The 72,089-nt window shown below is 44.4% G+C and overlaps 1 protein-coding gene across 1 annotated transcript; it reads right to left on the reverse strand.

Annotated features, from left to right (window-relative positions):
• Positions 1–3,981: 3,981 nt before the first annotated feature.
• Positions 3,982–60,603, reverse strand: TBX18 (T-box transcription factor 18). Its single transcript, XM_033938268.1, has 8 exons — positions 60,138–60,603; positions 57,424–57,583; positions 53,276–53,377; positions 35,754–35,925; positions 16,935–17,102; positions 13,180–13,244; positions 10,916–11,010; positions 3,982–5,458 (listed from the first exon to the last, which is right to left on the reverse strand). The coding sequence occupies exons 1-8, from the start codon at positions 60,340–60,342 to the stop codon at positions 4,734–4,736; spliced, it is 1,692 nt and encodes a 563-aa protein (XP_033794159.1). The 5' UTR covers positions 60,343–60,603; the 3' UTR covers positions 3,982–4,733.
• Between the last annotated feature and the right edge of the window lie 11,486 nt (positions 60,604–72,089).

Raw genomic sequence — 72,089 nt, forward strand, 5'->3', positions numbered from 1 at the left:
TGGTTGTGCTCCTGACTATCCTGCTGTCCACAGAGAACCTACGTTACAGGTAAGTAACTACACTTTCTCCTAGGATAAGCAGGATGAGTCAGCCACATATGGTTGTGTTCCTGACTATCCTGCTGTCCACAGAGAACCTACGTTACAGGTAAGTAACTACACTTTCTCCTAGGGCAAGGAGGATGAGTCAGCCACATATGGTTGTGTTCCTGACTATCCACCTGTCCACGGAGAACCTACGTTACAGGTAAGTAACTACACTTTTCTGCCCCGGGACCATACTAAGTTAGCGTAACGAGAAGATGCCACAGGGCAGTCCTATCTTTACCCACATAGCTATGCTAAATATTGACTGGCAAATGCATAACTTCAGAGTTGGCAGATGGCCTGGAAATTCACTACCAATGCCTAGATTGTGACAGTATTAAATATCTAGGTTTAATTCCGTCTGTGGCTGTCATCTGCTTAAAAACTGCTAACCGCTGTGAAGGTCTAATGAAACGCTGGTAATCAACTATCCACGGAACTGTGAGAGGTGGCTGTAGGCCGTCTGCTTGCTCACACCAAAACCGGAATTATAGATGGACTTGATTTCATCTTTTACCAATCGCTCTCTGTCTCATTTTACGCTTACTAAAGCTTTCCAGAAGAAGAAATGGCAGAAGTGCAATCCTTCACAACAATGTTGGCGCGCAGGAGCCCCTAGGTGTCCTGGCTTGCTCTGAGTTCCACCGCAGGGGTCGAAACCACAAGCCCGTTTCCTAATGACCTCTCTAAGGGAGAGGAAGGGTTAGTCGTTGGCATGGTTAGGCTGACTAGACAGGCCATATGGTCTTTAGCTGCCTTCATTTTTCTATCTAAAAGAACATAGTTAAAAGCATGGCACATCAACAGCAGCAAACCAGAGCCAGAATAAGCAGACTGTTTTTAAGCTTGCAAGGAGCCAGGTCCTGACTTGTATTCTGCTTGAGTTCAGGACTCTGTTTTCCAAAGCTTTAGTCCATTCTTTAGAAAAAAAAAAAAAGAGAAAACCCTTAATACATTTAAACCAGTCACTAGGGGAGAGTTTACAGGGTGAGGGAAACAACCCAGTGCCCCTGTAGGGAAATCAAAGGTTGTTGCTATTTTGTGTTAGTGGCTAGAACAGTGTAACAGGGAGTTACAGGGAGGGGGGTGTCAACTTAAAATTTACTGAATGTGTAATTGAACCATTGCTGGAGAATGTGTTGAAAGCTGTTAGCTTAGCAGGGTTTAAAAAAGGTTTGGATAATTTCCTAAAACAAAAGTCCATAAGCCATTATTGACATGACCTGGGAAAATCCACTGCATATTTCTAGGATAAGCAGCATAAAATCTGTTTTACTGCTTGGGTTTTTATCAGGTACTTATGACCTGGATTGACCACTGTTGGAAACAGGATACTGGGCCGGTGACAAAATATGTGCCTGTATATATGGAAACTGCTTTGAATATGTAACCACAAAACCCACTGGTGTTTACAAGTCCCATTCCTTTTCCCTTCCGTTGATGGACCTTCAGTCTGTCCCAGTGTGGCAACTCTTATGTTCTAAAGCAGTGTTCTTCAACCTGCGGTACGCATACCCTAGGGGGCGAACGCAGGCTGACTGCCACCTGGTATCTCTCCCTGCCTGCCCCCCACTGAAGCCGTCGCCTTTTCCTCCCTGCCACCCGATACGCTACAACCACCCCCCCACCCCAGTCCACCGCCGCCCCCCAACACCTCAATCCAATCATCCCCCATCGCCGCCGCAAGGAAGGACCAGGTGCATGCAGCAATTGCATGCCACCGGCCCACAAGCCTTCCCCCCGATGTCAATATTGATGTCGGAGAGAAGGTTCCGGGCCAGCCAATCGCTGCTTGGCGGGAGTCCTCCACCTACATTGCTGTCGGTCTGGGGCAGAGCTTGGGCGGGGGTACTCGGTTGGTATTTGTTAGGCTTAGGGGGTACTTGGGGTTGTACTTGGCTTGAAAAGGTACTTTTTCATGGAGGGTACGGTGGCTGCCTGGAATGCCTTTCTGATCAAAAATGCATGAGATAACTTCAAAGGGCTCAACATTCAAAGGATGAATGCTCCTAACTTTGAGAGTTATTCTCATACATTGGCCTTTTTGAAAATTCACTAGTCCTGAGTGTATACATTTTTAATCAAGCCAATCAATATTCAGCCCATGGTGGTCAGTATGTTTTTTACATGTTGACTGCCATGAGCAGGGTTAGCCTTAGATATTCGATGCAAGGTCATGTTTGTACTGAATGTCAGGAACTAATTTGTTATGTGCTAACTGTCAGAACTTATGTGGATCATAAGAATATAAGAATAGCCTTACTGGGTCAGACCAATGGTTCATCCAGCCCAGTAGCCTGTTCTCACGGTGGCCAATCCAGATCACTAGTACCTGGTCAAAACCCAAGGAGTAGCAACATTCCATGCTACCAATCCAGGGCAAGCAATGGCTTCCCCCATGTCTTTCTCAATAAGAGACTATTGACTTTTACTCCAGGAATTTGACCAAACCTTTCTTAAAACTAGCTATGCTATCCGCTCTCACAACCTCCGGCAATGCTTAACTATTCTCTTGAGTATTCCCTCTAAGCCAGGGATGTCAAAGTCCCTCCTCGAGGGTCGCAATCCAGTTGGGTTTTCAGGTTTTCCCCAATGAATATGCATGAGCTCTATTTGCATGCACTGCTTTCATTATATGCTAATAGATCTCATGCATATTCATTGGGGGAAGTCCTGAAAACCCAACTGGATTGCGGCCCTCGAGGAGGGACTTTGACACTCCTGCTCTAAGTTGAGCGGGAGTCCTCCAACTGCACTGCTGTCAGTAGGGGGTGGTGCTTCAATATTGTGTTTTCAGTCTTTAGAGACAGGCAGGTTCCCTGGAGTCCTACAGATCTCACTTGTCCCTCACTACTGAAAATGTGATAGTGAAACAGCACCACCCACTGGTAGGGCTGTAGGTGGAGGACTCCAGTTCAGCTTAGGGGAACAGTGGTCCTGGCTGAATATCAGATGTGACCTGTATAGGTAATTTTGGCCACTCATGACCCGCTTCCTCCCTCTCACTTCCTGGAACATCTCCTAATCCCCCACCCCCTCCAATCTCTCCACCCTCCCTCCTACCCAGCCCCCAGGAGCACATCATACCCCCCTCCTCCCAGGATCCCCTTTCATCCCACCTCTCAGGAAGAACATGAAGATTTCTCCTGCTTGTAGTTATGTGGGTTCTGACTGAAAACGGGCCAGAACCCGCATACGCTCCAGCAACTCCCATATCAAAAATTAGCCCCAGATATTCAGTGCCCAGACATTGAATACCCAGAGCTAATTCTGTCCACAGTGGTCAGCGTTTAAAAAAGAACCCCAAACTATGCACTGTTGGCTGGATGATTTTTTAAGAATGTTTCGATTGAAAAGGGATTATTGTTTGATTTTTATGTGTAGAATATTAGTCTTTGTAATCATTGCTTTTGATACGTGTCAAGGGTCTGGTATTAATATCATGGTTCCTTTTTAGGAACTTCTTTGTTGTAAACTGGTTTGTTTGGTTTTTTTTAGCTGAATATGAAAATAAAATTATTATTTTTACCAGTTACTGCACAGCCTTTTCATGGTACCATGTGTTAATTTTGTCTGTAACTGCAAACACCTACCACAGTTTATTGTATTTACTGGGGATTTATTAACCACCTTTTCCATAAAAAAAGATTCACCCAAAACAGTTTACAATATGGTTTACAGGTACTCTAAAGCAGTGGTTCCCAACCCTGTCCTGGAGGACCCCCAGGCCAATCAGGTTTTCAGGATAGCCCTAATGAATATGCATGGAGCTGATTTGCATGCCTCTCACTTCCATTATATGCAAATCTCTCTCGTGCATATTCATTAGGGCTAGCCTGAAAACCCGATTGGCCTGGGGGTCCTCCAGGACAGGTTTGGGAACCACTGCTCTAAAGTGCTGCCCCTACCTGTCCCAGCAGGCTCACAATCTTACTGTGCTACCTGGGGGCAATGGAGGGTCAAGCGGCTCGCCCCGAGTCACAGGGAGCAGGCTAGGATCAAACACACGACCTGAGAATGCTGAGGCGGCAGCTCTGACCACTAGGCCATGCCTCCCCTCTTTATTTCCCATTCCCCCTGGCAGAGAGCTATTGCAGCTGAGAAACATGTACACCGCTTTAAGCTACCAAATTGGAAGGGTGATCCAGCGCTTTAAAAACTACATCATATATACTGGGAACGTTGAGAAAGAACGGAGGAGCTATGCTAGGGAAATGCATTATATAGCTGGTGCTGCTAGAAATTTAAGTAAACGGTGTATAAAATCTTTTAATAATTAAAAATGGTGTGTGTGAATTTATATATACAGTATATATCTATATATATGTATGTATGTACTGTATATAAAAGCACAAATATTTACCCTTCTTTTACAAAGGTGCGCTAAGCTTTTTAGCGGGCGCTAGACGCTAACGCGTGCATGTTATCCTATGGACAGGTTAGCAGTTAGCGCACGCGTTGATTTAGCGCGCCCTAAATCCACGCTAAAACGCTTAGCGCGCCTTTGTAAAACAGGGCCTTAGTGCACCTTCCTCTTCTAATATATACAAAGTTTACAAGCTACAAATACAGTATGGCCTCCTTCAAAATGAAACTAAAGGAGAAAGATTTGCTGAAAACAGATGGATATTTACATAAAGAGTCCTTCAAACCATATGTGCAGAGGCCTGAGAGGATGACAGGGTTAGACCTCCTAGGGCCCGCGAGTCAAAGAAATTCTGCTGCCCCCCGCTGCTAAGCAAGTGTACACCTTCCACGGGGGGCAACATCTGCCGATCGGTCATGGTTCCACTTAGTGACGAGCCCAGAAAGCTCGCTTGGGAAGAAGCAAGTTTCTCAGGGCTTGCAGCCAGTTTGGGGGTTGTGGAAAAGTTGTATCCGTACAAGGCGCAGGGGCTGTGCAGTCGAAAAGCGTTGCACGAGCTCTGGTGGTGCTGATTGGCGGCGAAAGCGCTGCTCGACGACGAGGGCATGACGTACTGCAGCTGCGGAGACATGCCTGGAATCTGCACGGACAGTCCCGTCTGAGGACCGTTGAACGCGTTTCCGTCGGTCCTAGCCATTGACATGTTTATGGTAGTGGTGCTGGCTACCCCGACATAGGAAGGTGTTCTTGGGGGTGCAAAGGTCTCCCCCGTGGGGTGTGCGAGCCTGTTATACGTTTCAGCCAAGGACGTGCTGTACTGGTTAAGTGTCAAGCCGGGGCGAGCGCAGGCTGCGTAGTCCGCTGGAGTGAGGCTACAGAGCTGATTGGTGCTTGGTCCAAGATGGAAGGCAGGGGAAGAGCAGGGCGAGCCAGGCAGGAGATGCGGGTGAGTGACGGGACCTCCATTCCCGGACCCTGCGAGTAAAGAGGCGGAGCCTACAGATCCTGAAAAAGAATATTTAAGATGACGTAATATATCAGAGCTGAAAAAACGATATCCCGAGCTTTAACTTCCAACTTTGTATCGTTGCTATTTAATTTACCAAAAGTGATAAGAGCTGAAATTAAAATGATCCGTTTACAAAAATCTCAATTAAGGCTTTTATATTGTCGGCTGTGACGGTAAAAATCTCCGATGCTCATAGACGTTCTATGAGCGTCAGCGCTAATACCGCCACGGCCGGCGATAAAAAAAAGCCTAACACAACTTCATAAAAGAGGGTCATAGTCTAAAAGGTCCTTTTATTAAGGCGCCCTAACCGACTTAGCACGTGCGAAAGATTAGCGAGCGCTATTCCATATAATTATATTACATATAATTGGAAAAATTGGAGTAGATTAAATTATCATTTTTGGTGGAATTCCTTATGTCGTATTTATAAAATAGAGAGACTTATTGCAATACAACGGGGATGTTTCAGGAAATTTCAAGATATTTGGGAGCCATTAACAAAGTATTGCACTGATTAGAAAAATCTTTTTTCCTTTAAATCTACAAGTTCAATTGTGAGGGGAGGGAGGGGGGTATTTTTATTGGTACATGTTGTATAAGGTATTGATTATATGATAGATAAGGGTGGGTAGGGTGGGAGATAAGAGAATATCATATGTACCATTGTTGATTATTAAGTGATATATTTATGGTTAATTTCTTTGGATATATTATCACACTTATTGTAAGTTTGAAAATGAATAAAGAATTAAAAAAATATATATATTCCATGGGCCCCTTAGCATTTAGCACGCACCAAATCGGTTAGCACATCTTAATAAAAGAACCCCTAAGTTCATCTACATAAATGTGCATTTACCATGTGTATTAACAAGCAATGCAAATGACATGCAAATGAACCCAGGCACCATAGTATGCATGCATTTTTACCTATACATAGTATTGCAAGAACCTCAACCACACCTTCCCAGCTTTTCCAGTTGGAGAATTTGTAGGAGCCAGTCAAAGAAGCCGCTGAACGCTGAGCAAGAGCGTCAAACCATGATCCCACTCATCGCTGCAGAAGAAATCAGCTGCGACCGGCCGGTTAGCTTGCTCCTGCCCGCTGTACCTCTTGACCACCAGGCCAGAGGAGGTAGGAGGATAGGGCTGGGTGCATAGAGAGGGAGGGAATGTGCAGAGTCTGACAGGGAGGGGAGGGAAGGGGGCTGGGTGCAGAGTCTGACAGGGGGGTGGCTGGGTGCAGAGCCTGGTAGGGAGAGGCTGGGTGCAGGGGGTACGGAGTTGGGAAGTCAGAGAGGACAGACGCTCAGGGGGTTGGGAAAGACAGATACTGCACGCACTGGGAGAGGGTTGGAAAGTTCAAATGCATGGGCGGGGGGATTAGGAAAGGAGGCAAAGAGAGATGCTGCACAAGTAGAGTAGTGGGAAAGGAGAGAAAGAAATGCTGCTGGTGGGGGAGGGAAAAGGAACAAAGAATTGTTGGACATAGATATGTGGCGTGAGAGGGAAAGAGAGATGATGTATATGGGGAAAGGAAGAAAGAGAAAGAATTGTTGAACATGATAATGGTGGAGAGGAGGGAGGAAGGAGGGAGGAGAGGGAGGAGAGATGACCCAAAGAAGGGAGAGATGTCAGACCACTGGAATGGGAAGGAGTGTAAGAGAGAGATGCCAGACCATAGAATGGAAGGGAAGGAGGGGAGAGAGATGCCAGATCGTAGAAAGGAGAGGAGAGAGATATTAGACCTCGGAGAGGGAAGGAGAGAGAAAGATGCCAGACCATGGGAGAGGAGAGAGATTCCAGGCTATGGGAAGGAGAGGAGAAAGATGCCAGACCATATGAGGGGGGAAGGGGGAAGATAGATGTCTGACCATGAGAGAGGGATGAGATGGTGCATAGGGATGGAGGGGAAGGGGAGACAGAGAGAGGAGATGGTGCACAGCAATGGGTGTGACAGGGAAGAGAGAAGAAGAAATGCTCCTTATGGATAGATGGGAATAAGGGAGAAAAAAGATGGAGGAGATGGTACACAGTGGCATACCAAGGGGGAGGCAGAGGGGGGTGGTCCATCCCGGGTGCAGCCTTAGGGGGGGTGCACAGCCGGCCCAGTCCCTATCACGCTCCCACCCTCCCAGCGAGAGCAGCAAACCTCCCTCCAGTAGCGTCATCTGCTTCGCGGCTTTCTCCTCCCTCTGCCGCGTCACTGATTACATCATCAGTGATGCTTCACCGGCAGGAGAAAGCCGCGAAGCAGCCGACACTGCTGGAGGGAGGTTTGCTGCTCTCGCTGGGAGGGTCGTAAAGGTTCACTTGGGGGAGGAGAGATAGAAGGGTCAGCGGGGGTTCGGCTGGAAGGGGGGAGAAGCAGTCTACCTCGGTGCTCCAAGGCCTGGCGCCATTACCTTCTTCGGGTAGCAGCAGCTTTTACAATTCGCTGCTGTTACCGGCTTCAGGCCTTCCTCTCTGCCGGGTCCTGCCTACTTCCTGTTTTCATGAAGACAGGACCCGACAGAGAGGAAGGCCTGAAGCCGGCAACAGCAGTGAATTGTGAATGCTGCTGCTGCCCGATGAAGTTCAGGACACCAGGCCTTGGGTGACAGAAGGAGGAAAGGGAGCAGAGGGGGAGAGAATTGGGGAGAGTGTTGCTGTACCCAACTGGAGGGAATGAAAGGAGATGCCAGGGCTTGGAGGGAAGAAGAGATGCCAGGGCAAGGAGGGAAGGAGGAAGGTATGCCAGATCAAGGGAAAAGGAAGGGGGAAAGGAAGGAGGAGATATCAGAGCATGGAGGGGGAGGGAGAGATGGAAGAAAAGGAAAGGAGAGAGATGCCGGGAATCAGGGAAGGGATGATGCCAGACTGTGAGGTGGGAAGGAAAGAAAGGAGAAGAGAGAGATGCCAGAGCATAGGGGAGGGGGTGGTGACAGAGAGAGAAAAACGGAGAGGTGACAGAGTTGAAATCAATCATGTACAAAGGAGAGAAGGGGCACGGGATAGATAGTTTATGGAAGGAGCATAGAAAGAGGGAAGATGCCATATGGAAGAGAGAGAGAGAGAGGGTGCACACTGGATAGAAAGAGCACAGAGGGCAGTGAATGGGAGGGGCGAGATAGAGGGTGAACAGTAGATGGAAGGGGGAGAGAGAGGGAAACAGACACTGAATGGAAGTGTGGGGGATAGGAAGGACAGCTGCTGAATGGAAGTGTGAGGGAAAGGGGGAGCAGATGCTGGAAGGAAGTGGGGAGGAGAAAGAAAAAAAGGGCACATGCAGGATTGAGGGAAGAGGATAGAGTTAGTTACTGGAAGGGGTGAGGGAAAGAGGTGGCAAGCTATAGGTAGACACAGTGAAAGAGGGAAATTGAGGACTGAATAATAAAAAAGAATTTAGACAGAGGCAGAAAATAAATTGAGAAGGAAGACCAGGGAAGAACAGGAGGAAGAGAGCGGAGAGAGAGATGCCAGAGCAGGGGGAAGGAGAGGAGACAGATACCAGACCAATGGGGGTGAAAGTAGAGATGGAAGAGGGAGGCATACAGTTTCTGGAAGGGGCATAGAAGGAGAGAAGATGCCATATAGGGGCAGAGAGATGGCAGACAGCCGATGGAAGGAAGAGAGTGACAAGAAGATGAGGAAAGCAGAAACCAGAGAAGACAAAGGTAGAACAAATATTTTCTATTTATTTATTGCTTTAGGAGACATGTGTCACTGTTTCTGTGGTATTGCATTGTATGCAGAGTCCAGCTTCTTGCTGGTTCAATTTAACCTTTGTCTATGTATTTCTATTTTATCCCCCTTTTTACAAAACTGTGGAGCGTATTTTAGCGTCAGCCGTGGTGGTAGCAGCTCTGATGCTCAGAATTCTACGAGCGTCAGAGCTGTTACCACACTACAGTTTTGTAAAAGGGGGAGGGGTAAGTTTGTGATGACATTCCATACTAGGCGAAGGTGTTTTCTGTGTTCTGTGTGTTCGAAAGACATGGTTTTCTGTTAGGATTGACAGTGTTGGATTAATCTGTACTAGTCTGGCTTGTTTAGTTCTACAATGGATGTATTGCTGTTGTACTTCTCACTGCAGTATGTAAGATGCTGCCTTTTCCTAGGTACTCATGTGTGACGTGTGGCTTGTTACTAAAAATCATGTTGGGGAGGGGGGTGCCAAAAAATGATGGGCCCCGGGTGTCACACATGCTAGGTACACCACTGATGGTACATATGGATAGATGGGAAAGGAAGGCATGGAAAAGTAGGTTTTGAGAAGAAAGAAGAATAATGGAAGAAAGTTGAATGTTAAAAGTTAATGCTAAAGGCGGATGTATGGCAGAAAGTGAAGGAGAGAAAACCAGCAAATGGATAAGGTGGCCCTGGATACACAGTTAAGAGCACAGACAGAAGGACGTGCAGCCAGAGACTGGGAAAAATGGGTTGAAAACCAAAATCACCAAACAACATAAGAACATAAGAATTGCCGCTGCTGGGTCAGACCAGTGGTCCATCATGCCCAGCAGTCCGCTCACGCGGCGGCCCTCTGGTCAAACACCAGCACCCTAACTGAGACTAGCCCTACCTGCTTACATTCTGGCTCAGCAAGAACTTGTCTAACTTTGTCTTGAATCCCTGGAGGGTGTTTTCCCCTATGACAGACTCTGGAAGAGCGTTCCAGTTTTCTACCAGTCTCTTTTAACTTTAGAGAGTGCCCTCTCATTCTCCCTATCTTGGAGAAGGTGAACAACCTGTCCTTATCTACTAAGTCTATTCCCTTCAGTACCTTGAATGTTTCAATCATGTTCCATCTCAATCTCCTCTATTCGAGGGAGTGATTGAATTATGTTAGTTTTGAGAAATGACATTTGCTGTCTATATTTTGCACTGTTCAGGAAGAAATGCATTTGGTTCTATTTCTCTGGGGGTTGTACTGCATGCAGAGTCTTGCATCTTAGGATTTTGTTGGTATATATTAATACTTTTAGTTTGTGGTCCTGTATTTGCATAGGGGTTATCTGTGTTCTGCATGTGTGACCAAGGCCAGGTGTTCTGGTAAGAATGAATGCTGAGAAACATACAATGTGCTTTGCGTAGTTTAATTTTGTGGTTAACCATTATGTATTGTTAATAAGATTATATTATGTGTATATATGAAAAATGAATGGGAAAAATGGTATTACAATTAGTACTATTATGGGGGTGTGGTCTGGCATTCAAAGCAGTGGGCACTAGAGGATTAAGGGTCACAGGGAGCAGCACTGAGATTTGATCTCACAGCCTCTGAGTGCAGAGGCAGCAACTCCACCTGTGAGCCACACCTTCCCCTTAACTGCCCTTCTTCTATCACTTGTGTAACAAATTTGTGCACTAGACATAAATTTGGCCACACAGGTTTATAGAATCCAGGCATGTGTCTATATGGTAGACACATGCATATTCGTATCAAACTCTGTGTCGAATGGTGCTACCTTGTTTTGCAATCCCAGGAATGTCCTCAAACGTGAGCGTCCTCAGCGATGGCCTCCAGAATGCATACGACTCTACCAAAGCCTCCAAACCCATCCTGAACAAAAGGCAAACAATACACCACAGTTAGCCTGGTCCTCTGCACTTTATTTGAACTTTGGCTCGTGCTTTTGTTAGTTGTGGCTCTTGGCAAGTTGCATTCAAGTACAGTAGATATTTCCCTTACCTCTGGAGATCTCAAAATCCCAATTTGCACCTGAGGCAACAAAGGGTTAAATGCCTAAGGTCACAAGGAGCCATACTTTATCCTCTATGGGTGCAATTTTAAAACTGAATGCCTCCATTTAGATGGCCCCAAGGGGGGCATTAGAGACCTATTCTATATTGGAATCTAGGTGCCTCGGTTCCATTATAGATCAGCACACCTAACGCTAGAGTTACCAGATATCCGAGAAAACCCAGACATGTCCTCTTTATTGAGGACTGTCCGGGTTCCCTGACAGCCGTTCCAAAACCCGGTGTGTGGCGCAGTGGTTGGCGCTACAGCCTCAGCACCCTGGGGTTGTGGGTTCAAACCCCGCACTGCTCCTTGTGACCCTGGGCAAGTCACTCAGTCCTCCATAGCCCCAGGTACGTTAGCTAGATTGTGAGCCCACCAGGAGAGATAGGGAAAAATGCTTGTAAAATGATTGTAAAAAAAACACTTAGATAACCTTGATAGGCGGTATATAACAACCTAATAAATTTGAAACTCATGCCGCATCTGGAGGGCCTCTGAGCATGGGCAAATGACATCACACACACATTTGCGCATGCTCCAGGCCCTCCAGACACGGCTGGAGCTTGTCTGGGTGGTGGGGCTTGGGGCATTGGGCGGGGCTGGGGTAAAACAGCAGTGGGGCTGGAGGCGGAATGGGGCGGGGTCATGTTTCCAGGGTTTCCCAGAGAAAAATAAGGTAACCCTACCTAACACTGAAGGAAAGAAATACCAACTTAGATGCCGAACCAACTGTAGATCTACTTTTGAGGTAAACATCATATTATGCCCGTGCCACAAGGTGAATATGGGCAAGACTGAGATCTTTTCATTTGCGTATGAATAAACATCACTTTAACATCTCTCGAAAGAATTTAAGTGCGCCTTTGGTATCTCATTGGGTGAATTCAGCCTATATTGTTGACGCTATACAATGTTTTGTGTTGAACCATGTGAAGGACAATAAGAGGGGTGGGGATCAGGGGAAAATTTAAATACAATAAGAGCAGCGCTGGATTCCCAAGTTAAACAGTTTAGAACCCAGGAAGCTTAATACATGTACTGAGTGGCATATTTTGTTGTGATGGGGAAATGATTGAAGGAAGAATGTTGTTTGATTGGTCAATGGGTGTGATGTGTATGTCTGTGATTGGTTGAATGAGTTATGCATGGGTGAATGTTTGGTCAATGAGTGTGATGTGTATGTCTGTGCTTGGTTGAGTGAATTATGCAAGGGTGAATGTTTGGTCAATGTGTGTGACGTGTATGTCTGTGATTGGTTGAGTGAGTTATGCATGGGTGAATGTTTGGTCAATGCATGGGTGAATGTTTGGTCAATGGGAGTGATGTGTATGTCTGTGATTGGTTGTGTGAGTTATGCATGGGGTGAATGATTGGTCAATGGGTGTGATGTGTATGTCTGTGATTGGTTGAGTGAGTTATGCATGGGTGAATGTTTGGTCAATGAGTGTGATGTGTATGTCTGTGCTTGGTTGAGTGAATTATGCAAGGGTGAATGTTTGGTCAATGGGTGTGACGTGTATGTCTGTGATTGGTTGAGTGAGTTATGCATGGGGTGAATGGTCAATGGGTGCGATTTGTATGTCTCTGATTAGTTGAGTGAGTTATGCATGGGTGAATGTTTGGTCAATGGGTGTGATGTGTATGTCTGTGATTGGTTGAGTGAATTATTCATGGGGTGAATGATTGGTCAATGGGTGTGATGTGTTAGTAGTTGATTGACTGAGTGAGCTATGCATGGGGTGGATACAGATATACTGAAAATGCTGTCAGTTGAGCATTTGGCCTATGAGAAGGAGGATATTATGCCTGAAAATTGGTAGGTCTGTATGGTTGTACTTATATTTGCTTGTTTGCCAGAAGGAAATGTATGTCACGTTGGATCTTATTAGTCAATTGATTTGTTGTTTTTTGCCATAATGTTTCCATACATACCATCCAGCCGTTAATAAGCTGGTTGAAACATGTTGGGGGGGGTGGGGGAAGTACCTGTTGCGCCCAGAATCTCGAAATCCTTTAGCAAACGGATTTCTATCGATCTTTAGTCGCGTGATCTGTAAGCAGAGATGCAGAGTTGCATTAGAACTTCTTTGAAAACACAGAACAAATACCCAACTGAAAACCACCAGAAATGCATACTCAGCGTGACTCTTGTTTCATCTTATTCAGGTTTTTATCTATTTTTTGTTTTGTGATCATTAATGATAATTGTTTCTGTATGTTAGTTGTAACCGACTTAGATTTTTAGATGTGAACAATAAATTTTATAAATAAATACAAGTCTTCCAATGCCATCGATGACATCTTCAGTATAGCCACAGAATATACAGTAAGAGGGGCCAATCAAAGTTATATTACTTCTGAATGTAAGACGATCAATTGGTTAGAAACATCACTGAGCTGGGCTAAATATTAAATATGCCTGGGAGGATCTGTGGGTTGTCTAGTTAAGTTTTGTGGAGACCACAGTTCGTGTGATTGAGCTGGTCTAAAACTGAGAAAATGAATGCCAGTAGTTTCTTGTTAAACTGCCATTTCTCGGTGCTAATTAGCTTGGTATACAATTAAATTGCGGGCACCGTTTTAGTATATGACCAAAATTGTACACTTTTTTATAGAATTAGGGGGATATGGGAAAATTCTACCGTATATACTTGAATATAAACTGATCCTATTATAAACCAAGGTAGCCTTTTTCCCCCAAAAAAGGGGGGAATAGGTTCACTCAAATATAAACTGAGAGGGGGTTGGTTATATTCAATTGCCCTGCCTTGCCTCCAGCTCTCCTTCCCTCCCTCTTCCCTTCCCGTCTTCCTTCCCTTCCTGCCCAGCTTTGCACCCAGCCTCCGATGCCCACTGTAGGCCTCCCTTAAGCCCTGGTCATCCAGCGGTGAACTGGGACATGAGCAATTCTTCCCGTGTCCTGTCCCGGCCAGCTGTTAACCACCCCACCTCCCTCCCACCTCCTGGACCTGTTGCAGGCCTGCCTTAAGCCTTGTTAGTCCAGCGGTGAGCAAGGACAAGAGCGATCCTTCCTGTATCCTGTTCCAGCCAACTGTTAACCACCCCTCCCACCTCCTGGACCCCTATCTAACATATCTTTTAAGCCCTGGTGGTCTAGCAGTGAAGTGGGGCAGAAGCGAATTTTCTTCGCTCCTTTCCCCATGCAGAGCAGCGATCAGAAATGGACGTTCAGGTTCCCGGGGCAGTCTTATGAGACCATGAGAACTCACGGGACTGCCCCGAGAACTTGCGCAGCCTTTTCTGATCGCAACATCGTACGGGACAGGAGTGAAGAAAAATTGCTCCTGTCCCACTTCACTTTTAGACCACCAGGGTTCAAAAGGTATGTTGGAGAGGGGTCTGGGAAGCGGAGTGGTTAACAGTTGGCTGGGACAGGACACGGGAAGCTTCGCTCCTGTTCCGGCTCACCGCTGGACCGCCAGGGCTTAAGGAAGGCCCGCGGGAGGCCTGCAATGGGGCCTGGTTGGAAAAAACAAAAGGAATTGACCCCGAAATATCCACAAAGAAGAAAATCCAGAGAAAACCAAAAAAACTCCGTGGAGTGACGATGTTCCTAAATGGACTTTATTTTAAAGTGTCAAAGGTCCAAAGATACACTGAAATCATCCACATAAAATAATTCCATCCACATAAAAGTAAATCATCCACATAAGAGCTTTAAAGGACCTAGTCCGCTAGGGATACAGGACCCAACACGGTCCGCGTTTCGACAAAAAAGTCTTCTTCAGGGGTCCCTGGGGGTCCTATAAAGGTGAGTACGTGGGAAACAATTGTGTGGTGAGCCGGAAGTAAGACCCCTGAAGAAGACTTTTTGTCGAAACGCGGACTGTGTTGGGTCCTGTATCCCTAGCGGACTAGGTCCTTTAAGGCTCTTATGTGGATGATTTATTTTTATGTGGATGGAATTATTTTATGTGGATGATTTCAGTGTACCTTTGGAACTCTGACACTTTCAAATAAATTCCATTTAGGAACATGGGGCCTGGTTGGGACAGGAGTGCGCAGAGACTAGAGGACCTGAATATAAACCAAGACCCCCATTTTTGGGCCATTTTTGTGGCCCAAAAATCTCGGTTTATACTCAAGTATATATAATATATATGGCACCAAACATTAGGCACTACTTTTGCACTGAGGTTTTGATGCAGACAAGCTTTCTAACAGATGCAAGGCATTGAAACAGGGCAGAAATGGTAGATCTGCCCAAAAACACACTTTCGTGGCCATTTTTGTTATGTTATGTGCAATGTTATATCCCACAGAATCCTCATTAATTAGACTTCTAGGCGGGATACAGGCAACATATCATTACATAGAATTTATACCTAAGTGTTTCCATTTGGATCTGCAAAGGGGATATAATGATGAGAGGAACATGGGTGAATCAGGGGCATTCCCTTAAAATGCTATACAATAGTGCAAATCTGCACCCAGCTGGTGCGCCAGGATTTACATCTGGTTTCACTTTGTTTAAATCTTTGCTCACAAAGTTGAGCTTGAATCCCATCACTATGTACGAGGGGGCTGCTGAAAAGCTCTCAGCCCAACCAAAGAAAGAATGAGGTGGAGGCATTGGTGGAATGAGGCATTATGACATCGCAATAGGAGGGGCTGCTGAAAAGTTCTCAGCCCAGCCAAGAAGAGAATGAGGTGGAGCCAAGAAACTTACAAGTTATTCCACACTTCTCTTGACACTATTTGCTTCGTTTCATATAATTGAAGCCAAAAGGATCAAGAAAAATGTGGAATAACTTGTAGGTTTCATGGCTCCACCTCATTCTCTTCTTGGCTGGGCTGAGAACTTTTCAGCGGCCCTTCATAAAGGGCACCTATCCTGGAGCACGCATTATAGAAGACTGCTCAGCAATGATTTTTTTTTTTTTCATCATTGAATTTTGAGTGCCATTTACTGACTCCGGACCATAATTTACACAACATTACAATTTATTAGTGTATCTTTGGCAAATGAATATAAAGAATTGCTAAAAGCAGCCGTTCTATCCTGTCTGTTGCCAATGGCATACTTCCATTAGAAAATGTCATTGCAAATAAATTGCCTTCGTGTTAATCTGAATGAGCAGCTGATGTACTTTAACCATTGTAACTATGGTCAGATTTAGCGGATTCCAAACTATCAGGAAATGGCCACTAAATCTGGCTAATGATTGGCTATTTTTTAATAAAAAAGTGAGCGAGAAGAAACAATGAGTCCACACTTGGTTTGGATAATAAGAGAACTTTCCCTCTCTTTTAGACTACCCAGCAAGGGTGAGAAGCATCTGGGGTGGTGATGCCCCTCTCCTGCCCTCTTCTCCTCCCCCTCCCCACACTCCTTCCCCACCCCCTCTTGCCGCACGCGCACCATTTCCCTTCCCCCGTACCTCTGTAACATTCCTGGCGCAAGCAGCAACCCTCAGCATTGGCTCTTCCTCTGACATCACTTCCTGGGCACGGGTCCAGGAACTGACATCAGAGGGAGAGCCGATGCTGGCGTGACCGCAGCTTGGGGTTTGCTGCTTGCGCCAGGAATGTTACAGAGGTACAGGAAAAGGGCATGGCATGGCAGTGGGGGGCAGAGAGGGGTACGGGTATCTGTGCCCTCACCAAGATGTTACCCAGGGCGGACACCCCCCCCCCGGTCCCCCCTTACTATGCCACTGAGTCTATCCTTAGTTTGATATGTGAATGCTTTACCCTACCAAAAATGACCAAAAAAGTACCTGTTGATTCTGATACGCCGTAACGGTAGTGAAAATTGTTTCTGGAAAGGAGAACGCTTTCACTCCCTCTCCTGAGGGAATGGGTTTGGTGGAGGACAGGTCATCGCCACAGTCTTTGCGAATGACGTGTACACGTGGTTGATATTTGTGCATAGAGTGAAGGATAATCTACAAAGGGTTAAAAAAATGACACCGTCTAAATAGCTTTGCTAGACTGAGTTTTCACTTTGTTGAATATTAATGAACAGGCCATTGCCTTGGCATCGCACAGTTAAGTGACGCAAAGATTGACTTGACAGAAAGTATACAGGCAGTAATGGCTCACAGAGAATCTGGTGTGTCATCGGCCTTGCAGGAAGACTCTGCAAATCTTGAAGCCACATGTCAGTGCTCATCAAGAGCCGGATTCTATAAACGGCGCCTACCGTGCCTAACTTCTAGGTACCAGTTGGCATGGTTGTCAATCAACCACTAGGCGCCTTTTGTAGAATCACGCTTAGTGGCACCTGGGCATGTTTTGGCATCACTAGGTCTCCTAAAGGTAGGTGCCAGTATATTAGGCCAGGTTTTAACGGGTCTAATTTACCAGCACCTAACTCGCCCAGTTCCGCCCTCGAGGTGGAAGAGGGCCGTATCGAGGTGGAAGATGATATCTTCTTTCTTAAAGGGCCCTCGGCCACAAGAGGGCATCCGCTGAAAATCAGGGGTGGGAAATTTCATGGCGACACCAGGAAGTATTTCTTCACCGAAAGGGTGGTTGATCATTGGAATGAACTTCCACTTCAGGTGATTGAGGCCAACAGCGTGACAGATTTTAAAAGGAAATGGGATACACATGTGGGATCTCTAGGGGATTAAAATCAAGGGGGGTGAGTCATTAGAGTGGGCAAACTTGATGGGTTATAGCCCTTTTCTGCCGTCATCTTCTATGTTTCTATGTTTCTATGTCATGCCCCATCCCGACCCCACCTCCCCTTAACCTGTTCATGCATCGGGACAAAGTGCCGGATTTTGAAAAGCCGTCTGGACCCCCCCCCCCCTGACATGTCCTCAAAAGGAGGTCATGTCCGGGGAAATCAGGGCATCTGGTAACCCTAGATTTACAATTACATTTATTTACATTCGCTATACCGCAAATTCTGTACTGGACAGGTCTAAGCGGTTTACAGTCTAAGAAAGAGGTTTGACAGGGAAAGAAAAGAATGCCGGTTTGTAGGTAGGAAAGTGGCATAAGAATATAAGAATTTCTGCTGCTGGGTCAGACCAGTGGTCCATCATGCCCAGCAGTCCGCTCCCGCGGCGGCCCCCAGGTCAAAGATCAGTGCTTTAAATGAGTCCAGCCTCATCTGCGTACGTTCCAGTTTAGCAGGAACTTGTCCAACTTTGTCTTGAATCCCTGGAGGGTGTTTTCCTCTATCACAGACTCCAGAAGAGCGTTCCAGTTTTCTACCTCTATGGGTGAAGAAGAACTTCCTTACGTTTGTACGGAATCTATCCCCTTTTAACTTTAAAGAGTGCCCTCTCGTTCTCTCTACCTTGGTGAGGGTGAACAACCTGTCCTTATCTACTAAGTCTATCCCCTTCAGTATCTTGAATGTTTCAGTCACGTCCCTTCTCAATCTCCTCTGCTCGAGGGAGAAGAGGCCCAGTTTCTCTAATCTTTTGCTGTACGGCAGTTCCTCCAATCCCTTAACCATCTTAGTTGCTCCTTTCTGAACCTTGTCTAATTTTGTCTTGAATCCCTGGAGGGTGTTTTCCCCTATAGCAGACTCCGGAAGAGCGTTCTACTTTTCCACCACTCTCTGGGTGAAGAAGAACTTCCTTTGTACGGAATTGATCCCTTTTCAACTTTAGAGTGCCCTCTCATTCTCCCTACCTTGGAGAGGGTGAACAATCTGTCTTTATCTACTAAGTCTATTCCCTTCAGTAGCTTGAATGTTTCGATCATGTCCCCTCTCAGTCTCCTCTTTTCAAGGGAGAAGAGGCCCAGTTTCTCCAATCTCTCACTCATTCAGCATGTAAAAGTGGAGAAGGCGAAAGATTTGAAGGACAGTCTAAGAAGGTATTGTACCTGATGAGAAATAAACCCCAAGCAAAGGAAGAGTGTGGTGCAGTGGTTAAAGCTGCAGTCTGAGCCCCCTGCGGTTGTGGGTTCAAACCCATGCTGCTCCTTGTGACTCTGGCAAGTCACTTAACACTTCATTACCCCAGGTATAAAATACCATAAGAACCTGTCTAAAATGTGTAAACAAATCCAGAAAAAATGGTATACAAGTCCTGTCTCCTTTACTGCATGGTTTAGATATTGGTTGTTCACATCATCGTTATTTGCCCTTTCTCTTTGTAAAGTCAATCCAATTTAAATCTTTTTAATATAATTTTATACATCGTCTTCCAAGAGCATCTTGAAACACAAATGGATTACAATGTACATAACAAACACAGGAAAGAAATCCCCCTTCTAAGAAATGCCCTAAGGAAAAAGTATCAATGAGATATCCATAAGTACACAATCAAGAGATCCAAAACATATGAGGGGTGTCCAATAATTTATCTAGCTGAGTATGAAAAAGAGAAGCAAGCATGTTGAAACAAGTCTGTGCATGTTGTGACATGTCTCGAGGTTACTCATGCACAGTTGTGGCTTGGTGTGAATCTGACATTCCAAGAGACAGGATGTCAGGAGAGTCCTCATGCGAATTAACTAAGAAACTGCTAGATTTGGAACACCGTTCAGTGCTCACAAAAGGGAAAAAGCCAAAGAAGATCCATGAACGCATGACTGCAGCTTATGGTGAGTCTGCCCCACCATCCTACAAAGTTAAATTTTGGAACAAGCAGTTTAAGTGGGGTAGAGATTCCATTGAAGATGACCCTCACACTGGATGTTCTGTGAAAGCAACTTCCATAGAAATGTGCAAGAAAGTCAAAGATTTAATTTTGTCAGACAGAAGAATTAAGGTTCCTGAATAGCTGAAGAATTGGACATCTCAGCAGGTACAGTTTGGATAATAATTCATGAAAAGTTGGGCATGTCCAAAGGTTAGTGCAAGATGGGTTCCAAGAATGCTGACGTCAGGAGAACTTGGAGATGCTCCGTGAAGACCAAGTTAAGTTGTTTTTTTTCATCGTTTGGTGAATGGAGATGAGACTTGGGTCTATCTATGGAGTAAAATGCAGTGGAAGCACAAGTCATCCCCCACCCCAAAAAAGTTCAAGACAGAAAAATCTGCAGGCAAAGTCATGGCATGGGATGGGATGATGAAGGACTTTTGCTTCTGGAGTTCATGCCACACAAGACAACCACAATCGGGGAGAGTTACAATGCGGAAGTCAATCAAGGAGAAAAGACGAGGAAAACTGACAGCAGGCGGGCTTTTTCATCACGACAATGCGCTGGTGCACATGTCACAAGAAGCCCAGGCTGCCATTCCAAGAATGTGGGTTTCAGCAGCTGAGCCATCTACCCTGCAGTCCTGACCTGGCTCCCTCGGATTATTTCCCATTCCGAGTTTTGAAGAAACCTCTCCGTGGACAGCGGTTTTCGAGTAATAAAGACGTCAAGGAAGCTGTGACGTCCTGCTTTGAAGGTCAAACAGAAGAATTCTTTTCAAAGGGGTTAAAGTCATTGCAGGAAAAGTGGATGGAGCTATCAGGGGACTATATTGAAAAATGAAACAAAACTTTTTTGAAAACTCTTTTCGTTCCTACTGAGGTAAATAAATTATTGAATGCACCTGATACGCACTTAAAAAGAGATTAAAGAAAAATGTTATGAAGGAGCTGTAATACCAAGCTTAAAGTGAACTGTAACAGGAGCTAATGGATCATAAGGATTTCCCCAACAGAGTCCAGCATATTATTCATCTTGGACAATTTTATCCCTCAGAAATATGAAATACCTCTTGTTATTACAGCCAGGCAAATTAGGGGGGGGGGGTGTCAATATTTTCAGCTGGCATTTTACCACATTAATTTAAATGAAAGCACAAGCAGGAGGAGAATATGGTGTAGTGGTTAGAGCTACAGCTTCAGCACCCTGAGGTTGTGGGTTCAAATCCCTCACTGCTCCTTGTGACCCTGGGCAAGTCACTTAATCCCCCCATTGCCCCAGGTACATTAGATAGATTGTGAGCCCACCGGGACAGAGAAGGAAAACATTTGAAGCACCTGGATGTAAACCGCTTTGAGCGTGGTTGTAAAACTACAAAAAGGCGGTATACAAGTCCAAGTCCCCAGTTAAATTAATACTTATACTTATACTATCAGTAGGGGCTCTGAAGATACATGCAACGTAGTGACCACCCCAGCATCATCCGTTTAGTTTCAACCTGCTGTTTAGTAGCCCACATTAAAGGGAAATTCTATAAATGGTACCCAAAGTAGGTGCCTTAAAGGTCAACGCTTAACTTATAGTCTGCAATGGGTGCTTTACAGAATAGTAGCTTAACTAGGGGTTACCAGATTTTTGGGAACAAAAATCCGTACCCATGGCCCTGCCTCCAGGCCCGCCCCGTTCCACCCGAGTCACGCCCCATTCTGCCCCAGCCCCGCCTCCAGCCCCACCTCCCTCAACCTGGTCTGCGTGACATCACCGCGTTGCATCCGCGCACGCACGGATGCCGTCCCGACGTCGCTGCTCCCTGGAAAGCTTTTCAAAACCCGGGCAAAGTCCTCGACATAAATTGAACAGAGCATGAGTTTTTCTACTGCATTTGTGCGTAGCTATGGAAAAACTATTAGCCAGATAAGAAGGGGCTGCACCATATAAACCCAACTTGAACAATACCCGAGCTTCCACAGGCAACCAATGCAATGTGCAATAAAATAACGTAACATGATCGTATTTCTTCAATCCGTAAATCAATCTAACTGCTGTGTTCTGTATCAATAATTCCTTCTTAGTAATTGATAAATAAGCAATATTGCAATAGTCAAGGAGACTCAACAGTAATGACTGGACCGATAATAATTTAAAGGCTGATAATTCAAAATAGGGTCTAATTGTTCGTAGTCTCCGTAAAGTAAAATAATTTTTACGTAAAACAGCATCTATCTGGGTTTTCATAGTAAGATGTTGATCTAATACGATTCCTAAAATTTTAATCGTTGGATGGATTGTATAAGATGTTGAAAGTATATTGATGGAAACTTCACTGGGGAATCAAATTCAACAACCTTCTCTGCGGTGTACCACTGCCCTTTCAGAAAATTTGGAACTTAAAAATAAAGTATCAAGTTCGGAGAATAAAACGGGTGATTTTGAGACTAAGATAAAAACTTTGGAAGTACAAGCTCTGACTTGGGCTAAGGACAGTGCTAGTTTGCACTTTAAACAAGAAATGATGGAAAATTCCATTAGGAGATGTAATCTCCGGATTATAAGCTTTCCGAAAGGTCAACCTATAACTGCCTTAGCCACATTTAAAAGATATTTGAATGAATCTAATCGAATCGAATCCTTAGGTTTGTATACCGCATCATCTCCACGTTCGTAGAGCTCGACGCGGTTTACAGTAGGAGAAATAGGAAGGAACTACAACAGAGGGTTAGAGGTAGAAGTGTGAAGAAAATTTGGGATGCCAAGATATAAGAGTTTCCTTGATTCCTAAGTTGGAGGGAGACTTACATTTTTTGAGAAAAGCCAGGTTTTCAGATGGAGGGAGCTCAAGTTCCGAAGAGGGGAGGTAAAGTTGTTCCAGAGCTCAGTGATTTTGAAGTGGATCCACCTCTCACAAAAATATATTACCTCCCAACGAGAGTCAACGCTCAAAATCCTAACCAGCAGAATTTATCTGCTGATAGTTTGGAATTGATACAGTTCCTTGAGAGGTCCAATACTGAGGTTCAGGTTCCTGCTACATTAACAATCCAGTTTGCAATTGACTCAGACAGGAATTGGATGCTTAAGACGTTTGTTAACAGCTCTAGTGGTGGAACAATGTTTAACTGGTCCATCCGTGGCTCATCTTCATAGGTTTTTCTACCTATAACATGGTCCTCAGAAACACCACCTCAAGCTCCTGTTAATTCATAGCCCCAGGTTTATGAGGCCTTATTTGCCTATTAAGTCTGGCCACTTAAGTTCTGAATACTGGGACTTAAGCGGTCATGCGCTGGAATGCCCCTAACATTGCCAGCCTATTTTTCAGCACCCTCTAGGCATTTTCAGAGGTGACAACTGGTTATATGCCACTGAAAAGGTTAGGGCTCTTCATCTTGGAAAAGAGAAGACTGAGGGGGAGATAGGATTGAAGTCTACAAAATTCTGAGTGGAGCAGAACAGGTACAAGTGGATCGATTTTTCACTCCGTCAAAGATTACAAACACTAAGGGACACTCGATGAAGTTACAGGGCAATACAGTGGTGCCTCGCATAACGGACGCCTCGCACAGCGAACGCTGCGCACAACGAACTTTATGTCTTGATCCATACAACGAACTTCGTTTCACACAACGAAGTCGCCCGAGCTGCATCCTTCCGCACAGGCACTGCGCTTAACTGCCCTCTCTCCGCCTGGCTCCCTCTTGCCCCCCCGACTCCCCGACACGATCGGGGCAAAAAGGAGCCCAAGCCCTCTTGCCCCGCCGATTCCCCAACTCCCCACACAATATCGGGCCAGGAGGGAGCCCAAGTCCTCCTGGCCACGGCAACCCCCTAACCCCACCCTGCACTACATTACGGGCAGGAGGGATCCCAGGCCCTCCTGCCCTCGACGCAAACCCCCCTCCCCCCAACGACCGCCCCCCCCAAGAACCTCCGACCGCCCCCCCAGCCGACCCGCGACCCCCCTGGCCGACCCCCACCCCCTTCCCCGTACCTTTCTGTAGTTGGCCGGACAGACGGGAGCCAAACCCGCCTGTCCGGCAGGCAGCCAACGACGGAATGAGGCCGGATTGGCCCATCCGTCCCAAAGCTCCGCCTACTGGTGGGGCCTAAGGCGCCTGGGCCAATCAGAATAGGCCCGGGAGCCTTAGGCCCCTCCTGGGGGCGGGGCCTGAGGCACATGGGCCCAACCCGACCATGTGCCTCAGGCCCTGCCCCCAGGAGGGACCTAAGGCTCCCGGGCCTATTCTGATTGGCCCAGGCGCCTTAGGCCCCACCAGTAGGCGGAGCTTTGGGACGGATGGGCCAATCCGGCCTCATTCCGTCGTTGGCTGCCTGCCGGACAGGCGGGTTTGGCTCCCGTCTGTCCGGCCAACTACAGAAAGGTACGGGGAAGGGGGGTGGGGGTGTCGTGGGGGTTGGCCAGGGGGGTCGCGGGTCGGCTGGGGGGGCGGTCGTTGGGGGGAGGGGGGTTTGCGTCGAGGGCAGGAGGGCCTGGGATCCCTCCTGCCTGTAATGTAGTGCGGGGTGGGGTTAGGGGGTCGCCGTGGCCAGGAGGATTTAGGCTCCCTCCTGGCCCGAACAACTAGGGGGGGGGGTCGCCAGGGCCAGGAGGACTTACCGTAAGCACCGTAAGGAGGTAAAGAAGGAGATGTTAGGGCATGTAAAGTAAGGGCATGTAAACAGTACCCGGCGTATAAGACGACCCCCGACTTTGGGGAGGATTTTAAGGTACTGAAAAGTCGTCTTATACGCCGGCAAATACGGTATGTTTTTAGATGTATCTAAATAAAAATAATAACAAAAAATTTATCTTTTTTTATGTCATCTTAGCATATTTTATGCTACAGAACGAATTATTTTTTTTAACATGTATTGTTATGGGAAAACGCGTTTCACATAACGAACTTTTCGCATAACAAACTTGCTCCTGGAACCAATTAAGTTCGTTGTGTGAGGCACCACTGTACTTTTAAAACCAATAGGAGGAAATTTTTTTTCCACTCAGGGAATAGTTAAGCTCGTGAACGCGTTGCAAGAGGATGTAGTAAGAGACTAAGTGTAGCTGGTTTTAAGAAAGGTTTGGACAAGTTCCTGGAGGAAAAGTCCATAGTCTGTTATTGAGAAAGACATGGGGGAAGCCAGTGCTTGCCCTGGATTGGTAGCATGGAATATTGCTACGCCTTGGGTTTTGGCCAGGTACTAGTGACCTGGATTGGCCACCGTGAGAACGGGCCACTGGGCTCGATGGACCATTGGTCTGACCCAGTAAGGCTATTCTTATATTCTTATGAAAATGCTCAGTTGGCCTCTAAGATGTGAGTTAAATAGTCGGCGGCTATTCCCAGACAGTTCACTCGTGCTATGGTTACCAGATTTCATGGAGCCTAAAACCCGGACATCAATCCCAGAAAATTAGAAAAATATTCTGTCATTTTCCTTTAAATCATCCACCGTATAAAGAGGAAGAGGAGCATGCCAATCCGGGAAATTGTAAGCCAGAACACGACTGCGTAATCGTAGAATCCAGCAGGAAGCTTTATTTCACAGAAAAAGACAGCAATTGTACGCTGCATATCTACAGTGGAGAGGAGGCTATCAGCGGCATAATGACCTCATTATTCAGAAAAGTAGCAAGCTGCCGTAGCTCATAAACAATATACCTAAGAGAATGATGGTCGATAAAATATTTACAAGGAAATTTCAACCAAAACAATCCACCCAGCTGTAGCACTTGGGGTCACAGCAACAAAAACTGACTACAAGTTGGGCTTTTGTTTTTCCTGTGTGGCCTTCATCACATCTGGAAAAGCTCTAATTGAGCAGCTAAGTCGCAAAACATCATCATACTTAGAAAATAATTGAGACTAACTTTGCCCAGTATAGCAAAAAGCATGAAGAGAAAAGGTCAGAGCTGATGTCTTAATACAACCAAGGCAAACGTTATTAATGTAAATATAGTCCTAACAAGGCTCCTGGTTTCAGCAGAAAAACTGCTTTCTTCACGGGCCATAACAACTGGTGACGTTGCAGATTAATATAGAGAGGTTTAACGTGGATAAGTGTAAGATGATGCATGTCGGTAACAAAAATCTTATACGCAAATACAGGATGTCCAGTGTGGTACTCGGAGAAACCCCCCAGGAAAGAGACTTGGGAGTACCGGTCAACAAGTCGATGAAGCTGTTCGCGCAATGCGCGGCAGCGGCGATAAGGGCGAACAGAATGCTACGAATGATTAAGAAGGGGATCACGAACAGATCGGAGAAGGTTATCATGCTGCTGTACCGGTCCATGGTGCGCCCCCACCTGGAATACTGCGTCCAGGACTGGTTGTCGTGCATGAAGAAGGACACGGGACTACTCGAAAGGGTCCAGAGAAGCGCAACTAAAATGGTTAAGGGGCCGGAGGAGTTGCCATACGAGAAACTGGGCCTCTTCTCCCTTGACAAGAGGATACTGAGAGGGGACATGATCGAAACGTTCAAGATAATGAAGGGAACAGACCTAGTAGATAAAGACAGGTTGTGTAGCTTCAACCACTGCACCACACACTCCTCCATAACTAGTAAGATCATTAAATTTTCTGATGACACAAAGTTGTTAAATTCCAAGAGGATCTTGCGAGACTGGGCGTCAAAATGTGAGCAGGTGCAACGCGATGCACGTGGGAAAGAGGAACCTGAGCTTTAGCTACGCGATACAGGGTTCCGCGTTAGAAGTTACCATCTACGAAAAAGATCTAGGTGTCATCGTTGAGGACACCTTGAAACCCTCAGTTCAGTGTGTAGTGATGACGAAGAAAGCAAATAGAATGCTAGGAATTATCAGGAAAGGTACAGCGGATGGCCACCAGGATGGTCTCGGGGCTTAAAGATCTATCATACGAAGAAAGACTGAACGAATTGCAGCTATACTCTCTCGAAGAACGCAGGGAGAGAGGAGACATGATTGAGACGTTTAAGTATGTCACTGGTCGTATCGAGGGAGAAGATGATATTTTCCTTCTTAAAGGACCCTCCGCCACAAGAGGACACCCGCTGAAAATAAAGGGCGGGAAGTTTCATGGCGACACCAGGAAATACTTCTTCACCGAAAGAGTGGTTGACAGCTGGAACAAGCTCCCAGTGCAGGTGATCGAGGCCAGCAGCGTGTCGGATTTTAAGAACAGATGGGATGCTCATGTCGGATCTCTAGGAGGGAAAGGTCATCAGAGAGTGATTAAATAGGGGGGGTGGGTCAGCGGTGTGGGCAGACTCGATGGGCCTCGGCCTTTTTCTGCCGTCACTTTCTATGTTTCTATGTTTCTATTATAAAGCTCATCTTTGTAGAACAATACTAAGGAAGATGCATGCATAAAGTCAAATTAGTGCCAATTAGCTCTTCTCTTCTTATTGTACTTGCATTCATTGTACTTGCATTCCTTGATTCTACAAAGGACAGCATCATTGATCCCCTTGACGGACACGGGCTGATGAGGACCAGTCAGCACGGTTTAGCAAAGGCAGATTGTGTTTGACAAACTTGCTGCACTTCTTTCAGGGAGTAAACAGAGAGATAGACAAGGGCGATCCGGTCGACATTGTATATCTGAATTTTCAGAAGGCGTTCGACAAGGTTCCGCATGAACGACTACTTCGGAAAATTGCAAGCCATGGAATCGAGGGTGAAATACTCACGTGGATTAAAAACAGAGAGTGGGGGTAAATGGACAATACTCGGACTGGAAGAGCGTCACCAGTGGGGTGCCGCAGGGCTCGGTGCTTGGACCCGTGCTCTTTAACATCTTTATAAACGATCTGGACATAGGTACGACGAGTGAGGTGATTAAATTTGCGGACGATACGAAGTTATTCAGAGTAGTAAAGACGCAGGGGGATTGCGAAGATCTGCAACGTGACATAATCAGGCTCGAGGAATGGGCATCGACATGGCAAATGAGGTTCAACGTGGATAAGTGTAAAGTGATTCATATGGGCAACAAAAATCTCATGCACGAATACAGGATGTTCGAGGCGGTACTTGGAGAGACCTCCCAGGAAAGAGACTTGGGAGTTCTGATCGACAAGTCGATGAAGCTGTCTGCGTAATGTGCGGCGGTGGCGAAAAGGGTGAACAGAATGCTAGGAATAATCAAGAAGGGGATCACGAACAGATCGGAGAAGGTTATCATGCCGCTGAACCGGGCTATGGTGCGCCCTCATCTGGAATACTGCGTCCAGCACTGGTCACCATACATGAAGAAGGACACAGTACTACTCGAAAGGGTCCAGAGAAGAACGACTAAGATGGTTAAAGGGCTGGAGGAGCTGCCGTACAGCAAAAGATTAGAGAAACTGGGCCTCTTCTCCCTCGAACAGAGGAGATTGAGAGGGGACATGATCGAAACATTCAAGGTACTGAAGGGGATAGACTTAGTAGATAAGGACAGGTTGTTCACCCTCTCCAAGGTAGAGAGGATGAGAGGGCACTCTCTAAAGTTAAAAGGAGATAGATTCTGTACAAACGTAAGGAAGTTCTTCTTCACCCAGAGAGTGGTAGAAAACTGGAACGCTCTTCCGGAGTCTGTCATAGGGGAAAACACCCTCCAGGGATTCAAGACAAAGTTGGACAAGTTCCTGCTGAAGAAGAACGGGCGCTGATAGGGCTAGTCTTGGTTAGGGTGCTTGTCTTTGACCAGAGGGCGGCCGCGTGAGCGGACTGCTGGGCACGATGGATTACTGGTCTGACCCAGCAGCGGCAATTCTTATGTTCTTATGTAACTATGTCGCTGATTGTCCAGCTCTTCTTATTGTAAACCGCTCGAACTACCATGACTTTGGCGATCTGTAAGAAATAAAATTATAAAATTATTATTATAATTGATTATTATTGCCCAATTATTGGTGCTAAGCGCCTGATTCTATAAACGGCATCTATCGGCAAGCGCCTATCAATTTTTTAAAATTGGTTAATTGATGCCGATTAAAAACAATTAACAAAATCAATTAGCTGGTAGGCGTCTACCTAGGGTTACCAGATTTTCCAAAACTAAAATCCGGACTCATGGCGCCACACCCAGGCCTGCCCAGTTCTGCCCCGCCCCAACTGCGCTGGTGTGATGTAACGACATCACACGCGTGCATGGATGCACAGATGCCGTCCTAACGTTGCCGAAAGCCTGAAGTCATAATGCCGTTGTACAGGGCCATGGTGAGACCTCATCTGGAGTACTGTGTGCAATTCTGGAGGCCACATTACAGTAAAGATGTGCGCAGAATTGAATCGGTTCAACGGACGGCCACCAGGATGATCTCGGGGCTCAAGGGTCTCTCGTACGAAGAGAGACTGAACAAATTGCAGCTCTACACTCTTGAGGAACGTAGGGAGAGGGGAGACATGATCGAAACATTTAAGTACCTCACGGGACGTGTCGAAGTGGAAGATGATATTTTCTTTCTCAAGGGACCCTCGGCCACAAGAGGGCACCCGCTCAAACTCAGGGGTGGAAAATTTCATGGCGACACCAGAAAGTATTTCTTCACAGAGAGAGTGGTTGATCATTGGAACAAGCTTCCAGTGCAGGTGATCGAGGCAGACAGCGTGCCAGACTTTAAGAATAAATGGGAGGGTCAAGATAAGGAAATTGGGTCATTAGGGCATAGACAGGGGGTGGGTAAGCAGAGTGGGCAGACTTGATGGGCTGTAGCCCTTTTCTGCCGTCATCTTCTATGTTTCTATGATGGGTCATTTGGCCTTTATCTGCCATCATGTTTCTATGTTTCTATAATCAGAAAGTTCTATGACATCACAATGCAGGTGTAAAGAGCCTTAGCCTATAGGAAGAGGAGATGCAAATGTTAAGAGCCTTAGCCAATAGGGAGAGGAGGAGAGAGTGGCTGCTGCAGACACCAGAAAGTATTTCTTCACAGAGAGAGTGGTTGATCATTGGAACAAGCTTCCAGTGCAGGTGATCGAGGCAGACAGCGTGCCAGACTTTAAGAATAAATGGGATACCCATGTGGGATCCCTACGAGGGTCAAGATAAGGAAATTGGGTCATTAGGGCATAGACAGGGGGTGGGTAAGCAGAGTGGGCAGACTTGATGGGCTGTAGCCCTTTTCTGCCGTCATCTTCTATGTTTCTATGTTCTATGTTTCTATGTTTCTATGCTCCTAGCTGGAAGCTTTTCAAAGCCCAGTCAACGCACCGGGTTTTGAAAAGCCATCCAGACGCCCAGACATGTCCGGGGAAATCCAGACGTCTGGTAACCCTATGCTAAGTATAATTCTACACGTAGCACCTAGCTTTCCACCTCCTTTACAAAGCCGCCCTAGCGATTTTAGCGCCGGCTGCCGCGGTAACAGCTCCGAACGGCTACCACCGCAGCCGGCACTAAATAACCACCCAGAATGAGGGAACACACTTCAACCTAGCAATTAAATAAAGCAACTAGGGTGTATTTTATTCTTTTCCATTCCTGCTGAGCGTGTGACATATATTTATAACAATTTAGAAGAACAGCCTCAAAGACTCGACAAGCATAGAGAACAGGACAACCGCCCGGTTCATAGACAACCCCGCGAAAGACAAAGGCGCGCGCCGACAACTGAGCGCCAGACAGAGACACGCGCCGAAGAAAATTACAGTTTTTAGGGGCTCCGACGGGGAGTTTTGTTGGGGAGCCCCCCCCCAGTTTACTTAATAGAGATCGCGCCGGCGTTGTGGGAGGTTTGGGGGGTTGTAACTCTCCACATTTTACTGTAAACTTAACTTTTTCCCTAAAAACAGGGATAAAGTGAAGTTTTCAGTAAAATGTGGGGGGTTACAACCCCCCAAACCCCCCACAACGCCCCCACAACGCGGCACGATCTCTATTAAGTAAAGTGGGGGGTTCCCCCCCACGTCCCCCCCGTCAGAGCCCTAAAAACAGTAATTTTCTGCGGCGCGCACCTCCACGCTGCGCTCAATTGTCTGCGCGCGCCTTTGACCTGGCACCCAACCACCTAAATGAACTATGCTTTTCTGGAGCACAGAAAACTATCGTTGGCTGGTATTGCCAGAAAAAAAAAAAAGCACAACTGAAAACCCACCTTCATGTAGGAAAAAAACTGAGTTCTCTCAAAAAGTCGTTTATCAAAAGCACCCCCCCCCCCCAGGCCAGGAAAGCAAAATTATATGCAAGAAAGGAGGGTTCTCTAAAGTAGAAAATGCAGGGATATCAAAAACCAAAAAAAGAAGTCTTTACACTTCTCCCTCCGTATTCGCTGTGATAGGGGATTAACAGAACCGCAAATACAGAAAAACCGCAAATAACTTTTTCATATGTTATTCGCTGTTTTCTATTAAAAACCATTGTGAATATGGTGAAACCGCGAATAACATGGTGGGAGTCCTGGCCTGTTCCTGAAGGAGAGGCAAAACACGGTGAAGAAAGTGCCGGGAATCGGCGATTTTGATAAACCGAAATGCGGTTACAACTTTTAATTAAAAATAAGGTTTGTGTGTTCACATGCAAAGCAATAAGGTAAGCCACTGAGCAATACACTTCTCCCTCCGTATTCGCTGTGATAGGGGATTAACAGAACCGCAAATACAGAAAAACCGCAAATAACCTTTTCATATGTTATTCGCTGTTTTCTATTAAAAACCATAGCGAATATGGTGAAACCGCGAATAACATGGTGGGAGACCCGGCCTGTTCCTGAAGGAGAGGCAAAACACGGTGAAGAAAGTGTCGGGAATCGGCGATTTTTCTCTGTAAACACTTGGAATCAGCGATTTCTCTATGCAAGCTGATGTAATTTGGGGGGGGAGGAGTCATCAAACTATAAACCGTGAATAATCGAAACCGCAATTGCTGAAACTGCGAATATGGAGGGAGAAGTGTATAAGAAAACCCAAAACTAAGCAAAAGAGTGGAACTTATCTTAAATATACGTGGGGAGTCTATCTGTTCCTGCTTCACAGAACCTCGTCGTGCCGAGCGCTGAAACAAAATGCCCCACACTGCCGTCCCGACTTTGATCGTCATGCGGTAGGTGCCATTTTCCTTGGCGCCTAATGAGTTTCCCCCCTCTTTTACAAAGGTGCGCTAAGCTTTTTTAGCACGCGCTAAATGCGAACGCGTGCATGCTATTTCTTTGGACGCGTTAGCGGTGGGCGCACGTGTTGATTTAGCGCGCGCTAAGTCCACGCTAAAATGCTTAGCACGCCTTTGTAAAAGAGGGCCTTAGAATCGGGCCCTAAGTGGCTTGTAACTCAATTGCGCGGACTCAAATTCGCACGTGTCATTTTCAACACTAAACCCTATTGGCTTAGTATTTACTCATCCAAAACCAAATGTGCTCAAAGTTACAACCATATTCCCATAAGAACATATGAATTGTCGCTGCTGGGTCAGACCAATGGTCCATCCTGCCCAGCAGTCCGATCAAGCGGTGGCCCCAAGGTCAAGACCAGTGCTCCAAACATCAAAGGACTTCAGCAATGTCTCCGCCAAGCTGACACTGGTCAGGCTCAAATGGAAGCTCGACCTAAGCAAACAAGCCTGCCACCTCGCCGTACAAACATCTCATCCTCAGTCCTTCCGTCAACCATAGATTGATTTATTTTTAATTATTTTATTATTTTTAATTCGGAAAATTTAAAAGTAATTTAAAAACATTTCTTTTCAAGGATGCCTTGGAAAACTAATTTTAATATCCAATTTATCTTATTATATTTTGTTATTTTGTTAACCTTTTGTATTTTTCCCTTAATGTTTTCTCTTTACTTTAAAGATTTGTATTTCATTCCTCCTTACCTAATTCTGTATTGTTTTTTTCTTTTTTTTTCTTTTAAGTACTTTTATTTATTGTATTGTCACCCAACAAATGTAATTTTAAACTGTACATCGCTTAGAAGTATGATTAAGCGATTAATCAAAAAAATTATTAAACTTGAAACTTATTTATTTATTCAAATTTTTAAAAATGCACTTTAACACTAATAATACAAAGAAATGAATAAACCTACCATCACTTACAACAGTAATGTGAGGAGAAGAAATGGTAGAGATAGATTAGTTAGGCCACAAACGTAAAAATATGGATCCAAGTATTAGAAGAAGAATAAAAGAAAATATACGTATTAATTACAAGAACGGCACAGGAGACAATGATGGAAAACCCTCAACAGCCGGGAGTTTAAACTGCAAGAAGAGCTATCGGACCAATCACCACTCCGTCAACTGTCGACAAGGGCCCCCATATCTTTATTCACGACTGATGTGGAAAAAACCCCGACAAAACGCTGATCTGAAAGAAGCACTTGGCTCAACACGAACAGCCAAAACTCTAGCTCGACGGGACCACCGCCTTTCATCAGGAGCGGCCGTCATCATTTACCGAATATGTGGATTCCTGCGCTCATCCCCCGGTTTGATATTACCACTCCTATGATTTATTATTTCTACAGCACTGAAAGGCGTACGCGGCGCTGTACATTTTAATATACAATAGACAGACCCTGCTCAGAAGAGCTTACAAACTAATTTCAACAGGACATTTCAGGGTTGGGGAGGTTATAGTGTGTCTAGGTATCTGACGGCAGTGAGGGGGAGTTAAGAGTTGAAAGCAGTTTCGAAAAAGTGGGCTTGGATTTGCCACGGACGGAGCACGACGTGTCGATTCAGGCAGCCTGTTCCAGGTATACGGCGCCGCAAGAAAGAAGGGTCGGAGTCTGGAGTTGGCAGTGGAAGAAAAGGGTACAGACAAGAGGGGCTTGCTTGATGAACGGAGATCACGGGGGGGGGAGCATAGGGGGGAGATGAGTGAGGAGAGATATCGGGGGGGCTTCAGAGCGAACACACTTGTAGGTCAGCCAGAGGAGTTTAAATTGCATTCGGAAATGGACGGGGAGCCAATGAAGCGACTTGAGGAGAGGGGTAATGTGAGAATAGCGGCTCTCACGGAATATGAGTCGCGCGGCAAAATTTTGAACAGATTGAAGAGGCGAGAGACAGGTGCGCGGGAGGCCCGAGAGAAGTACGTTGCAGTAGTCTAAGCGCGAGGTGACGAGAGCGTGGACAAGGGTTTTGGTCGTGTGTTCAGAGAGAAGAGGGCGGATTTTGGCAATGTTATAGAGGAGGAAGCGACAGGATTTGGTGGTCTGTTGGATCTGAGCAGAGAAGGAGAGAGCGGAGTCAAAGATCACCCCAAGGTTGCGAGCCGAAGAGACAGGGAGAGGATAGTGTTATCCACAGAGATAGAGAGCGGCAAGAGTGGGGAGGTGGGTTTGGGGGGAAAGATAAGCAGTTTTATGCCATATTCAGTTTGAGATGACGGCGAGACATCCAAGCGGCAATGTCGGACAGGCAGGCTGAAATTCGGGCCTGAACATCCGCAGAGATATCCGCCGTGGAGAGGAAGATATCTTTCCTTATAAACCATAAGGAAAGTCAGTTCAGAAGTAAAGAAGGCTGAGTTGCAAAAACAGCCTTAAACGCCTCAGATCTGAAACGGATTGTACACTTGCGGCTGGGGGTTTTATTTGGGGTTTTTTTTAACACAGGTGCCTTAAATGTAGCCCGGCATTTTATGCTGAAACTGTTTTTAATTAACAAGAACAAACCATACCCCAATAGAGTCAAAAAGCCAGACAAGAATTAAAGGAAGTAAGACAAGCCCCCCCCCCCCCAAGAGGACTGAACTCTGCCTCCCAGGTTACAAGGTGCCTCTAACCCCCAGACCCCCCCCTGTAACACCCCACCCCCCCAGCCCACCACCCCACAAATCAGACAGGCGGGGTAGGATACAACTGCAGTCTGTTCAAAGTGTGACTACGAGTCCGGGGTGACAAACTGTCCAAATACGAACAAAGTTTGTACTCCTGCGATGAGAGGAATAAGCCAGGTTGGCCTCCTATCCTAAAAGTTCATGTAATTTATTCCTCCAATACCAGAAGGAGGGAGGAACATCGGCCAGCCAGAAATTCAAAATACACTTTTTCCCTAGAATATAACATTTGCTCATAAACAATTTCTCAGCAGAGGTTTGTCTTATATCTTATTCACCATGGACCCCTGAGGAAGGCGTGTTGTCCGAAACACGGACCGTGTCGGGTCCCTTGGTTGTGAATAAGGTTGTATATCTACTGCATTTTTTATCGGTATAATAAACAAAGCCTGCATCCTGTACATAGTCTGCAGTTTGTGTTCATTGTTTTCCTTGCTGCTTTTTGTACTGCAGAACTTCTTGGATCTACTCTTTGTGGTTCAGCAGAGGTATTAACAGAAAACAGAGAGACATGAGCAAACAGCATATGAAATAGAGAGACAGGGACAGGAACACGTAACAGACCCTGAAGAAAGGAAGCCAAGCCCCCCCCCCAAAAGCTCTGAATACCTTCACAACCCCAAAGGCCATGAAAGTAGGAATTCACCTCCGTGTGGCAAGTGAGGCAATATTGGGTGTCTCAACAAGGTCCAGAAGTGGCATTCTCGGAGCTCAGCGCTATGCACCAGAGCAGGGATTTGTTTAAGCGCCCGAAGCAAAAATTCCACCCCAAGCTCCCGCCCCCAATCCCTCTGCCAAGCCTCCAACACAAAGGAGAAATCCCGAGGGGGCCCAAGAGCACCAAGCTGTTTATGAAATAGGGAAACCGAGACCCGAGGCTCAGGATCCTCCCCTCCCTCCAAGAAGGCACAAAAACGGCATTTTAAAGGCCTACATTTAAAGCACCAGTCTCATGCCTATAGAGTGGCCTAGGGATGCCTACGGATGCCTAAGGCCACTTCCAGCACAAACCACATGCCCCCGCCAGCCTTATGCATCCGTAGGCATTTCCATACGCCTCCGCAGGCGTGAGTCTGGCACCACCAAACGGCACCTTCAGTTGCTGGGGAGTTTTTTTTTCTTTTAAGAAACGTGACCCTTGATTGGTCAATTAGGAAGCAGTAGGGCGTCTACTGCGGCACTTCCTGTACAGAATGTTGACCGAAAAGCACTAAAACGCACTGGGAGAATACTCACGTGTCCTTGGTCATCCAACTCATTGTTTGTAAGTTTCAGCTTGTCGAAGCTAATCACCTGCCTCATCCAGGTCTCGCCGGAGGCCGGTGAATCAGGGTGAATGTAAACACGAGGAGGGACAGGGGAATCCGCGTTACCAGCCACCATCCATTTAGAACTATGGTATACATATCTGGGGGGGGGGGAGAGGAGAGAAATGGCATAGAACATAGTTACATAACAACCAGGCAATGTTATCGCAGCGTATTGCACATGGTGTCTTGAGAATAGTCATTGGACCTTGGTGTCAGTGGAGTAGTAAGAGGGGAGCGAGGGGGCAGTCCACCCCGGGGCACCATCTTGCTAAGGGCACGGCACCCCTCGTTCTCTCTTGCCATACGCGCGCCCCAAGTCTTCTCTCTGACTTCGCTTCCCGTGCCTAGTAAGTGACGTCAACGGGCGAGACGACACCAACGTTGGCATGCTGCTCGCTCCGGAGACGTTAAGAAGGTACAGGGAGTGGGAAGCGTGCGTGGCGGGGGGGAGGGCAGGGAAGAGGGCGAGGAAGGGACACCACCGCCCCAGAGGCCGTTCACCCTTGTAACGCCACTGTTTGGTGTCCCGTAGGGAAAGATATGCCTAACAGATAATGCAGAGTTAGAAGTCATGTCATTAAAGCCCCCTTACATCAAGCCTCATTATGGTTTTTTATCGCCGGCCGCTGTAGTAAAAGCTCCGACATTCAGAGAATTCCTATACACGTCGGAACTTTTATCGCAGTGGCCGGCGATTAAAAAAAACCTAATGCAGCTTGATAAAAGTCAACTAAACAGTAACAATAACACTCAAAAACGGTGACGGGACAATCGCCTGCCAGACACCAGCGCGCCGACAATCGAGCGCAGACAATTCGGCGCAAGACACAAGCGCGCCACGGGAAAACTTAGTTTTAAAGAGCTGCCGTTGGGGGGTGTGGGGGTGCAATCCTCCCCCCCATTATAGAGAAAACAGAACTTTTCCCGAAAAAAATCAGAAAAAGTTCCGTTTTCTCTATAATGGAGGGTTCCAACCCCCCAACCCCCCCCCCAACAGCAGCGCGAACACTATGCAGTAAAGTGAGGGGGGGAGTTCCCTACTCACACCCCGCTTCGGAGCTCTTTAAAACTAAGTTTTCCCGCGGCGCGCTGGTGTCTTGCGCTGAATTGTCTGCCCTCCATTGTCGCGCGCAGGTGTCTCGCGCGCGACTATGAACCCTCAAAAACAGGCCACCGATGTTCCAAAGGAATCACTGATCTTCTTTCCCCCCCCAAAAAAGCGGAGTAAAAAAGACCTCAATTAGAATGCTCCCACAAACGTTTTATTATTCATTTATTTTTAATCATATTTTTATTGAAATTTTTCAAATACAAATAATGTAAAAATGAAACCATACAGTAAGCTGCAAATTCTCAAGTCATAAACATGACGGAGTTCATTGGGGTTGACGTTCAAGGGCTTGCAAAATTCATCGAGGGGCCCAGATTTTGGTAAACCTAGCAATATTCTTTCATTTGAATGCAATTATTTCCTCATATTTCTTGATGACACAGAGGCGATTCCACCACTTGTGAAAACTAAGCCTAGAATTATCCTTCCAATTGCAGGCGATATGATGGATAGCTAAAGCGATCATGAAATTGAAATTTTTTATTTTTTTTTTTATAATAATGGTATTGAGACATCTGGGTTAGAGGAGCACAGTATGATAGACTCATAAGACATGGGCACCTCGTTATTATTCATGTGAATTATAGAAATAATTCTTGACCAAATGCCTGAACAATATATTTGTAGGTTAGGACATGTATAGAGGAGGTGTACTAGAGTCCCAGGAAGCTGATGGCAAGACCAGCAAAGATCTGAAGTTAAATGTAACACCTTTTGCCATTTTAACAGTCCAATAAGCCTTATGCAAAATAAAATATGTGGAATATGTACAACAAACGTTTTATAACAATATAAGAGCATGCCATACGAGGGGCCGCTGAAAAGTTCTCAGTCCAACCAACAAAGCTGGGGCAGTCTTCATCAAGGGTTATACACTAGAGAATGACACGGTGGCAAAATTCATCACCGTTCCCGTCCCCGCGGATAACCGCAGGAAATAATCCCATGCCATTTTCTAGTGTCTATTTCAACCTCAGTCCTTCTACACCAGCATTCTTCAAAGCAAAGCTTGCGGGTCAGTGGTTGTGGCCATTCATACTCTGATTCTTATGTGAGCCAAGGATAATGAAGCCATTGTGACATCACTGATGTGATTGGCTCTTAGGCACTGGTGGAATGAGGCATTATGACATCACAATATCTGCTCTGGATACCAGAGACTGTCATTCTGCAGTGTCTGTTTCAACCTCAGTCCTTCTACACCAGCATTCTTCAACGCAAAGCTTGAGGGTCAGTGGTTGTGGCCATTCATACTCTGATTCTTCCCTCTCTCCTTAAAGAATGACATGAAGATGGTTTCCCGCGGGGACAGGAACGGTGATGAATTTTGTCACCGTGTCATTCTCTATTATACACCTAGTCCAGCAATTTTCTACTTTTTTCATTCCTTATTTTTCCAATGGAACAAAAAAAAAGTGGAAAATCACTGAACTACGCATATAGCCCTCAACGGAGACTGCCCCAACTTTGTTGGTTGGGCTGAGAACTTTTCGGTGGCCCCCTCGTATACCATCATCAGTCATTAAAAAAAACAACAATCTCCGAGTGATTTTGGAGCACTTTCACCCCAACTGCTTGCAACAGACTCTCAAATATTCCATAAAGCTTTTGATTAACGGACTCAAGCGGTCTTTTGGTGGTCTAGCACAGGGTGGGTGGAGTAGGAGGAGCAGAGAAATAAAATAAAAGTTTTGTGAACCATAAGGTTGAATTGATTTATAGGTTGAATCTTTGAGTTTGAATGATAATAATTTTGTTTCAGCTTTGGTAGAAATGCACATGAGTCGAGTCTCTTTCATTTAAAAGGAAGCTCTGGAATGAGAAGGCATCGGATGAAATTAAGAGGTGATAGGCTCAGGAGTAATCTAAGGAAATACTTTTTTACAGGGTGCTGGAGACAGAGACTGTGTCTGAATTCAAGAAAGCGTGGGATAATCTTATGTATTTAAGAACTTAAGAGTGATGAAACGTTTTGAGGTTGCTATAGTGTTTGATATAAAAAGGATGGAGTCGGTCCAGTGAAGGCTACTAAAATGGTGTGTGGTCTTCATGGTAAGGCTTATGGGGACAGACTTAAAGATCTCAATCTGTATACTTTGGAGGAGATGCGGGAGAGGGGAGATATGATAGAGACATTTAAATGTAAATGCGCATGAGTCGAGTCTCTTTCATGAAGTTAAGAAGTGATAGGTTCAGGAGTAATCTGAGGAAATACTTTTTTACGGAAAGGGTGGTAGATGCATGGAACAGTCTCCCGGAAGAGTGGTGGAGACAGAGATTGTGTCTGAATTCAAGAAGGCCTCAGATAGGCACGTGGGATCTCTCAAAGAGAGGAAGAGATAATGGTTCCTGCGGACGGACAGACTTGATGGGCCATTTGGCCTTTATCAGCCATCATGTTTCTATGTATTTTATGGAACTTCATTGTTATGTGCATTTGCATTGATTCAAGAAACAAGATTTTTTTTAAAACTCGACCAAAAATTAACTTATGCTACCGCAAAACAAATATTCAGTACTACAGCAGAATCCAAATCATCATAACGTCACTTAAACAGTTCCATCTTGTAATAAGCCACGTACAGTACTTATCTTATCCTTATTATCTGCAACCAACATGACAAATACTGTATCCCGCACATTGTTGTAGGGTCGAATAACTTATTTTTTTATTTTACTTATTTTTTTAACTTTTATGTATTTCATCCAATTGGTGGAGAAGTGCTGTTCTGGATACAGAGTAAGGTACCTGCTTCCGGATAGATTTATAATAACTTAATAATAATAATAACTTTATTCTTATATACCACCAGACCATGCCAGTTCTAGGCAGTTTACCACAACAGAAACTGAAACAGTCAGTGAATTATACAGATCATAACAAACAAATGAACAAAACAGTAAAAACTTAGGTTACAAATCTATCAAATACTGTAATTGCTTTTGTACTAATTTTTTAAAGGAGTAGTAAGATGAAACACATGGAATAATTTTACCGAGCCAGTCGTTCATTTTGGCTGCCTGAAAAGCAAAGAGTTCTATCAAGAAATCTCTTAAAACGACAGGATTTTATTGTAGGATATGCAAATAAATGTGCTCTACGTGTGGGCTTGTTGGAATGATCCAGGAAGAAATGGGAAACAAGGTAGACTGGAGACATACCAAAGATTGATTTAAAATAGATACAGGCAAATTTGAACAGGACTCTTGCCTCCATCAGCAACCAGCGTAATTTTTGGTAACAGGGACTAATATGCTCCCATTTTTCAAACCGAAATCAACCGTACTGCTGAATTTTGTACCACTCGTAATCTTTTAAAAGTTTTCTTATAGGCACCCAGATAAATTATGTTACAACAGTCAAGGATACTTAACATATACTTCCCCCTCTGTATTTGCGGTGGTTAGGAGCAGAGCCGACCCACGAATATTAAAAAACCGCAAATAATATTCGGGCCAGTTCTGCCCCTAACCACCAATTCCCCCCAGCTATTTTAAGCCCTGTAAGCCCACCCGTAAGCCTTACTTGGTGGTCTAGCGGGTTTTCAGGCAGGAGCGATCTTCCCACGCTCCTGCCCCATGCAGATCGCTCACAGGAAATGGCTGCCTTGAGCTCCCGTAGTCTCCTGTGAGCGATCTGCATGGGGCAGGAGCGTGGGAAGATCGCTCCTGCCCCGAAAACCCGCTAGACCACCAAAGGCTTAAGGGGGGGCTTACAGGGCTTAAATTAGCTCGAAAAAAGAAAAAGGAATTTTAGGTTCAAAATCGCGAATAAGTGAATCCGTAGATATGGAAACCGCGAATACAGAGGGGGAAGTGTAGATGACTGGACTAACAAGTGGAACGATGCTGCATCAAAATATTTCTTGATGGTTTGGAGTTTCCATAGAACCGAGAAACATTTTCTGACTAATAGATCTCTATGTTGCTCCAAGGAGAGGTGCCGATCTAATATCACTCTCAGAATTTTTATGGAGTGGTCAATAGGATAGTCAAAACCATTCAGACGTATCAGAGTATCTTAAATATTGTTGTGGGGACTAGCAAGGAAAATTTTTGGTTTTTTTCAGAATTTAATTTTAATTTGAAACCATTCATCTATAGTTCAAGTCTGACAGAGCCTTTTTGATGCAAAACGTGGCCACATTGAGTGCGTAATAAAAATACTCCTACATATACTGATCTGCTCTGTTTGTGTGCTGGTATGGATTCAGGCACCATCTTTTAGCAATCAGGAGATGCTACAGATAGGTACATTAAGTTTTATCTGTACTAAACTAAATCTTGGACTTGTATACCTAGTCATCCCTGAGAAACAAGCCTCGACTCGGTTGTAGTTAATAGAGAGAATTGACCTCAGGGAAACTTATCTGCTAGAAAACGCTGAAACAGAGAAGTTTTCAGAATTTTTTGAAAAACTTGAAGGGATAGACAGGATCTTATTTGAGAAGAGAGGTTGTTCCATCCAGACCGTCCATCTTTATACCCCATTTTTGACAAAAAATTTGTCCAACTCAAAAACGCCTAGAAAAAGAACTTTGGGGCATGGGACACCCAGATATGGCACTAGAGTAGTGGGGTCCTTACAGAGAACTGCTATGAACTTCACAAAAACAGTGCCACATAAACATCTCACCACAACTCCCTTATAGGTCATGCTGAGCCCCCCAAAACACCCCCAGAACCTACTAGACCCACCTATCTACCAACCCAATAGCCCTTATGGCTGCAGGTGCCACTTAAATGGCAGTACAAAAGGGTTTGGGGTTGCACATGTTTCACCATGAATGCAGTGATTAGAGTGGCTTATGAGCCTGGGTCCTCCTCTCCATGGTTCACTAACCCACCCCCAAGACCACTTAAGCCACCTCTGTGCCGCTCTACTAGGCTTTCCTATGCCAGGCTGCCAGGTGCTGATGTTCTGGAGGCAGATATGTAAAGTTGTTAATACGATTTTTATGGGGGTGGGGGTCAGTGATCACTGGGGCAGTATGTGGGGGTCTGTACTTTGTGTCTGCAGTGGTTATCTAGTCACTTTGGATACCTTCTTGTGAATTAGATCTGGTTTTAGATGGCCTAAGTCACAACGTCCAAGTTCCGTCTAGGCAGTGTTATAAAACTTTTGGTTATACTTGCAGTACGAGTAAGTCTAGGACGGCCCACGTCCCGCTGAAATCCCGCCCACAACACTCCTCCTGACACGCCCCTTATAGCTCTGGGCATACTGCAGCACTGTGAAGGCCTAAGTCATTTTTTAGATACGTCTAAAACCCGGTTCGATTATCAGCACTTAGACGACCTGTGTTACTGATCGTCCAGGCCAGTTTTTAGACGTATTTCCGTTTCGATTAAGAGCCCCTTAGTGTATTTTGGATTTGGATGTTGAATTAATTTCTATTTCACTCACACCGTTTTATTTGGGCGTTCAAGGAGTGTTAAATTAAGAGTCAAATAGAAATGTTCCTATCCCCTACACCAGGGGTAGGCAATTCCGGTCCTCGAGAGCCGGAGCCAGGTCAGGTTTTCAGGATGTCCACCATGAATATGTATGAGATGGATTTGCATGCGCTGCCTCCTTGAGATGCAAAATCTATCTCATGCATATTCATTGAGGAAATCCTGAAAACCCGACTGGATTGCGGCCCTAACGAAGGACTTTGAGATCCCTGATTTATAGACTATGGGTGATTCATATCTAATTTAGGTGCATCTAATATTAGGTGTGTCTTTAATTCGGTGCCAATTTTTCAGTGCTATTTATAGAATTGAGTCCATAATGTGTATAGCGCTGTATACGTCTAGTAGCACGATAGAAATGATAAGCAGTAAGGAAGGTATTTATTTACCTCAGTAAATAAAAGTATTCAGGTTTTATTTTTTTAAAACACTCTCAGGGATTTTTTGAACTCAAGAAATTGGCAAAAGCTCCCTTTGTATAGTTTATTCAACCAGCTGCCGCCGTGTTTAGCCTAGCCCAGGGGTAGGCAATTCCGGTCCTCGAGAGCCGAAGCCAGGTCAGGTTTTCAGGATCTCCACCATGAATATGTATGAGATGGATTTGCATGCGCTGCCTCCTTGAGATGCAAAATCTATCTCATGCATATTTATTGTGGAGATCCTGAAAACCTGACCTGGCTCCGGCTCTCGAGGTCCGGAATTGCCTACCCCTGTGGCCTATACCTATTCAAATTTTTTTTTCCTTTGCTCATTAGAGAGCCACAGACATTCTCATATCCCTCTCACTGAGGCCCTCCATTACAAAGCCATGCTTGCGTTTTTAGCGCAGGCCATGGCGGTACGAACGCCGACACTCATAGGATTTCTATGAGCGTCGGAGTTCTTACTGGCGCTAAAAATGTTAGCACGGCTTTGTAAAGGAGAAGGTGAATAAAGAAACCCTACAACTGTTAATGGTTTGAATTCAGAACCCCATTTGACTGACTGAGTCCATAAATTTATCATCCTGAATGGACATTATAGGGTAAACTCTTTTAAGTTAATCTTCCACATACCCTAAAGCAGTGGTCTCAAGTCTCAAACCCTTTGCAGGGCCCCATTTTGGATTTGTAGGTACTTGGAGGGCCTCAGAAAAAAAATAGTTAATGTCTTATTAAAGAAATGACAGTTTTGCACGAGGTAAAACTTTATAGTTTAAAAATCTTTCCTTTTGGCTAAGTCTTAATAATAATATTGTCATTTATAGCTAAAGAGACATATGATCAAGAAACTGTTTGATTTTACTTTTGTGATTATGATAAACATCCCGAGGGCCTCAAAATAGTACCTGTCGGGCCGCGGGTTTGAGACCACTGAGTTAAAGGATACGGTTAATCTGCTGGCTGGGTTGGAGGGCAGAGGGGAGAATGGGATAATCAAGCCATTGTGACATCACTAATGAGGTTGGCTCTTATTGGTGGAATGAGGCATTATGACATCACAATCTTGGCTCTGCTTCCCAAAGACAAACAGGATGTCATGGATACAGTTAAGGCAGTGGTCTCAGACTCAAACCCTTTTCAGGGCCACATTTTGGATTTGTAGGTACTTGGAGGGCCTCAGAAAAAATAGTTAATGTCTTAATAAAGAAATGACAATTTTGCATGAGGTAAAACTCTTTATAGTTTATAAATTTTTCCTTTGGTTAGGTCTTAATAATAATATTTTAATTTATTGCTAAAGAGACATATGATCAAGAAACTGTTTTATTTTACTTTTGTGATTATGATAAACATACCAAGGGCCTCAAAATAGTACCTGGTGGGCCGCAGGTTTGAGACCACTGCCCTAAAGCGTAACTATAACTTATTAGATGACTTCCACCACTGTGGCTCCCAGAGAAGAGCAGCGCTCCTGGACTCTTACTGACAAGATATACGGTAATTCTGGCAACTCTGCCAGCCGCTCCATGTATTGTTCAAAACACCCTCTGATTAGGGCAGCAGTAATAGAATTAAAATGACTGGTGAGGTTTTTATGGAGACATCTGGATCTAATCTGAAAAAATAAGAAATCATCGCTGAACATATGACAGTGTGGCAAAGGCCCGCCTGCCCGCTTTCCACTCTTCTGAAGTGTATCTATATATAGTGTATTTCTGGCTGTTAAAAACATCCATTCATCCCTGTGAATAAATGGGAACTCGACTAAAATTACTTGCTGTAATGTTTTTTTGGAAATGTTATACTTTTGAACCACGTTTGAAATTACATAGGGTTTAATATTGTTTCTGGCTGGCCAGTGCCATGCAAAGGGGCTTCGATGGGATTTGCAGGCCGGCTCTTCCGTTCTCCAAACCACACAGAACACGGAATGCTATAAAAGCAGGGCTTCACCAACTCCGGGGAGAGGGAGCCTCAGCCATTCCTCGGTGGTGACACCTAGTGGCCAGAGTCAGCATCTGCATTAGCACGCTTTCGAGGGAGCAGCAGCCCATGATCCCTGACTGAGGGGCTGTTTCAGAAATGCCTGGAATAATTTGGGAGGGATATGTAGAAATATGCAAAAAGTTGACGGGTGTTATATGTGAAAACTCATGTTTCCATAAAAGAAACTGCTTGGCAGAAAAACTGCCTATAGTATAAACATTTAAAAACAGTACATGAATTGTCCAAGCACTTCTCCTGTGGGCAACGCATGGGCAAACATTGTGAAAAAATTGGGTTCTAAATGGTTATTATACGGTACAAAGCAATAACCATAGATTCAGATGTGATAACAATAGATCCTGATAAACAATGGACTGTTTTTAAAAACAGAAAGGTGGATTTGAACTGGCACCAGGGTATACCCTGTTCTCATACTTTAAATCAGAAAGGTTGGTCTAGATCCAGATTATTCTCATGGGGGGGGGGGGGGTCCTTTTACTAAGCCATAGTAAGCTTGGTTTAAAATGCCTCACCATGGGGTGCGCTCAAGCATTCCATGATAATTTAGGCATCAGGGTGCACTACTGACATGGGGGGCAGGATTGGGGGCAGAGAGTAGGCACGTTTTGCGCTAATTGGTCAGTGCAGCTACTTTGCCACATACTAACCAATTAATGCATGGTTCGCACTCGAGCCTTTGCCGCCTACAAAACAGGCGTCGGAAAGCGCTCCCGTGCGGGAAATGATTGCATGGCTATGAATAAGCAGATTGGGAAAGGGGCCACTGTACCGCCACGCTAAAAGTGGCCTCAGCTCGTGAGAAAGGCCTGCGCTGAGGATAGCACAGGCCAATTATTAGCGCTGTTTGGTAAAGGGCCCCTAAGGACTCTGGTGAGGCCTCCTTCAGTATATTGTGTATAATTCTGGAGACCGTACCTGCAAAAAGCTATAAACAGGATGGAGTCGGTCCAGAGGAAGGCGACAAAAATGGTCAGCATGGTCTTTGTCATGGGGACAGACTAAAATATATCAATCTGTATACTTTAGAGGAAAGGCGGGAGAGGGGAGATGTGATCGAGACGTTTAAATACCTACGTGGCTTCAACGCGCATGAGTCGAGTCTCTTTCATTTGAAAGGAAGCTCTGGAATGAGAGGATGAGGTGACAGGCTCCGGAGTAATCTGAGGAAATACTTTTTTACGGAAAGGGTGGTGGATGCGTGGAACAGTCTCCTGGAAGAGGTGGTGGAGACAGAGACTGTGTCTGAATTCAAGAGGGCCTGGGACAGGCACTTGGGATCTCTCGGAGAGAGAAAGAGATAATGGTTACTGCGGATGGGCAGACTGGATGGCCTTTATCTGCCGTCATGTTTCTATAACCTTAAAGTTCTATGACATCACAATGCAGGAGTAAAGAGTCTTAGCCTATAGGAAGAGGCGATGCAAATGTTAAGAGCCTTAGCCAATAGGGAAAGGAGGAGATAGTGGATGCTGTGGATGGGCCATTTGGCCTTTATCTGTCGTCATGTTTCTATGTTTCTATAACCTTAAAGTTCTATGACATCACAATGCAGGAGTAAAGAGTCTTAGCCTATAGGAAGAGGCGATGCAAATGTTAAGAGCCTTAGCCAATAGGGAAAGGAGGAGATAGTGGATGCTGCGGATGGGCCATTTGGCCTTTATCCGCCATCATGTTTCTCTGTTTTATTTAGCAGTAAAGATCTGGTAGATTTAAGTCAAAATATTCAATTGATAATTTAAGCATCTTTTAGCCTGCTACCATATCAGCTGGTTGGGCAGACTAGATGGACCATTCGGATCTTTATCAGCTGTCATTTACTATGTTACGTTGAAACAGAAATAGAATTAAACATTAACTTTTGCACCAGTAAACTATTTCTTTTCTGTAAACAAATCTACAATAATCTTTCAGATGCGCTAAACGTGTCAATGTGGTTTTCACAACTAACCCCCTGTTTTACTAAGGCGTGCCATGCATTTTAGCCGGCGTTAGATATTCAGGCGCTAACCGCTAACGCGTCCATAGACTAACATGCACGCATTAGTGTTTAGCGCATGGGTAGCGCGCGCTAAAACCCTTAGCGCGCCTTTGTAAAAGCCCTAAGTTAAAATAATGTGAAGAACGGATGTTAAAGAATCATGTTGTATTTCTTCGCTGCATTCTAGGATGCGTTTGGGTTCTTTAACGAAGAAGCAAAAAAAAAAAGGGCGATTATGAAAATGAAAGAAATAGTAAGGGCTTCTTTTACGAAGGTGCGTTGGCGTTTTTAGCGCACGCACAAAATTACCGCTGGCATTAAGGTCTAGCCCGCACTATTCCGCGCATTAAGGCCCTAACGCACCTTAGTAAAAGGATCCCTAAGTACTTCATTCTGGGCACTGCAGAGCCCCAAGAGCTGGTCTCAACGGGGCGACTTTAACAATGGGCTGGATGGCCCGAGCTGGTCGCCTGTCAAGACTTTTTGGAAAGGTCTTAAGTGGTGGTAGCCAGAGGTAGGATGGTTAGGATGAGGGCTAGGGGGAAGGGGGGAGGGGGTGGCAGTGGTGTGGACAGTCGTAGGGGAAGTTGGGAAAAGTGCAGCATCCTGCACAAATTCCGAGCCAGTTTTAAGAATGCGCAATGCTGCTATTTCTTTTGGTTGTTGAAATATCAGAGGCAGTTATTCAAATATTTATATATTGGTGTTTGAAATACCAAAAGAAAAAAGAAAAAAAAAAGTCAGTGAGATAAATGATAAATAAGGCCAATAAATGTGACGGTTTTTCGATCCATGAAAGACTCCAACCATCACTTTGTAACCATAGGAGAACTGTATATGGTCCGTGGTCTGGTGTTCTGACATCTTTTCCTTCACTTAGGCATTTAGGTGTTTTGGTTGACCTTTTTTGAGGACCTTTTTATTGAGTCAGCACATCCGAGGCTCAGGATCCTTTCCTGTTCCTCAGAGGTGGCTTTCCCTCCCTCCTTCCCTGTATTTTAGGGGTAGGTTAGCAGTTTATAAAGGAGCTTGAGGTGTCACAGCTGTGGTAATCCAGATCATGGAGCAGTGGCAATTTGGGTCAGGTGACCCAGAAAAACGGGGCATGGAGCTCCATGCCACCCAGTGGCATAGCGAGGGCTGGAGACGCTCGGGGGAGGTGGCACCCCTGCCTTCTTTCCAGCTCCCCATCCGTCGCTTTCCCGCCCCCCCTGCCCTGTCCATGCACCCCTTCCCCGTACCTCTTTAACATCCCCGACGCAGGCAGCATCTCCAGCTTGCAGCCCACGCCAGCCTCGGCTCTCCCTCCGATATCACTTCCTGGTCCCGTGACCAGGAAGTGATGTCATAGGGAAAGCCAAGGCCAGTGCAAGCAGGAGGTGGGAGCCGCTGCTCGGGCTGGGGAAGGGAAGGCAGGATAATTCTTCAAGAGCCCATAGGAACACAAGTACACTGGGCCCCCTGGCCCTGCCCCGCCCACACTCCACCCTCGCCTCACCATGCCCCGCCCCCATTTATCTGTTTTCTTATCTACTTCTTTATTTCCACTTGAATTTCTTTCTTTTTTTTTTTAAATTCAAAACAAAGATTGGCATACCAGTGCACAATTTTTCTTCTATGCAACTCCCAAACATCTCTGAACAAATCCCCCTTCCTTCCCTTCCCACCTACTTACCCAGGACATTAACATAAGAACATAAGAATTGCCGCTGCTGGGTCAGACCAGTGGTCCATCATGCCTAGCAGTCAGCTCACATGGCGGCCCTCTGGTTAAAGTCCAGCGCCCTAACTGAGACCAGCCCTACCTGCGTACGTTCCGGTTCAGCAGGAACTTGTCTAACTTTGTCTTGAATCCCTGGAGGGTGTTTTCCCCTATGACAGACTCCGGAAGAGCGTTCCAGTTTTCTATCGCTCTCTGGGTGAAGAAGAACTTCCTTATGTTCATACGGAATCTATCCCCTTTCAATTTTAGAGAGTGCCCTCTCATTCTCTCTACCTTGGAGAGCGTGAACAACCTGTCATTATCTACTAAGTCTATTCCCTTCAGTACCTTGAATGTTTCGATCATGTCCCCTCTCAATCTCCTCTGCTCGAGAGAGAAGAGGCCCAGTTTCTCTAATCTTTTGCTGTACGGCAGCTCCTCCAGCCCCTTAACCATCTCAGTCGCTCTTCTCTGGACCCTTTCGAGTAGTACTGTGTCCTTCTGAACTCTGAACCCTTTCAATACGTATATAAAAGCGTTCAAATATATTGTAAAGCAGTAATACTATCCAAAATATTCGTCTATATTAATAACCAAGTTTGCAACGCCTCTCAACTGCCTCACTCTGTCAACCAAGTGTAACCCATATGTATGTATAAACAACCAAATCTGGAACTCCTCTAGTATGTTTCACTCCATGTATGTTAACTTGTAACGAAACAACAAGGCAAGCAGTCCACCAAAGAATCCAACATGAAACAAAAGATCGGCAGGAAATAAGGCGATTCAAATCAGATTTATTAAAGGTGCTCCCAAGAACCATGCCTAATGCATTTCGCCAAACAAGGCTAGTCAACGCTAACAGAAAACCATGTCTTTCATACACGCAGAACACATATACCCAGTGTGGAATAAGTAATCACAAACTAAAAATAGAAATATGTAGATAAAGGTTAAACTGAACCGCCAAGAAGCCAAGCTGCAAACAGTGAAACGCCACAGAAACAATGACACACAACCCCCTAATACTCTGCAAAATATAAATATAGCAGATGTAAATTTAAAGAAACTGACAATCACCACTTTACAAATGAACAAATAGAAATAAAACAAACATTGAAAATAAGAATATACCATTTTTTTTGACTAATCCATTTTTCAATTAACTTTCAGAGGCCATAGCCTCCTTCTTCAAGTCAATATAATATACTGCTGTTACATTATATTGTCCAGACCTGAGAAATGGGGTTTTGGTCTCTAAAAGTTAGTAAAAAATATTAAAATTAGTCCTATAAAAAGATTACCTTATTTTCTGCTTATAAAAGTTTTATCAATACAACTACAATACTATTTTATTCTAAAGCAACAAAAAAATATTTTCTACCTTTAGCCATTTCTGCTTTAATCATCTTGTCTTCACTCTCTTCTTTCTAGCCTGCATCTGTCCTCTCTCTGTCTTTCATGCAGCATCAGCCCCTTCCATCCACTGTCCGCCCTCTCCCCGTTCCATATGGTTTCTTCCCTCTTTCTATGCTCCTTCCATAAACTGTCTATCCTGTGCCCCTTCTCTCCTTTGTACATGATTCTTTTCAGCTTCACCCCCTCTGCATTATTCTGTCTCCACTCCCTCCTCTATGCTGTGGCATCTCTCTCTTCTCCTTTCCTTCCTTCCCACTCCACCCCATGGTCTGCCATCTCTATCTCCTTCCCTTCCTCCCCCCATGCTCTGACATCTCTCTCCCTCCATGCTCTGGCACCTCCTCTCCCTCCGGGTCTGGCATTTGTCTCTTTAGTTTCCCTTCCCTCCCCCCATGCACTGGCATCTCTCTCCTCTCCTTTCAACTCTCCCTCCCCCTCCATTATCTGGCATCTCCTCTCCTTCCTTTCTTGCCCCCACTCCTTCCTTCCTTTCCCCTGGTCTGACATCTGTCTCCTTCCCTCCCCCAATGCCCTGGCATCTCTTCCTCCCCCTCCATGGTCTGGTATCTCCTTTTCTTTCCCTCCCTCCCATGGACTTGGCATCTCTCGTTCCTCTCACTTTTCCTTCTCCCTCCTTCCCTCTCTCTCCCCAATTGGGTGCAGTAGTAGTATTTCTCGCCCCCCCCCCTTCCCTGTGCCACAGCAGCAGCATTTATCTCCCATACCTCCTACCCCCTACCCTGTGCAGCAGCAGAAGCATTTCTTCTGCGCCTCCATCCAGTGCATGCATCGTTTCTGGCCAGCTCCCTTGCTGCTTGTTCAAAGCCACGGGCATCGGCTCCTCTTGTGATTCGTAGCTGCATCAGAAGCTTTCCCTCTGATGTCATGAGAGGTACAGGGGCCACATTTAGATCCTTATGGGTGCCCATACAAGAGTTTGCAGATAGTAATTGAATTATGGTGAAAGAATGGAGATGGATGCATGTAGATGTGGATGGATGTTGGTTTTTCACCCTCTGTAAATGGGATGGGGGGAGGGGAGTTTCATTTCAAGGATTTCGCCTTTTAATATCCTAAGCTCTGTGTCAATAGTGTTATGAGCAATTTGTTTAATATGTCTCGCCTGCTTTATTGTACGTTACCATATAAAATTTAAATAAAATTTTGAACTAAAAAAGACTACTGTACTGGGATCTTTGAAAACACCTTGGCTGATGGCGGTGCAAAATGCCGGCCCGGTCCACCTTTGACGGTTAATATTAACGTGTTAAGAGAGCGAGTGAGATCTGGGGTTGGTTGCAACTTTTCGCAAACAGCCCGCGCCATTTGGCTCTAACACCGGCTTAAGATATGCTGACGAAAACCTCAGACTTTGACGATGGGAGCTGGGATTTTTTTTCTACCATCCCACCCAGGCTGTTTTCAGCATGAACCCAGCGCTGTAGAAAGATGACTAGTCCCGATATACAAAGTACAACAGGCAGTTCAAGGCACACTCGAATTGCAACATCTAACTCTGAAGCACATGAAAGTCACATAATTGGAATACAGTACTCCCCTGAAATTTGCGGGGCTTCCGTTCCAGGAGCACCCACAAATTTCAAAAAAGTGCGAATGTAGTTTAGGAGTGGATCGGAGGCAGGAGAGGGCAGCCGAGGCAGCGGCAAGTGCTGAAAATCGGGTGCGGGATCATTATTAGTATTAGAGAATGACACGGTGACAAAATTCATCACCGTTCCCGTCCCCGCGGATAACGGCGGGAAATAAACCCATGTCATTTTCTAGTGTCTATTTCAACCTCAGTCCTTCTACACCAGCATTCTTCAAAGCAAAGCTTGCGGGTCAGTGGTTCTGGCCATTCAAACTCTGATTCTTATGTGAGCCAAGGATAATGAAGCCATTGTGACATCACTGATGTGATTGGCTCTTAGGCACTGGTGGAATGAGGCATTATGACATCACAATATCTGCTCTGGATACCAGAGTCTGTCATTCTGTAGTGTCTGTTTCAACCTCAGTCCTTCTACACCAGCATTCTTCAAAGCAAAGCTTGCGGGTCAGTGGTTGTGGCCATTCATACTCTGATTCTTCCCTCTCTCCTTAAACAATGACATGAAGATGGTTTCCCGCGGTTATCCGCGGGGACGGGAATGGTGATGAATTTTGTCACCGTGTCATTCTCTAATTAGTATTTTCTGACCGCCTCTTCCGGGAACTAAAGTCAGGCTGCACGAATCAGGAGCTGCCCTGACACGCTACCGTGAAAGACTGAGTCCGCGATTGGTGAACTGCGAATTCGCGGGGGTATACTGTATCATCTTGGAAGACACTGATATTTGTAAAGTAAAATCACCGCCAAAGCGCAAGAATTATTAGGGGGGGGTACTGTGAACGAGAGAATGACACGGGGACTAATTTTTCCCCGTCACTGCAAGTTTCTGTCTCTGTCCCTGCCCCAGTCCTGTAAGCTCAGCCTTAACTGCACAAATCTCGAACACTTATGATTTTAAAGTATTTGAGCCTTGTGCAGATGAGGACGGAGCTTGCGGGAATGAAAAGAACTCTCAGGGGCATGAAAAGAACTCGCTAGGACGGGACAGGAAAATGTGTTCATGCGGGAATGGGGAAAAATTTGCCCCCCATGTCATTCTCTACTGTGAACCCGAAAGTAGGGAGTCTGGGGCTCTTCAGCCCTGTATCACTGAGACCCAGCAAGAGCCAACTTGCAAAGCCCACAGGTCTAGCAAAGCAATTGGGAAGTCCATGGACATACATGGAGAAGGACTCTCGTAATTGTGGCCGTATTTCTTACAACTGACTGATCCCGCTGCGATACCAAAATATAGCTGTTATTCTTACGTGTTCCTCTCTTCCTTAATATGTTTCAACTCCGACTGCAAGGGAGCTGGAAATCTGCTTATAGGGTTGACTTCTGCTCAGAAATACCGACTTTGACGTAAGAGACAGTAGCCATCGCCTGGAGCAAGGGTCGAACTTCCCCTTGACTCCACTGGCTTCTATTTTCAGGAACAAGAAAAACGCCCCCTGTTATCCGCATTATGTTAATAAGGGCACAAGATACAAGCGGAAAAGTATCAGCGACACAAAATCCAGTAGAGACAAACCTGTGAGACCATTTTAAATTCACAGAGGTACGACGAAGCTCAGTGTATGAAACTTGTTCCAGACCAGTCCATAAAGTTTGAACGATATCTGTTTGCGTACACGTGTTGTGTACTGTGCAGTTGTAATTTCAGGCACACGCACACAAGCAGTGGAAAGTTCTGGATTTGATTTGCAATGTAAGTGAAGCAGGCGCAGGACAGTTTGCATGTAGCATTCTGGTACTTACCTGTATCTTTTGTTGTCTACTGGCACAATATCCAAGGCGATGTAATACTGCTGATGCGGATCTAAACCCGAGACCTTCACTCGCATAGCTGGGAACATTCGCCTGGACGGAAAAGAGACACAAGTTTGTTAAAAGAGGCAATTACCGGATCCAGCAACCTTGGGCCATTTCTAATTGATATGCTGTAGTTGCTTAAAACAACTGTCTGTATCTGCATTTGAAAATAAAGGAAGGAAGGAAGAAAAAAAGGAAGGAAGAAAGAAAGAAAGAAAAAAAGGAAGGAAGGAAGGAAGGAAGAAAGAAAGAAAAAAAGGAAGGAAGGAAGGAAGGAATCCACAAAAGCTCTTGCCTGATGCATTTTGAATATTCACTGTGCGCAGTGTTTCTGAGATTTAAAAAATATATACGATCGATTACATGTGCGCAGTGTTTCTGAGATTTAAAAAATATATACGATCGATCGCGTGAATTGTTGCACCTAAATGAAGACCTGGCAAATCCTTTTAAAATCCTTCCTAAATCAGACCCTCTTAAATAGTTATTAACAACAAAAGGAGCGTTCCCGTATCCTAAATGCAAGAGATACAAACTCTTCAGTCAGATGTAACCGAGTTCGCATTTTATCTCCGATATAATCTGGAGTTTGTAAAAATATCGGGTTTGGAAAAGAAAACCTTCCCCAGAGCACTCTTTCACAACGCTGTGCAAACTCTGCAGATCGGCTAGGTCTCTCCGATAGCTTTTATTGCTGTTAAGATTAGAGATTAGGGATTAAAAAAACTGAGAGGAATGCTCCAAGGATCACAAAAAAAAACAATGAAAATATCCCGCAAACTCCTGCGATTATTATAATCTCGAAGATTCTAAGAGGCATTTGCTAGAAACCCTGCAAAGGACGTGTGAATTCAAAAAACAAAAAACCTGTTGTATGCATTGCACTTATTTGTATATTTATAGTTTCTTTTTGAAAATTGGGGATCCATATATTCAAAATCTTTCCTCTAGAGCACAAAGTACGATTATTAATATTTTACATTGAACCTTTGGAAACATATATAACTTTGCAATACCTGGTAATATGTGTCATCTTCCATTTGAGGGGAGGGATAATAGGGGGAGGCAAGGGTAGGATGAAATAGGTCATATAGAAATGTATATTGAAGGAATGATAATTTTCATATTTTATTATAATTTCATTAATTACTTCAATATATTAAATTGATAGAGAATCAAGTGATATTGTATAAGTTTAAATGTTATTTTATGGTACACTTGTTGTAAGATATAAAATGAATAAAGAATTTAAAAAAAAAATTATTTCAATACAATGTGAATAGGAGGGGGGAAGGGGAGGGGGAAGTGGGGGAAGGGAGGTACGGGTAGTAGGGGGGTTAATATGGGTCTTAAGGAAATATATTTTGGAGGAATGATAGAAATATGTATGAAAATATCATAACTGTGAATCTATTTGAAATGAAATCTATTTGGATTATATTATATTTAATTATTTCCGTCAATAAAATGTTATAAATTATAGTTTCTGGAGATTTCTTAAAATGTATTCACAATTTTGAACCTCTCTGCGACACGCTTACAACGCTTACAATTGGGGGGGGGGGGGGGTTGTTGTTTTTTTTAATAATTGTAATTATTAACGGTAGCTCCGCTATCCCAAATCTTTAGCTGGGAAACACGTTAGAGCTGAGCTACTTAGGACTTTATTTGAAGCTTTATTAATATCTCTGTGGCATATGCCTTCAATAATTTTTTTAAAAATTTTGGAGATATTTTTTTATTGATATTCTGTACAAGCTTCTTAACGTCCCGTCCCCCCATGAAATACATAACTTTTCAAATGACCCAATTTAACTGGACACCCGCCTCTGAACTCGTTAAAATTAATGTCACTTGCCTTAAATTCCTTAAATCGATATGTTTTAGCCCGAGCTATTTCCCTGCCTTCTCCTAGAGAAAGCACCTTGGATATTGAATAACTGGATGTCAGCGACCAGACCTTTTGATTGAATGCGAGTGGAAACAACAAGCAACGCTGTGGATTCAACTGATTTATTCTACTAGGTATTTATCAATAAATCTAAAAGGAAAGAAAAAAAAGGCTCGATTCATTTGCATATGAAAAATAGCTGTCTTTTCGACATCAGATTCAGGGCTCCTTTTATCCAAGCCGCGCTAGCGGTTTAACGCGTGTAATAGCAGGCGTTAAACCGCCGGCCGCCCTAGCCGCTAACGCCTGCCTTGAGCAGGCGGTAGATTTTTGGCCAGCGCGGGGGTTAGCGCGCGATTAAAAGTCACGCGCGCTAACTCCGCTAGCGCGGCTTGATAAAAGGAGCCCTCAGACTCCAGCCTACATTAATTTCAGAAGTATTTTTTACACTTTCCAAACGTTTCATTGCAATTACAACGGTGGTAACTATTTGATATTTCTAGAGCCGCAACTTCCTTAGTTTTCGTCTACATTGAAACATACTCTATCGAGCTGTTTGTCACGACAATTTAGAAACAGGGAGGAAGGGGGGAGGGCGAATGTTTGAGCATTACCTAACACTTTGCGCGTTACTAATAGCCACCGCACAGAACAACGCCACGCTAGTGTTTATAGCGCCGGACGCCACGGTAAGGACTCCAACGCTCATAGCGCGGCTTTGTAAAAGAGGGGGGTGTTTACTGCATGGCCCCCTTTTTACAAAACCGCAGCTTTTAGCGCCGGCCATGGCAGGTAACAGCTCCCAGGAATTCCATGAGCGTCGGAGCTGTTACTGCTGCGGCCTGCGCTAAAATCCGCACTAGGGTTTTGTAAAAGGGGGGAGGGGGGTGGTAGCCGGTAGCCAGAACCAATAACCCAGAGCGGCAGCCCCAGTCTGCAGAGCTGGGAGTGGGGAGCAATGAAGCCTCCCCCCCTCTCCATATGGTGTGGGGCTGGCAGCCAAAATGCCATCGTAACGCTCCGAAGAACCCATGAGGCACAGATAGCAGCAGAGGAACGTCTGAAGCCGCACAATTTTGAGGGATCTGTCTTAACTCCCCCCCAAATGTGACTCATTTTAGAGCCAGGATCCTCCGCCCAGCTAAGGACGTGAGTGCTCCGGTGGGCACCTTCTCTCCCCTTTTGCTGAGGATAATCTAAAGGTCAGGGCAATCTTTCTTTGCTCCTGAGAGTGGACTTGGTATTTTTACTCTGCAGTTTGACGGTTACTCTAACGCGCTAGGGGGATCTGACAAAATGAATTTTAAAAACCCATTTCATGGATCAGAAGCAGTGGGGCCTTAGGGGTACAGATCATAGATGACGGTTACACAAAACAAGAAAATAAGGCTGGTGGTAGACACGGCCACAGAGCCATAGCCTGTCTGTTAGTGACTCTGTGTGTCTTTAAAGAGCTCCCTGGAAGCTATTTCGTTTTCAGTTGTAGCTCATAATTCTAATGCAGTCGGGTAAGGGAAGTGTTTTATACTCCCTGCTGTTAGCCTGTGTTATTTCACCAAAGGTCCCAAATGATGCAGCGGGCCTGAATGACTAATAAGCTTCATTTGCACGCACTAATACTTTCTTAGTGCGTGCAAATGCTCCCTATTAGTACTTCTAGCTTTGTGTCTGAGAGAAAGGTTAAGCGCCTTGACCAAGGTCACAAGAAGCGTCGTTGGGGTTGGAACCCTTTTATGCTTCTGCTGGGGCTCAGGATTCCTGTGTGGATCCACCAGCATTTGAGAGGTAGGTCTCTTTCGTGTGCCTACGCTACACCTCTGTTGAACAAAACAAAACCACCCTGTGATTGGAATTAGCTGCACAGGGCATTACGTGCAAACTTATCCCTTCTCTACTCAGCCTGATAGGAGCTAGCTCTGTGGATGCTTGAGAACCTCCAATATTGAACACGTTTCTCGACTGTGTCCACGTAAGAAAAATTGCTTTGGGGTTTAGCGCCCTCAACAATTTTGAAAAGCTGGCTCCTATGCGCCGCCGTGTAGGATCACCTTTAGGCAGATTTGATTATTTATTTATTTTTTATTGTGCGTAAAAGATATGATTTTTCCCAGGAACGCACGTTCGGGTCTTTCTGGCCTATGCGGCTCTGCGCGCAGTGTAAGGGCCGACGGGCGCGTACTGCTTCTTCTGGCGATCTCCTTACCTTCCCGCTTTGGTGATGATCATCTCGGTGCCGATCTCGTGGAACCTCTTCCAGAGCTCAGCGCCCTGCAGGTCCCCCCGTGGTACCTGCGCTCCAGGGAGGGTGGCGGGCAGAGGGGGCTCGGCCCCAGTCAACTTCGGGGGGGAGCTTCCCTCAGCACCTGTTGGCAATACACACCACACCCCAGAACAAGGTTAGATACAAGGACAACTACCCTCCCCCATCTCTGCAAAACAACCAACTAACCCAACCCAACGGCAATAGTAATAATAACAATTATTTTTTTTTTCATTGTTACCAAGTCATCAAGTGAAATGTGCAGTTCATACATTCTCAAACCTTGCAGTGTTTTAGGAGCAAGGGGCTTTCCCTTTCTGCTGTTTTTCTGAAGTAATATCAACATAATCTTATACTAGATTTTAAGACTTAGCTAGTCGACCTGTGGCAAACATTGTCTCAACAGTGACCCACTTTGAACTTCCTTGTGATTTAGCAGAATATAAGAACTGATTAGATTAGATTTTAAAGACATGGAAATAGCGAAATCAATTATATATTCCTGGGCGTCTATATATAAATGGGTAGATATAAGTAAATTGATGTTACAGTTATTTGATTGTTGACGCCTTTGTAACCACATGTAGAATTAGGCCTTTCTGATTAATATTAAATTAGTTTGTTTTCTCACCCGTCCTCCCCAGGCGCCCAGAACGGGTTACAGCCACACATTCACAATGTTTTTGAGGCATACAAATATGTGTTAGACTTTTATGTAAACCACATAGGTTTTATGCAGTATACAAATTTTTTTTAATAAAATAAATATTACCTTGAAGGAATTTAAGAAACCCACAAAATTTTCTTAAATAACTCGACTCCTTACTCCATTTTGTTTGCCTTCTAGTTCGTTAAAAACAAAACAAAAAAATCACAAGCATCTTTTTTTTTTAATTTTTTTGCAAAACCTGGATAAAGATAGAATTTTTTTTCTGTTTTAATTTTTCAATAATGTTGTTGAATTTATTTATGGTGCAATGAATTATTTCTGTATGGGAATGTTTAACAAAAAAAATATATATATATATGAATGTACTAATCAGAAAAACAAAGACAGAGAAATGTTGAGGTTTCTCCACCAATATTTCCAAATAGTATAAATACTCGAAACATAAGCACACACAGATGTCCTGATTTTCCAAACTTGAACATTCATTTCTAGGTGCCCTGTCATCCTAAATATTCCTACCCTGTCAGGAACCTCTGATAATCTAAATCTTACTTTTCTCTGTTGAATTATTAGTTCTGAATGGTCAGTTTTCTTATCGAATTGAAAAATTGTATGAGTGGGCATGGAATTATTATTTACCACTCCATATATTATTATTATTAAAGCAAAATACAGGAGAAAAGACAGTTCAAATAAACAACGAACATTTTATAGCTTTCGTTATTTACAAAGCCAAGTATTTCCCATTTTAACGAATAACTCCCATTTCCTTCTCTCTGGGAGGGATAAAACAATAATATTTCTATATTGCTAGTTACAAAATTAACATATTAGCTTCATCTATGTCTTTTTACAGATTCTCTGTTTGTCCTAACCATCATCCGCCAACTTTTCACAAATCAACTCTACTGTAGCACAGAAAAAAATGAAACCACAATCAAGCTAGCTACCAGACATAAATCATAAAAATAATTTTTTTTTACAATAAACATGCGCCTCGGGCCATCGCTTGGCTGCCAGCGCATAGTTAAGAACTCCAATTTTTTTTTTAAAAAGCACAGACTGACAACTAGAGTTGTTTTATTATGATCTATAAAGAAAAAGAAAATTGAATAAAGACCCAAACGAAGCTAAACCTGGACTACACTAAAGCTTAACTTGGTATACCGAGAAAGCTCGACTCAGTTTACACAGCAATTAAATGAACAGGGAATGATTTACAAATGATAAATAGAAGATAATAACAAAATTTCAAAAGAATCCATTTTCAAAATGTTTGGCAAATAGAATAGTTATTAAAGATTTACGGAAAAAATTGAAATGAGCTGGAACTCCTTAAAAAAAAAGGGGAGAACATTCCAGAATTGAGAGAGTTTAAAGACCAAAGATTGACTGGACTTTCTGTTTTGTTACAATAAGGACAAAACTGTTTGATTTACTTGAGATGTGAAGGTAAGAGTGCAAGAAAAGAAAATGTAGTAAACCAAAAAAATGCAAAAAATAAAAAAAAACCACTAAATGAGTGAAAGAAACAATAATGAATATATAATATACGCTGGCTATTACTCTATGTGCTCCTTTTACAAAGCCGCAATAGCGGTTTAACGCGCGCTAATAGCGGTTTAACGCGTGTAATAAGCGCTAAACCGCCAGCCGCTAGGACCTCCTCTTGAGCAGTCGGTAGTTTTTCGGCCAGCGCTGGGGGTTAGCAAGTGATGAAAAGTCGCCCGCGTTAACCCGCTAGCGGCTTTGTAAAAGAAGTCCTATGTCCAGTGCAAGGAGCATCTTTCCCTCAAATTTCAAAATCTGTTTTATCTTTTTTAAGCATGAGAAGGAAGTTCCTTGCGCTGCTTTTTGGAGGGCAGCTCAAAAGCGCTTTCCCTGACTCTATTCGCTCGATTCCACTCTTGGAGCCCGACTCCCTCGCCACAAACAAGAAAAGGATTGCCAAAAAAAAAGGTCGGGGAGGGAAGGAAAGGAAACTCACAGGGATCGGGGGAAACGCTCTGCGCGTCGCAGCCCGGGGGCAGATCGGCCTCCAGGTCCTTCTCACTGCCGCCCCCTGCCGCCGTCGCCGCTCCCTCCTGCCGCCTCCGCCGCTTCTGCTGCTTCTCGTTCCCGATCAGCGCCTCCACCGAGAAAGCGTGAGCCTTCAGACTCATGGTGCACGGGGATCTCCGCTTTTCAGCCATGCCACCGAGGCCCCCCTTCTCGCTCCCTCGCCTAGAGGGCTTAACGCGGGGCGCTGCCTCGCCTACGCGCCGCCACGGATCGGCGTTAGTTCTACGCGTCGCATGCAGAAAGCTTCGCGCACATCTATGCGGGTCCCGAACGCGTTTCTCCGCTTGCTCTCATATAGTCTATTAAGATTATTACACCTCTCTCGCATCAGCCTGTCACTTGGAAGTGCTACAAAGATTTTACTTGCTTCCTCTTTGTCCCCCTTCCTTCTCTCTCGCTTTTTTTTTTTATGCAAGTTTTATTCTTTTTTTTTCTCTCCCAAAATTCGTTCTTGGATGAATTCCCCCCCCCTTTGCCTTCCCCCTTTTATCCGCCCTCCTCGTTCAAGCTCTGATTCGTCTGGTGGGCCGAAGGGCGCTGTCACGGGCTACGAGAGCGCGGAGGACAACAAATTAGAGGCTTGTCATTGAAATTTGTTGCCTCGATCTGTCAGCACTCGGCCGGCGGGAGAGCTCGCTCATTAGTGTCAAGAGGGGCGACAGGTCTGGGCGGAGCCTCCCGGCCCGTCCATCAGAGGCCAGACCTCGCAAGCCACGCCCCCACTCCTCCTTCCTTTTGAGATTAGGGAAGGTGGAGCTCCCCTGCCCCGTTCCTCAAACCAAGAAACGGGCCTGATCCGACGCCTCCTCCCCCCCCCCCCAAGGGTGAGGGAGCCCTGTGGTAGCAAACAAGGCCACTTAGTGTTAAAAGTGAAGAACGGCACCTCATCAAAACGCTTAATAAAAAGTGAGACTTTTTATTGCTTGAAAAGTTGGACTTGGGAGTTGCTCGGTTTTTTTATTCGTTTTCAAGCAGCCCTTCAATTTTTTTTTAATTTATTTATTTATATTTTAACATTTTAACCAAGAAATACACTTCTTGTAGTAGTAATGATAATAATTTTATTCTTATATACCGCCATGCCGAAAAAGTTCTAGGCGGTTCACAACAAGGTGAGCTAATACATGAGATACAGATAAAATACAAATTAGAATGATGGACTTAAAAACAGATAAAGACAGAAAACATTTACAATATAATGGCAGGAAACGAAGTAATACATAGAACAGATCAAATACATCAAGTTGAATCTAAGGAACTTGATTGAAAAAAGGAAGCAGAATGCATTAAGATACCAGCCTATCCAGATTCCAGAATCCCAGAGAGTAACAAGATTCTAGAACCCCAAAGAGTAACAAGATTCCAGAATCCCAGAGAGTAACAAGATTCTAGAATCCCAGAGAGTAACAAGATTCCAGAATCCCAGAGAGTAACAAGATTCTAGAATCCCAAAGAGTAGCAACATTCCATTCAGAATCACAAAGAATAGCAAGATTCCAGAATCCCAAAGAGTAACAAGATTCTAGAATCCAAGAGAGTAACAAGATTCCAGAATCCCAGAGAGTAACAAGATTCTAGAATCCCAGAGAGTAACAAGATTCCAGAATCCCAGAGAGTAACAAGATTCTAGAATCCCAAAGAGTAGCAACATTCCATTCAGAATCACAAAGAATAGCAAGATTCCAGAATCCCAAAGAGTAACAAGATTCTAGAATCCCAGAGAGTAACAAGATTCCAGAATCCCAGAGAGTAACAAGATTCTAGAATCCCAAAGAGTAGCAACATTCCATTCAGAATCACAAAGAATAGCAAGATTCCAGAATCCCAGAGAGTAACAAGATTCTAGAATCCCAAAGAGTAGCAACATTCCATTCAGAATCACAAAGAATAGCAAGATTCCAGAATCCCAAAGAGTAACAAGATTCTAGAATCCCAGAGAGTAACAAGATTCCAGAATCCCAGAGAGTAACAAGATTCTAGAATCCCAAAGAGTAGCAACATTCCATTCAGAATCACAAAGAATAGCAAGATTCCAGAATCCCAGAGAGTAACAAGATTCTAGAATCCCAAAGAGTAGCAACATTCCATTCAGAATCACAAAGAATAGCAAGATTCCAGAATCCCAAAGAGTAACAAGATTCTAGAATCCCAGAGAGTAACAAGATTCCAGAATCCCAGAGAGTAACAAGATTCTAGAATCCCAAAGAGTAGCAACATTCCATTCAGAATCACAAAGAATAGCAAGATTCCAGAATCCCAAAGAGTAACAAGATTCTAGAATCCCAGAGAGTAACAAGATTCCAGAATCCCAGAGAGTAACAAGATTCAAGAATCCCAAAGAGTAGCAACATTCCATTCAGAATCACAAAGAATAGCAAGATTCCAGAATCCCAGAGAGTAACAAGATTCTAGAATCCCAAAGAGTAGCAACATTCCATTCAGAATCACAAAGAATAGCAAGATTCCAGAATCCCAAAGAGTAACAAGATTCTAGAATCCCAGAGAGTAACAAGATTCCAGAATCCCAGAGAGTAACAAGATTCTGGAATCCCAAAGAGTAGCAACATTCCACACAGAATCTCAAAGAATAATAATAATTTTATTCTTATATACTGCCATACTGAAAAAGCTCTGGGCGGTTCACAACAAGGTGAGCTAATACATGGGATACAGATAAAATACAAATTAGAATAATGGACTTAAAAACAGATTAAGACAGAAAACATTTACAATATAATGCAGAAAATACCGGCATGGCAGGGAAAGAAGTAAATTTCAAAGATAAGAAAAAGAAATCCCTAAAGAGTATATACCACAGAAAAATACTATAATATCAGAGCAATGTACTCAAATTACAAAGTTAGAAATATTGTACATATTTATTAATTTAAAATTTGCAAAAATATCACAAAATTTTCATAGAATAGTAATACAGATCAAATACATCAAGTTGAATATAAGGAACTTGATTGGAAAAAATGAAGCAGAACGCATTAAGATAGCAGCGTATCAAAGAGTTGTACAGAAAATTGAGTAAGATATTCATTTCACATAACAGGAAATTAAAATTGAATTAGAGGAAATAATTATTCACTTAATCAATATTAAAGTCCCAAATTAAGGAGATCCAGAATTCTAATGAGTGAATGTCAACGACAGAAAGAAAACAGGAAATCACATCCTAATACGAAAAAAGACGGTCAGCTGCTAGTGATTACAAGAGCGTTTTCTTTCTCTAAGTTGTTACGATTTCCCCTTCAAGACGTTCCATGGTGAGAAACCCCCAATAAGTGCGAAGGTTCAAAGAATATTTTATAACACATTTACATGGATAGCGTAGAAGAAAAACAGCTACACCTGGCTTAAGAAGCAAAAATTGTTTTCTACCTCTCTGGGTTTCTTTTGTCACATCAGGGAACATCTGGATTTTTGGACCCAGAAATTCCTTCTGTCTGTTCTTGAAGAATATTCATAAGCCATGAACCAGGGGCTTTGCAATAAATGTATCTCGGCGGTATAAGGCGTACGTTGTGGGCTGCTATGGCCTTGGTAAGATTATTTTCTGCAACCTCAATATAGTCATGAAAAGATATAACTCAGCTGAAACATACACCTATGGATTCTGCTGCGGCCTTTGACTATGTTCTTGGGGTGCTGAAAAGTTCTCAGTCCAACCAAACCAACTTTTCTAAATTCTGAGCGTCATTTTCTCACTGTAGCTGAAAAGTTTTTAAGTTTCAAGTTTTATTAAGAATTGGTTATCCCGCCTTTTTAAATTACAAAGCAGCTTTACAATAGATTAAAAAAAGCAGAAAACAGGACGTACAGACATATTAAAATTAGTAACTAATTTTTATCCAACAAAGACATCTACCAGGTCTCACAAATCAAACCCGCACGAGAGGAAAAAGGGTAGAAGTACAATAAACAGAAAGAAAAGAACAGTTAAACGGAAAAAACAGAAGGGAAGGGGTAAAAATTGAACCTGTATTGCTATAATTGCCACAAAAGCTAGGCTTAAAATCAATTTAAATGTCCTTAAAAGGACAGTTATTACGTGCCAATTTGCAGAAACAAAATTATATATATATATTATTTTTTTTTTCACATTGTTTCAGATCACTGATTGAACTATATCCACTTCCATTCTCTTCTTGGTTGGGCTGAGAACTTTTCAGCACCCTCAGGAGAGGTCGCTGAAAAGTTCTCAGCCCAACCAAGAAGAGAATGATAATAATAATAATGATTTTATTCTTATATACCGCCATACCCAAAAAGTTCTAGGCAGTTCACAACAAGGTGAGCTAATACATGGGATACAGATAAAATACAAATTAGAATAATAGACAAAAACAGATCAAGACAGATGTGATGTGGAGCCATGAAACGGATGTTATTCCACATTAGTAAATGGGCACAAGTATAGAGGAGCCAAGCCATTGTGACATCACCGATGAAGTTGGTTCTTAGGCATTGGTGGAAAGAGGCATTATGACATCACAATAGGAGGGGCTGCTGAAATGTTCTCAGCCCAACCAAGAAGAGGATGATGTGGAGCCAGGAAACTTACAAGTTAGTCTGCACTTTTCTGGACACTTTTCGTTTCAATGATATGAAACCAAATGAAAAGTGTGGAATAACTGGTAAATTTCACGGCTCCACATTATTCTCTTCTTGGATAGGTCTGAACTTTTCAGGAACCCGCAGATTTTTCATTTTGAAGGGTGAAGTTAAAGTTATTTGTCCTGAAATATTTACTTCTTCTAACAGCTTCTCTGACAGGAAAAAATCCTAAAACATGTAACATTTTAATTCAAATACATTAAAAGAGGATTTGTTAAAACTACATCTAAATACGAGCAGGCAGTCACATCAGATATTCAGCATTGATGGCACTTGAGCATCCATTGGAATTAGCATGCCAACCTTGAGTACCTGAATAAATTAATGTGAACCGTTCTGAGCTCCATTGTGAAAACAGTATAGAAAATTGAATAAATAAATATTTTTTATTTTTTTAAGTATTCCCTGGTCGATCATATTTTTAATTGATCAGAGTAAACGTATGTGCTGCTAAGCTCTGCAATGCAAACAATAGGTGAAAGTTTGCATGTGTGGACGCCTTTATACCAATAAAAATAATTTAAAAAGCCGAATAAACTTGCATTCTTTCTGGGGATTCTGATAACTCTTAAAAGACACTTTTCCGTTTCAGATGCACCAAGAACTCTGGAGGTTGATTTCGTAAACATTTTTTAAAATATGTAGATTGAATATGTAAAGAAAGATTAAATTTTACGCCCTTGGCGACTGCCGTTCGTTTGGAAATACGTATCGAAACAAATTCTTAAAATATGTTAAAGTTGAAGTTGAATTCTTCGGAACTTGAGCTCATCTGAAAACCTGGCTTTTCTCAAAAAATGTAAGTCTCCCTCCAACTTAGGAATCAAGGAAACTCTTATATCTTGGCATCCCAAGTCCTCTAAATTTTCTTCCCACTTCTACCTCTAACCCTCTGTTGTAGTTCCTTCCTATTTCTCCTACTGTAAACCGCGTCAAGCTCTACGAACGTGGAGATGATGCGGTATACAAACCTAAGGATTAGATTAGATTAGATATGTTAAAAAGCAGACTTTAAAAAAAAAAGCTTCTGTACTTCAGAATAACTTTCAGGGAACATCTGTTAAAATGGAAGCTGCTCAGAGCGTTTTAGTCGTTCCAACCTACTAATACGGATTAAGGATGTAGACGTGGTTATAAATAATTCTTCAACAGGCGTCTTTTTATTTCAATTTTAATTGAAGTGTCCTGGAGATCATGTGTTAGCTAAAGATTGTGTTTGCAAGATCCAGGTTTCATATGTGTATCCCTAAAGGAATTCTTTCCAATTTTCAAAAAACGCGCCAGCCAGCTGTATTGGCATCATTTCTTTCTGTTGTAGTTAAGACCCTGGTTGTAATTGTAAATCGCTTTGAATGAATGATATTGCGATGCATCAAAATTTTAATTAAACGTGAAACTTGATCCCGCTAGTGGAGTCTACAAGCTTTTAAGTCCAAATACTCCACTCGGGATAACTTGCCCAGGAAAGCCCATTGTGAACAATAGGACCACAAAATAGTCCCGTTTTAAAAGGTTTTTTAAAAAAGCAGCGCAATTTGGGTTTTGGCAATATGTAGCTCACCTGTATAGCGTTTGCATGATTTTGCTACAGTTCCAAAAGTAGGCTTTGAATGCAGACATGTTTTTTTTTTTGAACCGTGCCGAGCCTAATCCTCTGCATCAAAGACAGCCAAAGAGTTTGAGTTATATCTACACTCTACCGTAATAAAATCTGATGAACCCGGAAACTGTTTTATCAGATCCTAGTACGTGTCGAGCTACCATATAAATTTCTATTGAAAAATCTTGCAAATTGCAACCTGAAAACTATATATTATGTATATTGATATTAGATCCCTAGTATGGGTCGTTAGGTTAAAAACTTGAGTTGATAAAACTTGTACTCTAACTGTGGCAAGTTGTAGCCGGTTAACTGTATATAATGTACAGTATAATCTCATTATAACGGACTCGCTTATAACAGAACCTCGTCTATAGCGGACGAGGTCCGCTGGACCCGGCCGTGCGCCATTATAAACATACAGAAAATCACTGCATATAGTGGACTCGCATATAACGGACTTTTGGATATAACGGGCAACCAATTTGGTCCCCAGAGCTGCTTTTAGCTGTAGTTTTCTTCGGCCAGAACAGACATGCAGGCTCCGCCCATAAGGCGCGTGGCGTGCCGGAGATATAGTATCAAAATGCAGCCCAGAAGAAAATGACAAATTATTTATCTTTCCAGTATGACATAATGTTATAGAACTTCTTTTAGTGTTCTGGTTTTGCAATCATTTGGTGCCGTACCAATGTTTTACTGAGTTCTGTTCTTGAGGTTGCTGATATGGTTGTGCAGTGACTGTTGTTCATGGATTGAACGTTGTTTCAAGTTGACCTAAATAAAGTTTCTAAAAAAATGCAACTCTGGATTTTTCCAGGTCCCTTGAAGTCCGTTATAACGAGATTATATTGTATGTTAACCTGCAACCCGTTCTGAGCTTGATGGGGAGAACAGGATAGAAAACAAATGAATTAATTAATTAAATACTATATTTTTTTCAGGGTTAAAGACTAAGAGGGAGTGCTGAAAAGTTCTCAGCAGAACCGGCCAACTTCCTGTATTCTGAGGTTATTTTGCCACTGTAGATGGAGTGTCAATTCTATATATGAATATGTGTGTACCCCCCTCCCCCCACTAGGCAATAAAAATACTGTATGGGGTACTCGATTTCGGTGCATATTGAGTCAATTCGGGTTCTGGGCCAGGACCATGGCTCAGTTTGAGCAGTGGACGGCGTGCCATCGCACTACAGCCCAAACTGAAAATATGATGGGGAACTAATGCTCAAAGCACGAGGGGCCGCTGAAAAGCTCTCAGCCCGACCAAGAAAAGAGTGATGTGGAGCCATGAAACTTACAAGTGATTCCACACTAGTATATGGAAACAAGTATAGGGAAACCAAGCCATTGTGACATCACCAACAAGGTTGGCTCTTAGGCATTGGTGGAATGAGGCATTATGACATCACAATAGGAGGGGCCGCTGAAAAGTTCTCAGCCCGACCAAGAAAAGAGCGATGTGGAGCCATGAAACTTACAAGTGATTCCACACTAGTATATGGAAACAAGTATAGGGAAACCAAGCCATTGTGACATCACCAACAAGGTCGGCTCTTAGGCATTGGTGGAATGAGGCATTATGACATCACAATAGGAGGGGCCGCTGAAAAGTTCTCGGCCCGACCAAGAAAAGAGTGATGTAGAGCCATGAAACAAACTTACAAGTGATTCCACACTAGTATATGGAAACAAGTATAGGGAAACCAAGCCATTGTGACATCACCAACAAGGTTGGCTCTTAGGCATTGGTGGAATGAGGCATTATGACATCACAATAGGATGGGCCGCTGAAAAGTTCTCAGCCCGACCAAGAAAAGAGCGATGTGGAGCCATGAAACTTACAAGTGATTCCACACTAGTATATGGAAACAAGTATAGGGAAACCAAGCCATTGTGACATCACCAACAAGGTCGGCTCTTAGGCATTGGTGGAATGAGGTGACATCACAATAGGAGGGGCCGCTGAAAAGTTCTCGGCCCGACCAAGAAAAGAGTGATGTAGAGCCATGAAACAAACTTACAAGTGATTCCACACTAGTATATGGAAACAAGTATAGGGAAACCAAGCCATTGTGACATCACCAACAAGGTTGGCTCTTAGGCATTGGTGGAATGAGGCATTATGACATCACAATAGGAGGGGCCGCTGAAAAGTTCTCGGCCCGACCAAGAAAAGAATGATGTAGAGCCATGAAACAAACTTACAAGTGATTCCACACTAGTATATGGAAACAAGTATAGGGAAACCAAGCCATTGTGACATCACCAACAAGGTTGGCTCTTAGGCATTGGTGGAATGAGGCATTATGACATCACAATAGGATGGGCCGCTGAAAAGTTCTCAGCCCGACCAAGAAAAGAGCGATGTGGAGCCATGAAACTTACAAGTGATTCCACACTAGTATATGGAAACAAGTATAGGGAAACCAAGCCATTGTGACATCACCAACAAGGTTGGCTCTTAGGCATTGGTGGAATGAGGCATTATGACATCACAATAGGAGGGGCCGCTGAAAAGTTCTCGGCCCGACCAAGAAAAGAGTGATGTAGAGCCATGAAACAAACTTACAAGTGATTCCACACTAGTATATGGAAACAAGTATAGGGAAACCAAGCCATTGTGACATCACCAACAAGGTTGGCTCTTAGGCATTGGTGGAATGAGGCATTATGACATCACAATAGGATGGGCCGCTGAAAAGTTCTCAGCCCGACCAAGAAAAGAGCGATGTGGAGCCATGAAACTTACAAGTGATTCCACACTAGTATATGGAAACAAGTATAGGGAAACCAAGCCATTGTGACATCACCAACAAGGTTGGCTCTTAGGCATTGGTGGAATGAGGCATTATGACATCACAATAGGAGGGGCCGCTGAAAAGTTCTCGGCCCGACCAAGAAAAGAGCGATGTGGAGCCATGAAACTTACAAGTGATTCCACACTTTTCTTGACACTTCATAATACTGAAACGAAAAGTGTCAAGAAAAGTGTGGAATAACATAGGTTTCCTGGCTCCATATCATTCTCTTCTTAGCTGGGATGATTCTAGCGGGACCCTGATACCACATGATAAAGTATAATTGGTCCACAGAGTGAACTGGGAGCCACTAAGACCAGCTGGACAAGAGAAAAGCCAGTATGAGCATCCCCTCCCCCCCTTTAAATCTAAGCTATGATTTTGAACTACTAGTATATTTGGAAAGGAGCAAAATATCCATGATTTAATAGTACATGAACATAACAATTATCATACGTTTACATGTGAATAAATAGATGTGGGGTACTTTCATAGCTGGAACAATTCACACCACTCACCAAAAAAACAAAATATATGCTTAACTGTTGCATCATCCGTATTCGATTCATACTAATCTTTAAAAGCTAATGTTTGGCACACATAGATCAAAATAACTGATGGCAAGCAGGCCTCAAAGAAAATATCTTTAAAAAAAAAAAGGTGGGGGAGGGGGGAATCGCCGACACTAGTTAACCCACAAATGGCACATAGTTAAGCATTTTAGCCATAAAAACTTTTGTATTACGTTTAGGAATGTGCTGTCCTGAGAGTTTAAAATACATGGCAAACTAATACAGAAATGATAGGATAATCTGTAATCCGCTATAATAAAACCCTTAGCGCGCATGCACAGTTGAAACTTCGTGCGGCCCTGATCTGTGGCTCCATGTCGTCGCATGCGCAGTAGGACCCTTTGGCAGTTTGCGACGTGTGTGGCGGTTTCCCCAGCAACGTTCCTGTCCCGATCTCCGACGCCAGCTGACTTCTGATGACGCCTCTCCTTCTCACCCCTGGACCAGCAGCGGCAGCAGCCGTGGGGCATTTGCAAGGCTGGCCCACTTCGATAATGCGAAAGCAAAAGCCCCGAGGCTGCCCAGCCTCGCGGATGCTGGACAGTGAGCAGGTAAAGGAGAAGGGGTACTACTGGACAGGGGTGAGGTAAAAGGAACGGAGAAGGGCTACTGCTGGACAGGGGAAGCAGGGAAGAGGTAAAAGGAACGGAGAAGGACTACTGCTGGACAGGGGGAGCAGGGAAGGGGTAAAAGGAACGGAGAAGAGCTACTGCTGGATAGGGGGAGCAGGGAAGGGGTAAAAGGAACAGAGAAGGGCTTCTGCTGGACAGGGGAAGCAGGGAAGAGGTAAAAGGAATGGAGAAGGACTACTGCTGGACAGGGGGAGCAGGGAAGGGGTAAAAGGAACAGAGAAGGGCTACTGCTGGATAGGTAGAGCAGGGATGGGGTAAAAGGAAAGGAGAAGGGCTACTGCTGGACAGGGGGAGCAGGGAAGGGGTAAAAGGAACGGAAAAGAGCTACTGCTGGATAGGGGGAGCAGGGAAGGGGTAAAAGGAACAGAGAAGGGCTTCTGCTGGACAGGGGAAGCAGGGAAGAGGTAAAAGGAATGGAGAAGGACTACTGCTGGACAGGGGGAGCAGGGAAGGGGTAAAAGGAACAGAGAAGGGCTACTGCTGGATAGGTAGAGCAGGGATGGGGTAAAAGGAAAGGAGAAGGGCTACTGCTGGACAGGGGGAGCAGGGAAGGGGTAAAAGGAATGGAGAAGGGCTACTGCTGGATAGGGGGAGCAGGAAAGGGTTAAAAGGAACAGAGAAGAGCTACTGCTGGATAAGGGGAGCAGGGAAGGGGTAAAAGGAACAGAGAAGGGCTGCTGCTGGACAAGGGAAGCAGGGAAGAGGTAAAAGGAACTTAAAGATAGGACTGCTATTTCTATGGCCTTGGAATGCTCCTCCCTCTTTATCTCGGAATACAAAGGGGAGGAGTCTAAGCCAATCAGGGGAGGGTAGAGGATGTTTGGGGGGCATCTGGTGGGCCTTCGGTGGCAGAAGGGAGTGGGCAACCTCCTGCCATATCTCTGCTGTGGGGGTGGCGTCACATTGGCAAGAGGGAGTAGGCATTAGAGAATGACACGGGGACCATTTACTGCAGTAAACCGCAGGTCACTGCAGTAAATCCGCAGGAATGGAGACATTTGTAACTGGTTTACCGCAGGAATGGGGACAAGACCTTTCACCGCCCCTTGGGAGCGGTAAAAAGTCTTACTCTTGTGGTTAAAAAAATTATGCCTGTGTCAGACTCGGCATCTCCTCCCCAGCTCCTCATGCACCTATTTTACCTTCAGGAGCCAGCCATGCCACGATGAAGACAGAGGAACCTAAAACCAAAGCCTGAGACCAATGTGATTTGAAGAATAAAATTACCAGACAACAAAAAGAAAAAAAATAAATTTATTTTATATTTTGTGATTAGAATAGTTCAGATTTGAAATATGTATCCTGCTAGAGCTGGTATTAGACATAACTGGGGACTGCAAAGTCCAGGCTGTGCTTCTTTAGCTTCCAGCTGGCTTAGGGCTCTCTCTCTGACCAGGGGGCAGTTGCCCTAATTGCTCTCCCCTAACACTATTCCTGCCATGTGTGACTGAAGTATTCTGTTAGCTTGAGTTTTCTATGTAGCATTCTGTAGTAATTTGGTTAGTTCGGTTTTCACAATAGTGAAGGGGATATTTGTGAAACCTTGCTCTGTTTTATTTGTGTTTATAAAATGACAATTGTCAGAGGAGAAGCTTCTGCCCACACACACGCGACTGCATGGCGGCACAGGTAGGCTTCGCCAGCATCAGTT

Source organism: Geotrypetes seraphini, chromosome 3 (assembly GCF_902459505.1).
Source record: "Geotrypetes seraphini chromosome 3, aGeoSer1.1, whole genome shotgun sequence".
Classification (NCBI taxonomy): domain Eukaryota; kingdom Metazoa; phylum Chordata; class Amphibia; order Gymnophiona; family Dermophiidae; genus Geotrypetes; species Geotrypetes seraphini.

Coding starts and splice junctions, on each gene's coding strand:
- TBX18 (XM_033938268.1), bottom strand. CDS start 60,342: ATGGCTGAAAAGCGGAGATCCCCGTGCACCATGAGTCTGAAGGCTCAC. Junction 57,584..60,137: donor GAGCGTTTCCCCCGATCCCT/GTGAGTTTCCTT, acceptor TATTGCCAACAG/GTGCTGAGGGAAGCTCCCCC. Junction 35,926..53,275: donor GTAGACAACAAAAGATACAG/GTAAGTACCAGA, acceptor CCCCCCCCCCAG/ATATGTATACCATAGTTCTA.